The following is a 60,948-nucleotide window of genomic DNA, read 5'->3' as shown; positions in this document are numbered from 1 at the left end:
AGGCAGCAAACCACAGCTGTGCCTCTAGACCCTGTCTGGTTGCTGAGATCTGCCGCTCACTCCACCCACAGGTATTTGAGTCTCATCTGTCGCTTCTCCTTTGGGCAGGATGTTCTGCCTGTTGAGATGGGCTGTCTGGGATCTGCATGTGTTCTGGGGGACTCAGAGCCTACTGGGCTGGGAGGGCAGGGTTTATCCTAGTCCTTGGCCTCTGGTCCCAAACCACAGCATAGGACAGGAGAAATGGCTCTCACTCAGGACATTGGACCTACAGACACAATGATTTCTTTTGGCTGCTTCAAAAACATATCCAAGAGTTTCTGCCCCTTGGCACCTCTATCCCCAGGAGCTGCTCCCGTGAAGTGGGGCTGTCAAAAACGGCTTCCAGTAGGACTGCTACAGAAGGAAGTCACTGAGGTTGGAATTGGGGTATAAGCCGAGGAAGCCAATTGCCTGGAACCCCTGACCCATCTGCTTCCCACAGCGTGTCTGCCATTAGAAGATGAGGAGAAAGCACCAGTCCTCAGCATACTTCTCTGTTCCTCACACAGGACACTCTGGGTGGGACTCAAACAAAGCTGGAGGCTGGGAGTGGTGCTGGGAAAATATGTCATGATGTGGGGTGAGGGAAAGGACCCGACATTCTATTGAGTTTATAGATATTACAGTGATTACTGAGAATCTAGAAGCATTCACTTTCAGTTCCCAACCAGCTGTCTTAATTAAAATGCTGCTAAAAGAAGCAAATCAATTATCAGATACCTTACAAGATGGTTTATTCTAACACACAGAAAATTGCTTATGAGTATCGCATTACCGCTTTAGGTTATCAGTTAACCAAGGCTGCTAATGAACTGCATTGTTATCAAGTCAGATAAAAGATGCCCTGGGATTTCAGGCAAATTATTACAACACAGCGCTTTGTTTCGAAACATAACTCATCTTTTACCACACACAAGGTGAGTAACCTAATCTAAGGAGACCCAGTCCATGTAGCCACCTGGATTTCTACTGAATGAAAAAGCAAAGCGTATTCCTTAATGCAGCCCAGAAACCCAGGGGTAATATTAAGGGGAGAGAAATGTGAATGGGGCCTGCGTCATGCAGCCTTGGCTTTATGTCTTTTCCAGCTGTGTCCTCCATGATAAGGTATGGACATTGTCATAGTCACCACAAACAATCCTATAAGCATAACAATAATCCCTTGCTTTGGTATAGCTCACTACAAGCCATGGCAGCTGCTTTCTCTTTTCATCCTTTCTTGGTACCATCATTTGAAAGCTGCAGAGCTGAGGGGCCATTCCACAGCTGTCAGACCCCTTCCTCCCACTCCAGCCCAGCCTACATTTCTTCTTTAGGAAGGTCTCCCAGTCATTTATAGAAATGGAGCCTGCCCCAAGGTTTTCACTTTTCAGTTCCCTTGAATGTTGACAGATGGATTCTTCTGACAGCGAAGAAGTTGAGGCCAACAGTTTTAGACAAGGCTGCTCACCCCTTGGTAGACTGTGGTGCTAAAGAAGCTGTGTCTTGAGTTCAGTTCTCATTCCATGAGCCGCTTGCTACTGGTAGGATCCACGGACACAATGTCATCATGAGGCGTGAACAACTCTGACACTGGAAACAAGGACAGGCAGTGAGCGTGTATCGACTCCCAAACTTTCTTACTGCTCGAAAGAGTGCTCTTACGTCCCTTTAGGCAGCCAGCTCCTTGCAGAAGAGAAGTGCTGTTTTCTTTCAGGACAGAGGTGCTGTAGATTCTGTAAGTTTGTTTGCTCTGTATTTTGAGTTCCGTGTGAAGGTCCATCACCAGCTTTGGATGCTCAAATTCAAGCTGTCTCCAATGAGCAGCTGTCCAGAGTGCCCTCCTGAAGAGGCTGCTCACTCAGAGCTCAATCACATGTGCATTTCTGGAAAGAAAAAGAGCCATCTGGAAGACTCATTAATACCCAGACCTGAGCTAGGTACCAAAAGAAAGACAAAAGAGACTTTTGGAGACTCTAGGATTATTAGTGGCTGCCTAAATCCAATTTTCCACCCCATCCTCCAAAACCACACAGATCAACAAGGAGAGACGCAAAAAAGTGAAGTAGTAACAAGGGTGCCTCTATGTCCTCGTTTTCCTGGGACCATCCCAGAGAATGTCTCCTGAGGATAAGTTAATGGCTGCTGATGCGGAAAAGTCTTCTAACCAAATCCCACACGAATTCCTGGGGTGTGGGGGAAGACTCAGTAAAATAGGAACTGGTGAGTTTCCTTAAGGTGATAAAACGTGTACTTTAGCCCTAAATCTAACATCTTACTCAATGAAAACCACTGGAGAATTTTCCACAAAGGTCAGGCAAAAGACAAATATACTCACTGTTTCCACTCTTATTTAACCCTGGTGATTTTATCCAATGCAATCAGAGAGGAGAAAACAATTAGAGGCTTATTGGAAGAGAAGATCTACATTTTGGCAGATGACATAATATGATGAAAACTCAAGGAGATCAAGAATAAAATAAAAAAAAAAAACAATAAAAGCATTCAATATGTCAGCTGCTATCATGTTAATATCCCAAATCAATGGCCAAGTAGGAGACATGATGGGAAATTCCATTTACTAAAACAACAAAAACATGAAATATTTAGAAGTAAACTTAATAAGAAATGTGAAAAATCCATAAGAGTAAAATCTGAAAACTCTCCCGAGACGCACAAAAACAGACTTGTGAAAAGCATATATTTGTGTCAGTGAAGGATAATATCCTCAAAAAGTCAATTGTCTTCAATTTAATGTGTAAACATAAGGCAACTCCAATAAAAATAGCAAGACGTTTGTTTCTGTAGCTAAATTCCGAAGTTGACTGCAAAGTTTATATGGAACACAAATGCACAGGAATAGCTAGGCTGAAATAGCGAGGTGTGTGGGAACCAGCCACACCGGGTAACGCATGAAGTCACCGCAAGAAAGAGTGTGATAATGGCGCATGAATAATCACAAAACCACTGGAGGATGATGTGAAGTCTAGGAACAGCCCACCTATAGGGGAGGATTTTGAGCCTGATAAAGGTGACAAATAAAATACTGGGGAAAATACAGTGATTTTGAAAAATAATATTAAGATAGCTAGATTGCCACTTGGGTAAAAGATATAATTGGATCATATCTCATACCATGCACCATACCAGATGAATCAGAGCTCCAAACAAAAACAAACAAGAACCAGAACTATATATATATGCATATATAAATATTTATCCAATTTTATAAAAATTGTACATATGCACATCTTTTAATTAAACATAATTTTGTAAAAGGAACACAGGGAAGGTGAAACAGGAACTGTTGAAATTAATTACCTCAAAGCAGTGGGTAGGAGCAGGGTGGAGTGGGCAGGAGAGCAGAAGGTCTCTAAGTTTACCTATTTACACGGTTTTGGTTTAAAACTATACATTGAGTATGTGTTTCACAAACTCAAAAAATAAAATTAAAATACAAAGATTAAGAAATTAAAAACCAGCATATACACTGAAACAAATATCTCTAAGTATATATCAAACTGATAGCATAACCACACTGAGAAAATAATTAATTCAACTTGAACACAATGCTCTGTACACATGGAGGGCTAAATTCTAAGAACAAAGAACAGCAAAGAAGTTTTTAAGTGAGTTTGTAGTTGTACAGTATTGTAATTCTTAAAGTATGTATTTTGTGTGTATTATAGGATAGAGCAAATGGATAAAAATATTTCTATGGTTGGGAAACAGGGCTTTCACTTTAGAGGAGGCAAAACAGAAATATGGAATGAGGAAATCTTAAGGAGAATGCTGTGATGCTGCGTTTCTGATGCATTCTGGTAAATACGCATGTGCTGACTGTCCACTGAGAAGGGCTCCAAGTGATGATGCCTCGGTAGCCATAAACACCCACTGTGCGCAGATCTTGGTTTCTAAAAACTACTCATGTTAAAGAAAAGCAGGAGGGTGGAGGAGGGGGTAGGAAAACTTGAATCTAGGGGAAATGCGTGATTCTAAGTCTGAGCAGGAACAGTGTAAGGTGAGCCTGGAACATTGTGTAATTTCAGAAGTCTATGACATTCTCAGTGACTACTGGAATCCGGTCTAAAGCCACCAAGAATTGATTTGTACTGATAACGTGGGACAGTTTAAACATCGAAAAGATTCACGATGGTGATGAATTATAACGCATTGAAGTCCTTAGGAATAGTGTTCAATAAATAAGAGAGGAATGCCAGCTATTAAATGCAGAAGGAAGGCTGGAATTAGAAACTCAGTGCTGTGTGACCCTCAGCGCAATAACTGTTCAAACACAGGCCACAAACAGATGTAAAACCATTGGGTGAGGAATTACTTGGGTCAGGGTGTTCCCACGGTCTCAAAGTCCCACCCTTTAGATGATTTACTCATTGCAAACGAGGGATTTTCTCTCTACCAGGAGAGATCTAGTTGTCACTTCCTTAGCCAAGCGCTTAAAAGCAGTGTCACTAACAGAGAGCCTGGAGTCATGTGACTCCTGAGCAGCACACTGAAAGATATGTGCCCAATATCACCTCTGCAGTGATCATGACAAAATTCTCAATCTGAACCTGCTCAGGAGGAAACAGACAAATCCAGGAAATAGACCGTGATTCGAGAAGCTTGAGTACTTCGAGACTGACAGTGCCGTGGGGAGAGAAAGCAACATCGAGAAAAACCAGAAAGGGACAAAATCAAGTACGGTGGCTCCTGGCTTGGAAAAATAGAGCTTTAAGAGATACCTGGGAAACAATCAGAGAATTTTGAATACAGGCTGTGAAAGAGATGATACTATTGAATTACTACCCATTTCCATTCATTTCTTACCATTCCTATCATTGTGATTATGCAGGAGATACATGATGCGTAAATATTGTGATATCTACACTATTTTTTAAGTGAATCAGAAAAAATTATGCATGCAGAGTTAAATCAAACAGAGTAAAATGTTAATTCATGGATCTAGGTGAAGGTTGCAGTTGGTTTTATTGCACTGCTCTTTCAACATTTCTGTGGCTTTGAAGATTTTTCCAAAAGGACAGTGAGAACACGTGGATGGTGCATACACGAGGTGTGGGAAAGCAGGACTAGGGGAAGTGAGTAGTGAACCAACCATTCAGAGAAACCTGAAGGAGATGCCTTCCTTCCTGGGAACAGAGCTCCTTTAGCCATAACCTCGGATCCTGTCCCCACTTCCTGAAAGGCTGTCCTATATGCTCAGGCACCGTCTATTCTGAGACTTCACAGCAGCGTCGAAAATCTGACACCTCAGCCAAACTGATGGCTTGATGACACAAAGAAAATTCTGGATTTTTTTTTTCATCAAATGGTTTAAGCTGGCTACAGTTGACTGGCTTCTGTCAGAGAAGGTCTTGGAAAACCAAATCAAATAAGATAAAAATTTAACCATCTTGCTGTTAAAACCTGGTTTTCTCAGCTCTAATGAGGCAAATGCCCCACAACTTCATTTAAAATCTTGCCAAAGTACTGCCAGATTAGGGCTTGCCACAAGTGTCCCGAAGAGATGCTGATTCCTGACCTCATAGCCAGCCTGACACCACGACTTCTGGCCCATGCCCAGCAATCCCCCTCCCATCCTGCAGGGGTCATGCAGAAGAGCCTCCAGCCCGCACAGGACAGGAAAGGGACTGCCTTCCCTCCTTTTGGTACGAGCCATCCCTCACTCTTACAACTCACCTTTCGGAGAAATTGAGGTTTAACCTGCAAAACAGGAAGACAGGATGTTTACTAAGTCATTCCTAGACGACCAAAAGCAGGGGCAAAATTCTGCTGCAGGAGAACGGCTTGCATGTCCTCTGCGTTTCCATCCTCGGGTCTATTGGCTTCCCGACTAAGGCTGACTCCATCTAGTGTCAGTTTGGGAAACTTGAATTGTGTCTTCCTTCTCAGTAGAAGAGCTCTGGTGTGATAATGCCGAGGACAGTTCCCTGCGCATGGTGGGCAGCAGATGCGCGTGGTGGGGAACAGATGCAGGGGAACCCCCGTCCAGCCATTAACTCCCAACCACCCACCTCCCCGCATCTTTCCTCTCTTCCCTGCCTTCCTCTGCCCCTGCCTTCCTCCTGTACCCATCACACTCCTCCTCTACTTCACTCCCTCAGTGTTTATTGTGGGGTGACTATGGCAGCCACCTCCCCTGGGTTATGGAAATTTCCCCCTACAGCTCCCATGTATCAGAATAATTCAGAACATCCAAATGTACAAAAGGGCTTCCTGGTGGCTCAGTGGTCACGAATCCACCTGCTAATGCAGGAGACGCGGGTTCAATCCCTGGATTGGGAAAAACGCCTGGAGAAGGAGATGACAATCCACTGGAAAATCCCATGGACAAAGGAGCCTGGCGGGCTGTGGTCCATGGGGTCACAAGAGAGTCAGACTCAACTGAGCAACTAAACAACAAATATACCAAGCAGATGCTCCTCCGACCTGATCATAGGTAGGAACATGAAGCCATGGTAACCGTCCATTCAGTGCTCTTGAGTTGGTTTGTGATGCACTGTTCACAGCAGCATCTTCACACGCAGCATCTGTGTGTTAGGCCTTCACTATGAGTCATCACAGCCTGCCACATTCCCTCCCCAGGCACGCACACATGCATGTTCAAAGCCACCAGGATTAAGAACTGGGTGTTGTGAAATCTTTCCGTTCTGTGAATCCCAGGACTAAGAGGTCCCTGAATCAGACTTTACACCAGTTCTGGGAACTTCCAGGGGGCACTGGAGCTTCCAAAGCATGATGCCTTAACCCAGAGTGTCCCCCGATGAGTGTGAGCTGTTCGGATGATCAAGATAGCACGGCTCATGGGTGGTCAAGAAGATCGCTCTGTTAGAACCTCCCCCAGCCCACTCGATCATCCTGACACAGGGCCAGAGCTGGCCGCTGCAGCCTGCAGCCGCATGCCAGGGTGCCTCAGCCACCCAGTAGAGGGCCCCTGAGACCGTGCTGTGGGCAGAGACCGCCATCGCAGGCTCAGCTCACCCATGCAAACCTGACCCCATCCTACACTTCCCACCCCGGAGACGAGCTGGGCCCCAAAGGCAACGCAGATTCTGGGTCTGGGGTTCATCTATACTTTCCCAGGTCCCCTCACTCCCACCATCAAGAGCTTTAAGGTGAGGTAAGGTGAAGTCGCTCAGTCATGTCTGACTCTTGCAACCCCGTGGACTATAGCCTACCAGGCTCCTCTGTCCATGGGATTCTCCAGGCAAGAATACTGGAGTGGGTGTTAGGTCCTCAGAAGTTACTGACAGACACCATAACATCTGAAGGAGAGCAGAGCCTCAAGAAAGTGAAACTATTGAGAAAATCCATTTCCAGCTCATCCCCAGGGCATCCCCCTGACTGCGGCGTTCCACACGTCCATCTCTCCTTCACCCGTAGATCCACACATTTCGTCAAGAGATGCTGCCTTGTTCTTCCCAGGGAAGAACTAGAGGGGGGATTGTGCTTTGCATCCCTCTAAAAGCTCACCAGCCCATCTCAACTCAGATTCTGCCCCGAATACCAGTCACTCACTGAACATTTCCTCCACGAGGAAGTCTCCAGAAGCCTCAGACTTATTCAAAAAAGGCAGCCACCAACATAGCCCACTCCACCTGGCCCACCGTCCACCCCGGCTCGACTGCCTGCTTCCCAGAGGGCCTCCCCAGCTACGGCCTCCGCACTCCAGCAAATGCTACTGTGTCTTCATTCTGGCCTGCACCTTCACCCCGCCCCAAGAGACTGGCTGCCTCCTTGGTCTCACTCAGGTCCTCATCCCAGAGGGCTTTGCAGTAGCTTGTTGCTACCTGAGTAAAGAGCATTCCATACCATACAAAGCAGCAAGCGCAAAGGTCCTGAGTTAGGATTGTCTTTGGAGGACAAGGGCTCTATACAGAAGAGCAATGTGGCTGGGTGGCGGCAGGGAAGCTGGAAGCAGAATATGTGTAGTTTCCCAGCTGGGGCATGGCAGCAGCCGGGGACATGGTCACGGGGGTGGGCGATCCGCTGGGGGGACTCTGTGCAGGAGATAAGGCAAAGTCTAACCCAACAAGTGCAGAAAAGAGCCCAAGCTTACTTTGACTACTTAATACCCTGTGGGCTCCCCCACTCTCATGACACTTGAGGGCTGCCCAAAGGAGGGGAGCGTGAGGAGAGGGAGGCCAGGGTTGCACCCTGGTCCCCTAGGAAGCATTTCAAAGTGGGAAGAGGGGCAGGGATGTCAGGCAAGGGCGAGGGATGGGTGAAACAGGAGGGAATACGAGGAGGACACAAGTTGGTAGCAACCTTACCTCGCAGTTCTCTTCTTTAGTGCAATGGTCTCTAAACAGAGAAAGCAGGCTGTTAGGACGGGGGCACGGTGATGGTGGTGCCACTCTCTCGGTGCCAGGCCAGCAGGAGGGGGTCAGAGCCCACCGGACTCGGGAGACGCTGAGAGGTTCCTGGGGTTGAGGCCACTGAGGGGGGGGTGGTCTTGGGCTGAGGGCTCTGCCCCCTCCCCATTAGCACTGTCAAAGCTTCTCTACCCAGTCCCTCCCCGAGCCCCCTAGCTCAGCACCCGGGGAAGACTGAGGTTTCCCAAATAGACCCTCCAGCCCCTGCCAGTTGTTCGTCCCCTTCTCCCTCCCTGAGGATGCTGGGCCCTCTCACCCGCAGGAGATTTAGGATACCTCTCAGTGTGCTGAAGACACCATTTTCTCTTTCCCCTTATTCCTAGGGATACAAAGCCAATGGCAGGTGAACTATGACCAATTAAGTTCCCTGCGCAGTTGGACACACTGAAAGCCCCCAAATGCAGTCTCCTCCTCGCCCTGTCTCCGTGTTTGGATATCTTCACAGATAATAATCACATTTTCAAGAGACAGCGTGAGAGTCCTTCCTCCCTATCCTCTGGGAACCGTGTTACCATCCCATTAAGCAGCCATATGGGTGATGGATTTTGCAGGTCCCCCCTTGAGACAAGGGTGCAAATCAACACTGTATTTTGCTACTGAAACTCACTGAGTGTTCAGCATCTACCCAAGGACACGGATCTCCACAGCTGCGACAGGGTGTGGAGAACCATGCTGGGCGCTCATAAGCCCAGCTCTGCTCGGGTCATGAGCAGACACTCAGCATCACTCAGTGCAGGGCCTGCCCGATTTATGGGGGAAAAAATGCAATCTGGCCCAGGTCATCAGTGCCGGCCACACCTCCCACCACCCACCCATGCCAGGAGCAGCCTCACCACTTCCTGGGATTGATTTCATCTCATCACATCATTTGGGTAAAAGAAAAGAAATTTCTGTCCGAAGCCAGCTCAGCTCCCTTCCCCACATTTCTCCAAGAAAACTGATTCTTAAGAATATCAAGTATGATTAAACGGAAAAGTACAGAGAAACAGAAGCAGAGAGAGACAGAGACACAGAGAGGTCACTGCATTTCTTTCCGATCCATGATTTTTATCCTCTCCATAGCCCGTTCTACCCTCAGAGCCTCACACCAGATAACCGGCCAGAATGTGTCTTGTCTCAGGAAAGGGCAGAGCCAGGCCTGAGCATCACTGTTTCCTTACCGCTGAAGCCCGCATTTGCGCTTCTCAGGTCAGAGGAATCGTCATCAAACATGTGCTTCCTGACCAGGCAGAACTTCAGGGCCAGGAAGCCGGCCGATATGGCGATGCCCACAGCAGTCCCGATGATGGCGTATTTGATATCTGGAGGGCAGGGAGGAATTGAACAAGGGGCTTTAATCAGTCGTCACCCAGCAAAAGTCTTCCACAGCTCCCTTCACATCAGAATGAAGTCCAAAGCCATATACTTGGACCTTTACACTACATGGTCCAGCCTGCTGCGTGCGTGTATGTTCCGTTACCCAGTTGTGTCCAGCCCTTTTACAACTTCACGGAATGCAGCCCACCAGGCTCCTCTGTCCATGGGATTTCCCAGGCAAGAACACTGGAGCGGGTTGCCATTTCCTCCTCCAAGGTCCCTGCACGACCCAGGGGTTGAACCCGCGTCTCCTGCATTGGCAGGCAGATTCTTTACCACTGAGCCACCTGGGAAGTCCCAGCCCACCGAGGCCAGCCTAATTTTCCAGTCTCCTGGGAACATGCTCCCTCCCTACCCCTCCAGCCACGCTGCAGCTCCTCCTCCTGGAACTCCAGCCCTGGTCCCTTCAGCTGTGGGAATCGTTCCCAAGTGGCTGGTGGCTCCTTTCTCTGTCTTCTTGCAGCCATCTTCGCTTATCCCTGCATCCACAGCTCATCCATGTGTATGTCGATTGCCTGCTCTGGTGAGTGTGCTGACGGCAAATGAATGAGTCCCTGACTCCATCCTGAGGGGCCTGCAGTCAGCAGCGGAAGACAAGAGCTCACTCGAGGGCCAAGTGACAAGGTAGGCTGATGTGGAAACTGACAGTCTTCCCAGAGAAGATGACATGGAAGGCATGCCATACGTGGGGAGCTGAACTCGGGTGGAGAGAGGCTGGGATGGGGCAAGTGGAGGGAGGCGCTGGCCAGGGCAAAGCCTGCTATCTGGGGGCTCACGGCTGCAGTGCAGGGCTGCCTATCTCATAGAGAGTGGACAGAGGTGGCCCTGATGACTCATGTCGCCTTGGAGGACAGGCCCTTATTCAGTAGCACACCCCCAGGATAGAGCCATGTTAACCACTCAGACAGGTCTCAGGGTGGGCTCTGCCCTGGTGCCATGGTGACTGGGAGGAAACAGGCACAGGAGGCCCAACCTGCCCATGCATTTTGGAGTCCCTCCTCCTGCCCCTCAGCCCTGCATCCAGAATCCACTGGGCAGCCACCTACCAGTTTCAGCTCTAGCAGGCTTGCCTGTTGCTAACACTTGAGCGGCCCCAACATCTGCAAAGACAAAAGCCCCAAATTCTGGTTAGAACAGAACTGCTGGCCAAGATCAGGCCGGGGGTCTCAGGACAAAGCCCTGCCCCAGCCGTCCACTGCAGTAGGTCTGGGGAAGTCTGCCGCAGGAAGCCTCCTGCTCGGCCACCACACTCTGGAGCAACAGAGGTGGTTCCTGGTTGCCACGATGTCCGGGAGCTTTGCTGGGAGGTCAGAACCTCTGCCAAAGCAGGAGTGAGAGTGCACTGAGTTCAGTTAAACCAGATCCTTTTAATCCCATCAGAAGACTGCTTTTTATTTCATTCATTTTATAAAAGATCTCTTTTTTTAGGTTAACAGATTTTTTCAGCTATAAGTTAAACCAGCTCTTTAACATGGTTTCTAAGACCCACACTGGGATCCCTGCCTGCCTCTCTAGTTTCTTCCTCACTCCCAAGAACCCTCTCTCTCTGGCCAGACTGACTGATTCCAGCTCCCTACCCAGGCCGGGACCAGCTGCCCTTGATCCACACCCTTTCCCCAGCTCTGTCTTCTCCCCTATTCCTTCTTTACCCCATCTTGGTTCTGTGTCATTTTCTCCTGACACCCCACACCTGGCTTAGCTGCCCCTCTGGGTGCTTCACAGTGGCTGTACCTACCCATTGTAACGGACCACACCGTTTATTTAAGAACATTACATAGCATTGCTGTGTGCCGGGTACTATCCCCAGAGCTTCCCAGCTGTTCACCCACTGATGGGTCTTCTGGCTGGTCTTCCCCCGAGGCTGAGTGGCGCCCTGTGGAGTGCTTAATCCCCAGCATTTGACACGGTGTCTGGCCCACAGGAGGCATTAATAGACATTTGATGAATGAATGAATGATGGTAACAGAGCGTGCTGCAGGCGGGCTCACTCTTCTAGCCTAGACTTGAAGCCTTAAATAGGAGATGTGACTCACAAGCTGGACCTTGGTCCCTGAAGATGGGCTCTAGAAGAGCTAAGATGGACCCACAGGCCTTGTGAAGGAAAGTGTGCATTAACTGGCCACTTACTCTGAGGCAGACATTGGGGGCAGCACCTGCATTAATACATTCAATATTCAGAGCAAGAGCTCTGTGAGACAGGCTCTGCCATCCCCACCGTTTGCTGAATGAGGAATGCACTGAGAACTTGAGGATGTGCCCAAGGGCCAAAGACAAGTGGGAAGTGGCAGCTGTGCCACCTTCACCCAAAGCCCCGTGATGCCTTGAGAACTCACATCCCAGGCGGCTAACTGATAGAATGATGCCAGGACCGTCAAGACCGAGGACTGGAGGGCTGAGACACGGGCAGGTGAGCGGTGAGACCCAAGCTTGATTCTTAGGCTCGACTTTCCAGGCGAGGCAGAAGTCCCTGTTGGTCCTAAAAGGGAGCAGCTGACTTCACTGAGAGGGACCACATCTTCCCCAACTTAGCTCCAGGAGAAGTCCACCTCCTGAGTCCTGACCTCATGGAGGGCAAACGGTGGCCACTCGGTCACCAAAGTGACAAGACGTCCATGTGACCACGCTTAGAGCTGCCCAGGGGTTGGGCAGACACTCCACAGAGGACATCTTCGCTGAGGGCCCTGGTGGGGAAGGGACCTTTGGAATAGACTGTCGGGACTTCCTGATGGCCTTGCCTGGTGATGAAAAAGCTGGAGGGCTCTGAAGCGAAAGTACACAGCCTTGTTTTAGTCACTAGTCTCCTTGGAAATCCGGTGACTTCTGTCACTGATGGACCCGCGTGGGGCCCATCCACTCACTCACACACTGCAGACACCACAGGGCGCAGCATGGCCCTGGTCCCATCCGTTCTTAGAAGTCCCCACTGGCTTCCTTGTTTCTCTACACTTATTCTTCACGTCAATCCTGCCGCTCTAGCCAGGTTGAAAACCTTTCCGGGGATTGGACAACGCCTTGTATTTCACACGTGGTAGGGCTAGGCTGCTAGAGTCGCTGAACGGAACTGGCTTCTGGGCTGACGCTGTAGACCCTGACGTGTGTGCTGCTCGCTCAGAAGGGGCCTTTCCAGCACCAGTTTCCCCATGCGGGCTCTACTGGGCAGAAGGCAAGGGACAGGGAAGGCAGGCGTCAGTGAGTGGGGCCAGGGCCACGAAGGGCCAGCCTCTCCCCCTGCCTGCTCACACACAGACACTTCTCCTGGGCCCCCCCTCAGGGGTCTTCTCCCAGTGGCCACGGCTCTGCATGACCATCACACAGCATAAAATCCTTATATGAGCCTGAAATGAAACTTGAACAGGGAAAGAAGAAAGGACATAGATCAGAAAGCATGGAAAGGTGGCAAGAGTCAGAGAGACCAAGGGGGGACACACACAGGCGCTCTGCCAGAGAAGCTTAGGCTGCGGACGAGCAGGCGGAGAAGGGAAGAGAGAGAGAATGTCTAGCATCCAAGAAAGCCTGGCCCTGGCCTTCCCAGCAGCACCAGGCCCCCAGTCCTCACCAGGCTGCCCAGCAATGCATCCTCCTGAATGCTCCACTCTGCCCCTCCTGGGCAGGGGTCCCTGGCTCAGCTCAGCTCCCATTCTCACCCCCACAGGCTCAGGCGCCTTAGACCCCTCCCTCCATGCTCTCTCCTGGGTCCACCCCAGGAGAGGAGGCTGCTCCTAGTCCCTGACCCCAAACAGGTTCCCTGGGCTTCAGGGACTGAGTGAAGTCCAAGGTTAGAGACTGAGAGAGTGTCCTCCCTGGGGCTGCAGATCAGACAGCCGCAGGCGCCAAGCCCCAGGAGTGGGCCACGCTGTGCACTCCATCAGCCATCTCCCATCTCAGTGATTCCTGCTAGCCGTCCAGACAGCCACTTGGCGGCAGCCTTTTCCCTCCTCAGGGAGAGAACTCCTCCAAGCCACCCTCCTGTGCTCAGCATCTTGGCCTTGCCTGCTAAGAGCTCTTGGCGAGGACCTGTCAGAGCCGCACATCGGCCACCCCACCCCCGCCTCCTGCCAAGATCATCACCTCCTGCGCTGCAGACCCTTGCAAGCCCCCAAGGACCGTTTCCCCTGGCTCTGCAAAGTAGCTGGAGGATGGCTTGCTGGTCTGCGAGCATAGCCAGAGGCCTCCTGACTGCTCCTGCTCAGGTCTGTCAGACACAAGAGGAAGCCACACCATATTTTATTTACTGAAATTCTCTGGGTTCTCACACGCAAACATGAATTGGCAGCTTAGTACCCAGAAAACAGTCTCTCAAAGCCTGGGGATAGTTCAAGGGGGTTGAGCAGGGGCTGACTGAACCGAGCCTGGTGTCCCAGGGGGACGTGGGGACCCTCTGACTGATAAATTCACATGGCTGTAGTAGGCACATGCGTGCATACATGCTAAGTCGCTTCAGTCGTGTCCAACTCCTTGCAACCCTATGGACTGTAGCCCGCCAGGCTCCTCTGTCCTTGGGATTCTCCAGGCAAGAATACTGGAGTGGGTTGCCACGCCCTCCTCCAGGGGATCTTCCTGACGAGGGATTGAACCCACGTCGCTCATGCCTCTTGCATTGGCAGGCACAGTGCTGCCCAAATCTGGCTTGACAGTCACCACCACACTAGGGCTGTCCACACTGAGCCAGGTGCAGCGTGCAGGAGGCAGGGTCCTGGGGCACAGCTTTTGCTGGTGTGCAGAGTCGGACATGACTTAGGGACTAGACAGCAGCAGTAGCAGAGCAGAGAGTAGGGGTGTTGCCTCTAGATGGGCCTGCTGAGGTTCCAGGGCCTCTACCCGCACGGTCTCCACGCACGCTCAGGTCCAGCCCTGCGCCCCGGCACTCTCACCAAGCCACTCACCTGAGGCTACGCCTGCCCAGAAGATGGAGCCTTTTTCTAAGATGTCCTAAGACACCATTACAGCTCTGAGTCTAGACTGGCCCTTCCTCCCAAGCCCCCTTTGGAAAGGCAACTGACAGAGACCTGACACCCCAGCCCTCCCTGCAAAACAGCTAGTGCCCCGCCCCCTCTCTGCAGCCATTCCCCCCTACAGAGCACAGTCTGCTCTCTGCAAGTGGTTTTCCAACAGGAAGGAATCTCCTGCAAGAGTAAATAGTCCTGAGGCCTGCAGGCTCCCTGGGTCCCCCTCCTCCAGGACTGGGAAGTTAGCCTCAGAGGAAGACGGAGGCAAGGCTGCTCCGGGGAGTGAGTGGAGGGCACAGGGCGGCCTGCCCCACCTCAGCTGGAATCTGACCCTGAGAGCCCATCCCCACCATCCAGACCTCCCGAGCCACCCACACCTGTTGGGTCCACCCTTCCTGGGAGCTGGCCCTCTTCACCACCCTTATTTGGGCAGAACCAGGCTGTGTGTTTCCAGCTGTGGGGCAGTGGGTGTGCGCGCCCACTCAGATGTCATTCTATAAGTATCTGGACTAAAAATAGGGAGAGGCTGCCCTAAGTGTTTGTCAACTGATGCCTGGCCATTTTCATCTTGAAACTTAAATATTACAGAACGGCTCCTAACTTTAGATCACATAAATTCCAGTGTTCTCAGATCAAGGAAGGGGTCTCAGATAACTAGAAAAGACATCTATCCTCTCCTAACAAACTACACACCTAGGAATGAAGTACGTTCAGTGAGCTCCGCATGGCCCTGGTGACCAGGGGGATCCAAGTGCTCTTGGACAGAAGACCCCGGCGCCCCATGAAGGAGCGCGCACAGTGATGGAGAGACAAGACTGGCACAAGAAAACGTCAGAGTGCTGCGGGAGGTGCTCAGCACCTTCCTGCAAATCTGCGTCCCCAGGAGCTGGAGGAAGTCTGAGCAGGGGTGTGTGGGGTGAGCACTTGCCGTGTGGCCCTCCACATTTCCTGGTCTCTTGGCTGCAGGCAGCACCTTGGTTTTCTTTTGGGGAAACACCTCCCTTTGATTCCCTTGAGGCTGGTCCCAAGATGGATGTGTGAACCATCCTGATTAGTCACATATGACATCTTCCAGTTAGCAGTGACTGGTCAAGGGGTGATCCTACTCAGGCCAGTAAGACTCAACTCTGGGACTTTGTGGAAAATACTGAGAAAGAAGAATGTCTCCTGAAATTGGTAACTGTGGGGTTGAGGGAGACCCACAGGCTAGAGGGAACCTGCTGAGTCTGAAACCCCCACTGACTAGGATCACGCTAGGTTTAGGTCTGGAGAAGGTGATGGCACCCCACTCCAGTACTCTGGCCTGGAAAAATCCCATGGAGAGAGGAGCCTGGTGGGCTGCAGTCCATGGGGTCGCTAAGAGTCAGACACGACTGAGCGACTTCACTTTCAGTTTTCACTTTCATGCATTGGATAAGGAAACAGCAACCCACTCCTGTGTTCTTGCCTGGAGAATCACAGGGACGGGGGAGCCTGGTGGGCTGCCGTCTATGGAGTCGCACAGAGTCAGACATGACTGAAGTGACTTAGCAGCAGCAGCAGCAGGGTTAGTCGTTAAGTCGTGTCCGACTCTTGTGACACCATGGACTATACGGCCCACCAGCTTCTTCTGTCCATGGGATTTCCCAGGCACAATGGGTTGCCATTTCCTTTTCCAGGGGATCTTTCCAACCCAGCGATTGAACTCTGGTCTCCTGCATTGCAGGCGGACTCTTACTGCCTGAGCCACCAGGAAGGTCAGGCTAAGACCAAATCTAAGACAAGTTTTGAGCCCCTGAATCCAGCTGCGCCTAAAGCACCTCTTCTTGAATTCTCAGCCACCTCAGTAAGGAAACACCTCTTTTATCTTATAGTATAACCTGAGCTAAGTGTCACCTGTAAGCATCCTTATGACTTAGGTGGCAGGTCCTTCACACAGCAGAGTGTGCTGGCTGTGAACCAGGAGCTCACAGCACAGCCTTAGATAAACCCAACTACGATCCACCAGCTAAGCAAACCTATGTGCCTCTGGGCCTTTGCACAAGCTGCCATTTGATGCAAAACCTTTCCTGTCTCCATGGAAAGCTCTTGCTTATCCTCCAAGACATAGCACAAAGTCACCTCCTCTGGAAGTCCCCTGCTCTCTGCTGGCTCAGGATCCCCCTGCAACCTCATCACATATCTGCCCCTGCTCTGTCTACACTGTACTGCAGAATGTTCTAGGGCATGAACTTCCCAGCCCCAGTTCCTCCCCAGGCCCAGGATGATATGTGAGACTCCTCAGAGCTTAGTTTCTCCTCCAGGGAGGTGCAAGAGGAAGGTGAAAGGGGAGAATCTTGAACTGACAGGAAAGATTCCCCGAAATTACTGTTAAACCAGAAGTGGCTTGTGTGATAAGATCAAATTTATAGCACTGAGTGATATAATAAGGGCTCAGGAGGAAGTAAAGTTCAGCCACAGAGAAATAGATCTGGGTAACAGCATCTCCTATGACTCGGAGACCAGGAACACCCGCGGACCGCTGCTGTTGCTGTGGATACACCTGAGGCCCTGGTGCAAGCACCACACAGCCAGATCCCACTAGGAGGAAGGATTAGAAAGGGGAGTGGAAGTGCAGAGTGAGCGGGGCTGCCCTCCTTATGCTTCACATCATGGAAAGAGACTGGACCTCCCTCTTCTCGCCTGAATGTGGGCCCCGACACACAGAATGGACTCACTGAGACAGCTTTCTTCCATCCATTTGTCCCAAATCCTTCCTGCAATGGAAGCTGACCCTGGGGTCCCAGCAGAATTCAGGGCACACTTCTCTAACTGGGCTGGTTTGGGGGCTTTGGGCACTGGCAACCCCGTCCCTCCTCAGAGCTCACAGATGATGGGTCTTCTTCTCAGAAAAATCCAGGTCAGTGGCCCTGGCCCTTTTGCCCCTCCCCGGGGCTGTTAGATGCTAGAAATTAGACATGTGAAACTCTAACAGGATGGAGGCTCTAGTCCTCTCCTGAGCAGGATGCCAGAGGGCTGTGAGTTGGTAGGGTTATGCAGTGGCCCCTGCTCCCAGTGGCTGCTAGCATTGCGCTGGGGTCTACAGCCTTCCTCTGACATTCTGTGACTTACAGGAACCTCAGGTTCCTGGCTCACAAACCTAGAAACCACCTTGACATTGCTCTTCTTCAATACCCTTTTCCTGTCTCCGTAAAGAGGCCGCAGCTGCCAAACTTCGAGTAAACAGGACATTGTCATTCCTATCCCAGAGCTGTGCATTCCTTTCTTCCTATGAAAGCACCTAGACTTTAGGCGGAACACAAGCCTGCAAAGCTGTGCAGGTTTGAGAGACGGAAAGCAGAAGGGATGCAGAGGACCCAGGAGAACAAAGCAAAGATGGCTCCACCATGGGCCATGGGGACGGGACGCCGCCTTGGCTTCCAGGGATCCCCATTCAGGGCAAGAGCACGCTGAACCAGACAGACCTTTCGCTCCCAAACCCAGCTCAGGACCTCCCAGGCCCTGGACTGCAGTGGGCCCCGACTCCTGGAAGATGGGCAGTGAGTAAGGAATTCCATGCAGGGGGTTCTTCCTAACACAGAGAAACATGCAGCCGTTAGCATCCAGGAGGACTTAGGGGGCCCTAACCCAGCCTGGGGCATCCGTGAAGGTCCCCAGGAGTGAGCACTATTTAAAAACAAAAGGAAAAGCAGGATGAGGCCTTGGGAATAAAGAAAGTGGCTCAGTGGGTCAGAGCAGTGAGGGGGGCATGGGTAACTGAGGCTCTGAGTGCTTTCCAGAGGACGCGGATGGGACAGGCAGCTGGGCAGGACCTGGAAGCAGGAGTCTACGGAAGGCCACCAGAAGGATGGAGGAGCCCATCTGAGGCATCAGAACACGAGGGGAAACGCCTCCAGCTTCCAGAAATAGCCTCATAATTAAGAGGAAAACATTAATGGCGGGTGACCAGACGGTATCAAAACTTGTGACCACTTTGTTTTTTCCTGAGTGATCTTCGCTAATTAATTCTTAAAGATTCACACACTGGGATTAAAACACTCAGCTGCAGAAGCCAAACTGATCAATACCTTTCCAGGCTAATGGAGGGGCTGGAGGCAGGGAGCCGGCTCTGGCCCAAGGTGGAACCAAGGGTGCTCCAGGCCCTCAGAATGCTCCCAAAGGGGTAGGAGGCCACAGGGAGCTCCAGCCATGCTCAGTGAGGAGCGGCGATGCATAAATGCTATCGCACCCGTCAGAAGACCTGCTGAATTCTCAAGGGGGTCAGAGGTGCTTGGAAGCTGGGAGGAGCTTGAGGCTGTCCTGGTGGGGTGGGCAGTGATGTCCAGGAAAGCCTGGGTCAGAAGACCCCCCAGTTGGAACACCCAATCAATTCTGCACTCACCAGTGGACGGATTCACTCCATCTTTGAATGTCTCTGGTGCGGGGGGTGGGGGGGGGACATGAAACCTGCCTATGCCCCCATGGTGGATGGGAAGGTATGATGCTTGGACCCAGAGCATCTGTGTCCCCTTTCTGCCTCTGCTCTGCGGCCCTCGTGGCTCCCAGCTCAGGGGCCCCTGTGCAGTGGGGCTGACCACAGGAAGCCTGCCTGGCCACACAAGGACTGTGACTGCAAGGATCCCCTCACAGGAGGGTGGTGTAGACTGACGTGTGGGCAGGAACCATCCTCCATGGGCACTTGGCCACTGCTTGACACGGCCTCAGCTTGCCAGCGGGCTGCAGGACGGGCGGGGACAGAGCATATCAGGAGGGGCTCTGGAGAGGCACTCGGAGCAGAAAGGAGCAGGCCCTCCCCATCAAGGTCTCAGGTCCCTGCTGTTGCCTCTGAGAGACTGGGGGGTCCCAGGTGGGGGACGGCCCACCCCCTCAACACAGGAGCTTCAGACCAGAGAAAGCCTGTCTTCAGGAGTGATCTCTGGGCCTGCCTTTGCAGAGAGCAGAGGCGGCTGGAAGCAGAGAATAACTAATTAATGATGGTAAAGTATTGTGGAAGAGGAAAGCGTTGCATAACCGCTAAGTGGTGGGGTTATTATCATTCATGCAGTATTCATAGCGTGCTCTTCAGCCTCTGGGAAGCTTCGCTCTGCAGTCCTCGGGGACTTGGTGGAAGGGGGCATGTGCTCAGGGGGCGGAGCTGTGGGATGACAGCTGCCCTAGCCCTCAGGGAAGGGGTCACGAAGCTGCAGAGGAAACAGCCACACCCAGCCAATGAACGTCCAGGGAGCTTGGCGACTCCGAGCCGTCTGTCGCCATCAGTGGGCAGCACTGTGTCCCAAAGTCTGTGTCAGGCACTTCCGCCGCAGTTATCTTTTAAAGGCTGCTTCTAACATTTGCAGAAACCAGGGCACACCGCAGATCTAAATATTTAAAGATTAGCGATCAAGCCACACACAGGGCTCAACCCACTTCCTCCAGCATGGCCCTGTGGTCCATTCTCCAGGGGTCACCTTCTGGAAAGGGAAGCTCAGCCCTACCTATGACCCCAAGGGCTGCCAAGGTCTTCTGAACAGAGCAGGGTGATGTCAGGCTTGACCTGGACCTCCTGGAAAGACCAGATCCCCAGGATTCAGGATGGAGCCTGGCTCAGTCTGACGCCCCCAAGGGCCTCACACCAACCAACACCCTGCTTCTGCCAACCAACATGAAGACATCGTCCCACACTGGACCACCAAGCAGAGGGAGGAAGTGGAGCCACCTGGGAGCTGGGTCTGCATAGGAATGCCCTCGACCATTGAAATAAAAGCAGCAGCCCACCCTCAGTCTGTAGCTCACAGCTCCCCACCAAGCCATGGTCCCCGTCCCCTCACACGCCACTGCCCAGCACTCACACACAGGTCCCTCCCTTACGTCTCTGTGCTGACCCAGTTCTGGAACTTTCAAGGATTTTCTAACATAACCAAAAAAAAGAAAAAAATCTTGCATTTGTATGTGTGTGTGATTTGAGGCGGGGGGGAGTGGGGAGCTCTAAAGCCAGGTAGGGGCAGGAGTCTCTCTCAGGGGTCACGGTCCTCCTTTCACAGGGAAGTCCCAGGAGGTGAGTGCCGTGTCGTGTCACGCAGCTGAAGGAGAGTGCCCCAGGATCTGGACCCGAGCCAGCCCGGCTCCTCAGGGTCTCCGGCCGCGCAGTGAGGACTGGGGCTCCAGGCTGAGCACAGGTTCTTAGCGTGTCGTGTGTGGCTCAGCTTCGAGGGCTCATCTGCAGCTCTGTAAGGCGGGGCTCTGTTCTTCGTACCCGAGGGTCGCCTCAGGGGCCCTCTCTGAGCATCTCCAGAACCTTCTCTGGGTCAGCTTAGCTGCCCAGGGCTATCTCCACACAGCCTCAAGCCAGTTGGTCCTAAGTCATCTTCTGCAGTACAAGCTGTGACAGAGAAGGCACCTTGGCCACACCCTGACCGCAGGCCTCACGCAGTGGGAAAGCTGGTGTGAGTGTATAATGGGGCCTCAGAAGCCAGCATAGACCCTGCTGGTGAGGCCCTAGACACATCCAGCCTGTCTTCTCTCCTAGGTGGTCTTACTACTAACTCACCTGCTACACTGCTGGGGAGGTGGTGGGGCGGCTCTTCTCTCAGGGCTGCTAAAATATCCTCAGGGTAAGACCTGTTTCCTCCCGAGGCTCACACTCCTCCCCCAGCTAACCCCTCCATCATCCCCGGCTGCAGCTCACACTCCTCCCCAACCCACACTGCCTTCCCGCAGTCCTCTCAGGCCAACCAGATCCGTCCCTGCTCACGGTTCCTGCAGACTGGCTCCTGGAAGCCAAGCTTCTGCTTCATGCACTAACCAACTCAAACAAGTGTGGCTGCTGGGCATGAGCTGAGCGGTGGCTGGCAAGATTGGATCCCTGACCTGACCGAGGTGACAGTGTGGCAGGAAGCAAGGTCCCAAACAGGCATGGAAACAGCACTGGGAGAGAGCACCTCTGGGGTCCTGGGGCCGGGGTGGTGCGGGCGGTGGGGGGTGGTTGGCACACACCTCACACAACAGAGGCAATACGAGACTGGGCAGGGGACTGGACTGGAACTTGATGGCTGTTCCTGGGGCTGAGGAGCAGGAGCCCCGGGATGGGCCACATAATGGGCTAGGGAGGCCCAGTGACCACACAGATGCTTGTCAGTCCTGGCAACAGCAGGAAGCTGCCGAAGGATTTTAGGCAGGAGGTTCAGTTCAATCGCTCAGTTGTGTCCAACTCTTTGCAACCCCATGAATCGCAGCACACCAGGCCCCACTGTCCATCACCAACTCCCAGAGTTCACTCAGATTCACGTCCATCGAGTCCGTGATGCCATCCAGCCATCTCATCCCCTGTCGTCCCCTTCTCTTGCCCCCAATCCCTCCCAGCATCAGAGTCTTTTCCAATGAGTCAACTCCTTGCATGAGGTGGCCAAAGTACTGAAGCTTCAGCTTTAGCATCATTCCTTCCAAAGAACACGCAGGGCTGATCTCCTTCAGAATGGACTGGTTGGATCTCCTTGCAGTCCAAGGGACTCTCAAGAGTCTTCTCCAACACCACAGTTCAAAAGCACCAATTCTTGGGCACTCAGCTTTCTTCACAGTCCAACTCTCACATCCATACACGACCACAGGAAAAACCATAGTCTTGACTAGATGGACCTTTGTTGGCAAAGTAATATCTCTGCTTTTCAACATGCTATCTAGGTTGGTCATAACTTTCCTTCCATTTGGTCCCATCACTTCATGGGAAGTAGATGGGGAAACAGTGGAAACAGTGTCAGACTTTATTTTTGGGGCTCCAAAATCACTGCAGATGGTGACTGCAGCCATGAAATTAAAAGACACTTACTCCTTGGAATTCAGGCAGAGATATAATCAAATTGTTCTCAGGAAAACTCCTTTTCCAGGAAGCCCTCCTGGATACTCTAGTTTGGCTCAAGTTCTCCTCTCTGTTCCCTTCCTGTTCGTTCATCTCAGCACTTAACAAACACACTGCAACTGCCCTCTCCATGGACTGTCAACTCCTTCAGGTTGGGGCCTGAAATCATGTACTTTTTGTGTCCTGGCAGAGTCTGGTGAAAATCACTGTTTGGTTAACATAAGGGACAGCCCTGATGTCCATGTGTTCCAGCCCCTTGGTATAGCCCATGGGTCCCGTTCTGGGTCCTTCACCTCAAACCCCAGACAACAACTCCTTAATGACATGGCCCACGGATCTGCACAGGTCTCTGAGGTGGGTGCAGTCAGGTTCCAGGCAAAAACTCCCCCAGCTGCCCATCTGTTTCATTCAGACAACAGGGAGAGCACAAGCCCAGTTCATCTTACTGAGAACCATTAGCCGCTTATCGAATAGAATCAAATTTAATAAAAGGAGCAGTTGAAGCAATTCTGGTGGATAAGTGAGGGTCTGGGTGTGACAGAGATGCTGATGTGACTTTGCAGAGGAGGCATGCATGGTTTAATTTGAGAACAAGTGAAGAAGTCTGAGGATCAGTGTGCTGTTAGCCAGTTCAGCAACAGCTCTGAGCCTCTCGGCTGCGGCTCCCACCCGGGATACAAGGCACAGGGGATATCCTATAGACAGACACTCTGCTGAGGTAGCTCCTCGTGCCTTCACCTCACAGGGCACTTCCTCTCAGGAGTCTCTAGGGTCAGGGACGTGTGTCTGAGAGACTGCAAACAAGAAGAGTAGAGAAAATCACCGAAACAAACCCTGGTTCTTTGAAAGATCGATCAAACTGACAACCCTCTAGCAAGACTGACAAAGGAAAAGAGAGAGAATACACCAATTACCAAGAGCAGAAATGGAACAGGAAATCATATAGATCTTCCAGACCTCAGAAGGGTAATAAGAGAACACCATGAAAAACTCTACACATGAAATCCTGATGTCTTGGATAAAATGAACCGAATCCTCAAAAAGTACAAATATCACAACTCAACCAAATGAAATAGGATGAATAGCCTTGTAGCTATTAAGGAAATTAAATTCATAATCTACAAATTCTCAGAAATATGCAAGACCAATTTCATGAGAGAATTCCAGCAAATGTTTGAAGATAATATTCACACCAGTTCTGCACAGTTCCATCCAGAAAATGGAAAGGAAACACTTCCTAATTGATTTTACGAAGCCATTACTATGACATTAAAACCAGACAAAATTAAATGTAAAAAAAAAAAAGAAAACTTCAAACCAGTATCCCTCATGAATATAGATTCAAAATATTATCAAATAGAACTCAGCAAGATAAAAGAATTATACATCATGAACATATGGAGTCTATCTAGGGACTCAAGACTGGTTTGATATTCAAGAATCCATCAATATAATCCACCATAACTACAAGCTAGTGAAGGAAAAATTGCCTGACTATATAAAGTGATGCAGGAAAAGCATGTGAAAAAATTCTACATCCATTCATGATAAAAACTCCAGGAACTAGGAATAGAGGGAAATTCCCTCAACTTGATAAAGAATATCTGCCCCAATCCCTACCGCTACTATTATATTGAATACTTAACGGTGAAAAATGAGATATTTTTCAATTAAGATAGAGAGTATGCCTGTTACATACTACTAGAAGTTCCTGCCAACCTAATAAAGCAAGAAAAGGAAATATAAGGCATACTTTTCAGAAAAAAATAAACTGTCCCTGCAGATGATATTATGGTCTATGTAGGAAAACCTGAAAGTTAAATCCTAGAACTAATAAGTCAATTCAGCAGGGGGGCAGGATAAAAGATGGACATACAAAAATCAATTATACTTCTATATACTAACAACTACACATAGAAAGAGGAACTTTAAATACCATACAATTTATAATCACTCAAAAAAATACTTAGGTGCAAGTCTGGTAATATACGCTGCTGCTGCTGCTGCTGCGTCGCTTTAGTCGTGTCCAACTCTGTGCGACCCCATAGACGGCAGCCCACCAGGCTCCACCGTCCCTGGGATTCTCCAGGCAAGAACACTGGAGTGGGTTGCCATTTCCTTCTCCAATGCAGGAAAGTGAAAGTGAAAGAGAAGTCGCTCATATATACAATGTCTAATATGTTACACATTCCACAATGCTGACAGAAAGTTTAAAGCATCCTAAATAATTAGAAATACATACTGACTTCATGAAAAACTCAACATAATAAAGATGCCAGACTCCTCAAATTGATCTATAGATTTAATGTAATTTCTATCAAAATTCCAGAAAGGTTTTGGTTGATGTAGATAAGATTATTCTAAATATTCACACAGAAAGGTGAAGGAACTCTACTCGCTAATTTTTTTTTTGAAAAACAAGTGTAGAGCAGGAATGACCACTGTCCCATTTGGGAACCCGTGTGCTTACAGAAATCAGTGCTGTGTGGTCCTGGCAGAGCGACAGACACATACATCAACGGAAAAGAGAAAATAGCAGAGATACTTCACACAAGTACGACCAACAGATTTCTGAGGAGCAAGCAAAATCCGCTCAATAGAGGGACAACCTTTGTGTCAACCAGTGGTGCTGGAGCAACTGGATATCCGTAAGAGGGAGAGAGGGAGCGTGGGAGGCAGGGAGGGAGGGGGAAGAAAGAAGCGTAGAGAAGAAAGACAGGAAGAAAAAGAAAAAAGTTACCTTGACTTAAATTCTCAAATGAGTTCAGAATGGATCATAGATGCAAATATAAAATATAAAACTATATAACTTTTAAAAGAAAATGGAAGATAACATTTTTGAGATTTAGGGTTTGGTGAAAACTCAGCTATCAAAAGCATGACACATTAAAGAAAAAAAATCAGTAAATTAGGCAGTTACAACTAAGTGGCTTTGTTTTATGAAAGACCCTGTGACGAGGATGAAGAGACAAGCTGGTGGCTGAGAGAAAGCACTTGCAGATCACATACTTGACAAAGAACTCCCACCCCAAATATGTTAAGAACTTTTAACCAAACAAAAAAGCAGTCACATTAGAAAATTGATAAACATCATGAAGAGAATTCTTACAGTGTCAGGAAACTTCTCCTTGCCTTCCCGGGGTCCCAGCCCCTTCCTCCACCCTCTGCTGACTTTGAGAAAGACTCTGGTACGTGGTTTCTTCTGGTATATTTACGATCATCTGTTACAGAGTCAAAGAGAGCTAATACAGCAGGAATTCTTTCTCGCTGGCATGCACACACCACGTGATTCCGAACCATTGTCTTGGCAAGAGTCTGGAACAGGGGAAAAGCTGTCAGGAAAGGTTTTTACAAAGATCTCAGGGAGTGAGAGCCAAGGCATAAAGTGATGACTTTGACTTGAGAGATAAAAACGAATTTAATTCTCTTTACCCCGGCCTTTGCCATCTTTTCATTATAAATTAAGGGGGGAGAAAAGCTTCTGCTCTCTTCAATAACTCTGCCTCCTCCAGTGAAGAATGTTTTAGGCACTGGAACATAATTAAAGTGATATTGTATTTCTTTTATTATCATGATTATAATAATACATAGATTTCAGCAGGTACTTTCCAACAGAATTAAAACCAAGACAGATGGCTGACATTTGGGTGGGAATTGGAGTCTACAGGAATATTTTATACAGCAGCTTTCTAAAAAGGAAGGTGCAAACCTCTAATAAAATGCCTAGAAATTTCACTGGATATTGAGCTCTTCTTAGGGCAATATTTTAACAAAATTTTAAAATATTGATTGGTTGGTAGTTAAGCGGCAAATTATTTAGAACTGTGACAGCTATTATCCAAAACCCGGTTGTAAGTCTTTTATCATTATGTCAAAAGTACATCAGCCTCTCTCAGAAGAGAGAGAGGCTACACTTCCCAATGTGAAACCCTAAGGACGCAAGATCAGCTACGGATTTTCTGATGGGGAATGGACCCCTGGAATCTGATCATTAGGATATCAGACAAACTCCCAGTTGAGCAATGTTCTATGAAAAAAGGGGGACAGAAACCCTCAAACATCAGTATCATAAACAATGAGCAAAATTTGTGGAGATGTTCCAGATTGAAGAAGGTTAAAGAGACACGGCAACCAAACACAACACCAGGTCCTCGCCACCGGCTTCTTGCCTGAGACACGGTAAAAGCTGCAAAGATCACCGTGCGGTCCCTGGAATACTGGACTATGATAGATTACATGAAAACTTTAGTCAATGCTAACTTTCCTGAAGTTGATAACTGTCCTGCGACTGTAGTTTTGTGAGAGATTGTGCATACTCAGTCGCTCAGTGGTGTATTTCTGACTCTCTGCGACCCCATGGACTATTATAACCCACGAGACTCCTCGGTCTATGGAACTTTTCAGGCCAGTATATAAGAGCGAGTTGCCATTTCATACTCCAGGGGATCTTCCCGACCCAGAGATTGAACCCTCATCTCCTTCATCTCCTGCATTGGCAGGAGGATTCTTTACCACTGAACCATATCTTCAGTTTTAAAAAATACACATTAATGTATTTAGGGTTTTTTTGAAAGTGATGTATATAGGTTAATCTGAAGTGGCTCAGGAAAAAAATCTGCCTGTGTATGCATCTCTCTCTGTATGTATGTATATGTATAAATATATCTACTATATACAATAGGTATTTTCTGTTTCATAAAAACATAGCTATTATCTACATAAAGATCGCTAGAGATTATAAATGCAAATATACACATTACCACGTTTGTTTCATCATGCGTTCTCCCTATTTACAGAGAGAGAGAGAGCATGTGATAAAGCGAGCGAGGTAATTTGTTAAAGAAGTCAGCAAATCGCACAACTGTTCTTTGTACTGTTCTTATTCCTGCAACTTTTCTTAGGTTCGATATTATTTTTAAATAAAAAATTGAAAGGATAGTTTGAAAAATCTTGTTTTTGCCTGATGATCCATTTTGACTGACGGGCCAGAAATATAGTCTTTGGGAATCGAAACACTCCCATTTGAATCCCAGCATTCTCGCTTACCTTGCCCTCTGGTAAATTAGCCATCATGCAATCACGCTCTATTTCTCAGTTTCCTCATCTGCGAAGTGGGCATAATGATGCTGCTCATGAACAGCTCAGACACGTATTAGATGAGGATAGAAGTATTGAAAAGTAGGAGAAATTAAAAAATAAAAATAAAAAAATAAATTTTTTTAAAAAAGAAAAGTAGGAGAAAAAGGAAAGATGATTAAATAAATGATAGGACAGTTAATATTCCATAAAGAAAAAGACTAAAATTAGCCCTTATACAAAAAGAAATTCCAAATAAAGACCTAATCATGAAAAATTCAACCACTTTAAAGGTTAAAAGAAAAGGTTTCTTAGGCGAGACAGAAAAACAAAACATACAAAAAGGGAAAGACATAAATTTGACTGTATCACATCTAGAGACTTCTGCAAAGAATGCCACAAATATAAAAGAAAGGCAGTAATACAAGAAAAGCAATAGTAAGAGAAAATATTTGCAATGCATGGCATAAACAAAAACTTAATGTCCAGAAAAAAAATTCATAAAAAACCAGTAACCAAGTAAAACTAGCAAGAAGTTTAGAGAAAAAGAAACCTGTCTGATAAGTACATGGAGCATGGTTCTTCACACTAGCAATCAGAAACATATAACCTAAACCCTTGTAGGTAATATTTCACAACTCTGGCAAAAAAGAATTTAGAAATGTGACAATATCAAGTTTTATCGAATCAGTAGCAGGATAGATAATCCCGACCTCCCTGGTAAGAGGAGAATCACGCATGCAAATGGCAGGAAGCCCTTCCAGGCGCGCCTCCTCAGGGGCACACTGCTCATAGGCCCTAGGAGACAGGCCCCAGAAGGCTCACTGCAGCGACAGCTGTCATGAGAAGCGTTAGCAACAACCCGAGTTGGGTCTGTCCTGGAACGGACAACGAAATTACTGTGCGGTATTTCAACAGACTCACACAGAGAGTTAAGGTGAAGACACCTGATTCCCGGGCTCAGCATGGGTAGATGACACAGATGTTACCCACGCTGTGGGGCATTCAGGTCAACATTTAACACCCAGAATACAACACAGGAAGGAAGCACAGTCAAAGCCGGCGCGCCGCTTCCTCTGGAGAGAGAGGGAGGTAAACAGGACGGAGGAAGGCAGACTAAGGGCTCGGCTTCATCTCTGATGCCCGCTTCTTCGATGGATGTGTTCATTCATCCATCTCCTTTCAAACACGGATATCTTAAAAAAACTTTTTTTGGAAATGTGTTAATTTAGGGTGTTGTGTCCATGAATGTTTGTTACCTTGATCTAAGTTTTAGAAATAGTTTCAAAATATTTGAGGACTGGTTCTTCAAAAGCTCTCCAACTACTCCGTGTGTGGGAAATTGTGGACCTGATCTCTCTTCCCTGGCCCCAGGCAAGCCTGGATGTCACCGAGATGACAAGGTGGAGATGCCACTCTGCCTCTCTGCGTCCCTCAAAGCCTTCTCGTGTGCAGTTCTCACATATACCCTGGGATGACCAGCCCGGTCACCTGCCTTCACAAGCCATCTGTTCATGGGTCACACTAGCTAATCCTTAGCTCACTTTCACCAGTCCATAAAGGAAAAAGTGCAGTTTGTCTTTTAATTTTCAATAGGTTGGTAGTTATTTTTCTCTTCATATAAATATATTTATTGGAATGAAGAATATATATAAACATTATGAAATTTTCCAACACAGAAACTAAAAGATGACCTATAATCCTATTTCCTAAAAAGAGTTGAAGGATACTTTTTACCGCTTGCTATATTTCCTCCCCGTCAATTTTTGGAAAGGTAAGAAAACGTGCAAAATACGACGACGTAACTAGAACTCTGCAACTATGACCTTGTCTCTCCTCTTCTACCCAGACCAGTTCTGAGAAAGTTAAGCCTTTCATTGACACGTACTGGATTCGTCGGAAATTTTACAGCATAATTGATTTAGCCGGATTCCGACAGATAATCATTAGTTTCTGGTTTTTGCTGTGATCAGCAGTGCTGAATAGCATCCTGCTAAATATTTTAGGGAGCTTTTACCCTGTTAGGTTATTAGGATGAGCTCCTGGAAGTGGAAATTTGGGGTAGAAGGCTGTGAACAGCTTACATTTTGCTACAAATTACCAAATTGTGATTACAGAATCTGGTACTCAGTAACGAATGGTCCCCTCACCTTAGATACTGGCTACTTGCTTTAAATATGATAACAGATTGAATTCTCTCAACCTGTGGGGTCGGTACTATCTTCATGCCCAAGTTACAGATGAGAAGTCTGAGCACAGTGAGAATGAATATCCTACCCATGCTCTCTGGGCTGGTAAAGAGCAGGGCAAGGATTCACATGCAGTGTGTTTAGAGCTGGATGCACTAGGCTAATCACTGCTATCTCTACAAGCAGTGTTTGAAAGCCCTAAGTAGTTGTGATGCTTTGGCCAAGAATCACAACGCAAACCTCATCCAGAAAACTCAGATAATAGGGGGACTAATTTCAGAGTTGTCACGGGGACAGAACGAGCTAATGTAAAGGATTGAGCAGAATATACATGACTATGCAGCTTATCAGATCCACTCCAAAATGTCTGGCGCTATTACTTCTTCTGCTCCTTGTGAGCATGAGCATCTCAAAGGCTTTTTCTGCCTGCTCGTGTAATTTGCACCTTCTTTTCACGAGGCTCCTTAAATTTAGCTTTTTCCTCCCGGGCTTGTGTATCTACATAAGTCAAAAGCAGAAACGAGGGTTAACGCTTGGACTGCCTTCTGTCACTCTTCCCAGGCACACCTCCCAGGGCCTGCCCTGTGCATCCTTAGTTCCGGCTGCCTGGGTTTCACCATCCTGCCATTGCCACCGACACTTGTTTCACATGCCATTTCCACGTGTGAACCGGCAGAGGCCGAGGCTGCTGTCTGACCTGCTAACTCCCGGAGGTCAAGGACTTTATTCTCTCCTGGGCTTAGTGCAGGCTTTAGACAAAGGCCTGCCCATGAGAATAATTTTGCCCGCGTCCAGGATACAGGCTGTTATTCGAGAGGCAGAACATTAAATCGAGACAGACTGCTCGCCTCTGAGGCTTGACTCAGTGCAAGTTTTGGCAAAGAGCTTCTTTGTGTAGATGACAGACATCCATTGCCTTTTTAAGAAATAACAGTTGACGTTAAAGAGGATTTTGCAAAAAGTCTCAAGACTCTTTCCTTTTCTGTTATCTATGCATTTTTCTAACCATCACCCTGTCTTGATCACTGTCTCTTTGGGGTTTTTCCTGTCTGTTTCTCTGGCCCGATTTTTCTCCCTCTATATCATCTCCCTCTTTTTCTATTAGTCTCTGCCTCTCTCCCTTTTCCTCTTTTGATCACAGAATTAAAAACGACTTTAGAAAACAAATACCTCTGAGTAAATAAGAGCATGCTTTATTGCATAATAAGACTGATTCACTATTAACAATAGAAAAGCATCTACATATCTATATTTTCTCATTTTACATAATTATTTTCATTTGACTTGATTAAATTTAACTTAATTTTCACACAATCCTAGAAGGTAAACATTATTATTCTCCCTTTTATTGGCTCAGAAACTGAGACTCTAAGGAGCTCTGTTTTGTCAGCAATGGAGCCACAGTTTAAAGCTAGATTTGTCCAGGTCCCAACCCCACTCCAGGACTCTTCCCTGGAAAATCCCAGGGACTGAGGAGCCTGGTGGGCTGCAGTCCATGGGGTCACTAAGAGTCGGACACAACTGAGCGACTTCATTTTCACTTTTCACTTGCCTGCATTGGAGAAGGAAATGGCAACCCACTCCAGTGTTCTTGCCTGGAGAATCCCAGGGATGGGGGAGCCTGGTGGGCTGCCGTCTATGGAGTCGCACAGAGTCAGACATGACTGAAGCGACTTAGCAGCAGCAGCAGCAACCCCAAAGCTTTTTCTGCCACAGGAAACTTCTTGTCCTCTGCACTCCCAGAAGCATTTGTCAGCTGCAGCTGGAGTGAAACAGACCAAAAGGGTTTCTCACTGTCTCATCAAAGTGAGAAAAGCCGTCTGTCCAAAGGGACACATGTGTTCTCGAGGGACTGAGCCCCAGTGGGCTAGCAAGCCCCAGTTTCTGACTTACTGAAGCACCCCCGCCCTTGCCAAGAAAGGGGGACGTGAGCCCCCTTTCCACACACCACTTACCAAGGAGAAGGAGGAGGACTGTCAGCGTTCTGGCCGCAGAGAGCATGCTGGCGTTCTGCTCAGGGCTTCTTACAGGGCAGAGAAGGGGGCTATGTGACCAAAGCTCCGGGGAACGGGAGCCCAGTCCCACGTGACAGATGGGGAAGGAAGCTGCCGCCACAGCCCAGCACTGCTCAGTCCCCCTCAGCCCTGTCATCCCAGCAAGTGCAGGCGGCCAAAGGTCGCTGGTCCACAATGAGGGCATCTCGGGTAAGAAGGGGGCACCAGGGGATCCTTACCCAGTATTACCGCCTATGGTATTCCCCAGTACTGATCCTTACCCAGTATTATCGCCTATGGTGTTCCCCAGTACTGATCCTTACCCAGTATTACCGCCTATGATGTTCCCCAGTACTGATCCTTACCCAGTATTATCTCAGGGGAACAGTACTGATCCTTACCCAGGATTATCGCCTGTGGTGTTCCCCAGTACTGATCCTTACCCAGTATTATCTCAGGGGAACAGTACTGATCCTTACCCAGGGTTATCGCCTATGATGTTCCCCACACAAGTGTGACTGCGTGCAGATTCTTCCCCAGAGACCCCAGCTGGTAAGTCTCAGAGAGGGATGTGGGCAAAGCTGGGCTGCCTGGAGGTGCAACTCCTGCAGTAGCCCCCAGCCCCCCAGCCTCGAGGCAAGGGCAGGAAGTACCCCCAAGCCCACAGCGTGGCCAGTCACTGTTTTAGGACCACAGACTCCTCTGGGTTCCAGTGGCCTATGGATTTCTCCCCAGAATAACATTCTTAAGTGCCCCAAATAAGGTACTTGGGGACCCTTCCCAAGCGGCGCTAGTGGTAAAGAACCCGCCTGCCCACGCAGGAGACAAAAGCGACGCGGGTTCAACCCCTGGGTCAGAAAGATCCCCTGCAGAAGAGAATGGCAGCCCACTCCAGTATTCCTGCCTGGAGAATCCCATGGACAGAGGAGCCTGGCGGGCTGCAGTCCCTGGGATCACCAAGAGTCAGATGTGACTGAGTGATTAGCACATGATTTAGCCCATGCACACACTCACAAGGATTATAAAAGAAACCAGTTATTTTGAAATACAATTACCCAAATATCTAGAAAACAGACTTGCGATACAGAAATATATGTACTTCTTTACCCACACAGTGAATAACAAGGCGTAGCATCAAGTGAAGTAACTACCACCGTCTTGATGCCGTGATATTGAGAGATGTCTCTAACAGCTGAAGTGAGGATGGACATATTCACTGCTCCTGCTAGTGAAAAAGCACCCGCGTGGTAGTGGCACTGCGGCTTACTGGCTGCACTAGCATTAGCAGGAAATGCTAAGTTTCCATTAGAGGTTGGAGGACAGAGATGGAATTTTTTCCCATCCAAGGTCACAGATCCCAGGTCAAGTGCCCAACCTCAGGAGACCCTTGGTTGTTAACACAGACTCAGCCCGCAAATTTGGGGTCACATGTTTCCATACTTCTCCTTGACATATACTTAACTGTCAAGGCACCACCTCCAGGGTGCAAGAAAGGTCACTTGCAAAAACGTAAATCAACTTAATGGCAGTTGTAGAGCCCCATTTAAATGAGCGGGCAGAAGCTGAACACTTTTCTTCTTGGGATCCCTCAACCGAATCCCCAGCACAGCTCACTCAGTGAGCGCTTGCCCTCTTAGAAGGCGAGTTTATCTGACCCCCATCCCAACCCTCTGAGTCAGGTGTTAGCACTGGCCTTCCTTTGATGGGGGAGGGAATGACATCACTGAGGTGTGTGGTACCCCAGGTCCACTCAGCTGGGTGTTGAGCCCAAGCCTTTGGCTGGCAGTCTGTGCCTCTCACACCGCACTGCGCCATCCATGGGTGGTTGCCAAGGTCCATCTGTCCAGCCAGAGGCCGTCAGGTTGCACTGGCAGCTGCTGACGCCCACTGACGGGACCCCTTCAGAACAGCCGTGTTTGCGTCTCTGAGTCTCCCCATGAGTGGAGCAGATCGTTTCTGGGGAATGCAGTTTTCTTTACTTGGTGCCTTTTCCGTTCCACCCTTTTACCCAGATACACTTTATTTCCTTTTAAACACTCTGGCTCACTCTTCACTTGCACCAGGAAACATATTCTCTCTTGCTTCTCCTGAAATATGTGGACTTTTAAAATCTTTATCCCTCTTAATGGAGACACTTGCAGGAGAGATATTTCAGTTTCCCCTAAGCGATCTGGAAGAAAATGCCAGTGCAGACACAATAATCTATGGGCAGTGGCTGTGGGCTGCAGGAAACACACCAGGAGAGCTTCAAGTGGGCCCAAGGTTTCAGGTACACAAAGAGGTCCCAAGCTGATGTGACATCAGACTTTGCAATTTGGGGCAACTAATTTGAAAATGTCTTCACATGCAATGTGCGTGCTCAGTAGCTTGAGTCGTCTGTGACTCTGTGACCCCATGGACTGTGGCCCTCCAGGCACCTCTGTCTATCGGATTTTCCTGTCAAGAATACTGGCGTGGGTAGTCACTCTCTTCTCCAGGGGATTTTCCTGACCCAGGGATCGAACCCGTGTCTCCTGAATCTCCCGCGCTGCACGTGAATTCTCTACCGCTGAGCCACTGGGAAAGCCCTCACATGTGGCAAGTCAAACCGAATAGCAGTGTGCAGCTTCTGCTCTAGAATACCTCTCGTGATCTCTTCCAGGGCTCAAGCTTTCATATTAAACCCACGAAGGGAAGTTTCTGCAGCAACTTCTTCTTTTTCACCCAGCCACAACTCCTAAGACCAGAAAATGCAGCCTCTGCTACCCACCTGAGCAGAAGAGTGGAGACTGGTCCCAAATGCTGGAATCTGAAAAGACAGACTGCCATCCTCTAGCCAGGGGATCTGGGGGTGACTGGAGTCTCAGTGTGGTGCCCTCCCAGCCAGAACGGGCTGCCCCACCCCATGCCCCTGTAATAACTGCCTAGCTCTTAACCAGAGGCTGCTCTTTCATAGGTGTCGGGATGCCTCCCACTAGACTGGGAGCCTGTGAGGTCTGGGGCCAGAGCACTGAGCCCCACACCCGACACAGCAGCGGGTCTCAAGAGCTTTTACTGAATAAAGGAATCACTTTACTTTGCTCACACACAGACTGAGGCAGCCCAGCCTCCAGCCTAGAGCACGGTTGTGGACCTCACCTGCGGCAGGGAGGTAACCTGCTCTGCCAACCAACAGAGAAAGAGCTCGGCAGCTCTGATATTCTGCGGGCTCTGTCCCTTCTCCAGCGTGGTCCCCTCATGCCCAGGAAGCATCTGTCCGCTCCCAGCAGCTGAGCGCCAGCCACAGTGTGTGTGACTGATGCACGTGTCTATAGTATTAGCCGAGCTGCTGCTGCTTGGTTATTTCTGATTCTCTGCAGCCCCACAGACTATAGCCGCCAGGCTCCTCAGTCCATGGCATTCTTCAGACAAGAATAGTGGAGTGGGTTGCCATTTCCTACTCCAGAGGGTCTTCCCAACCCAGAGATCAAACCTGCGTCTCTACATCTCCTCGTTGGCAGGCAGGTTCTTTCCCAGTGGCACCACCTGCAAACCCAGTACTAGTCGGGAAAAACTGTCAAATCTGCCAAGATTGCGGGAGACTTTGGAAAAAACTAAGTATAGGGAAGATTTTTAATCACATATTGAGGTACCACACTTAAATAGAAGGCTGGCCCAAAAAAATAGAAAATTGTCTTTTCAACCATACATACAATATTTACAAAAAAAAATATGAACCAGGAAGCCATTCTCAAAAATTTCAAAGAATAGGTGCCAAACAGCACATATTTCTTACCATGGCGCAACTGAATTAGGTAACAGTGGCCAAAATTACATTTAAGTTTCCATGTTTAGACATTTAAAAATGCATTTCTAAGCAACTGATAAGTCAAAGAAAAAGTTACAATGAAAATTAAAAACAGCTAGCACTGAATGATAATGAAACGTCTTGTATCAGATTTGTGGACTGCAAGTAAAATAAGAATTAAAAGGAAATGAGTAGACATAAATGCTTAGAAATGAAGGACTTAAAAAGGCCTGGGTTACATGAGTAAGTCTGGTTATCCAATGCATAGCAATGCAAATATAGCTAACAATACTTTACTCTGTACTTAAAATCTGTTTAGAGGGTAAATCTTAATTGTTCTCGATACACATGCCCACACACGCTGAGGGGACAGATATGTTAACTCACCTGACTGTTATTTCACAATGTATGCATACATCGGAACACCAAGTTGTACACTTTAAATGTATCATATTTTTAGTTGTTGATTAATATTTTAATGAGGATGGGTGAAAATATTGGTTAAGTTAAGCTGAGAATGTGAAAAAATATGATATAACATTTTTGGAAACAATTTTTATTCTCTGGTGAAGTTAAAGATTTACCATGTGATTCAACAATTCTACTCCTGAAGATATAACCAGATATACTCTTACACCTGTACATTCAGAGACATAGAAAAGAATATTCACAGAGCCTAATTTGTGATAGCCAAAAATATCTGGAAAGAACTACAAAATCCATCAACAAGAGAGTGGGTAAATAATTCATGATGAATTTTACAATGGAATATTATATAACTATTAATAAATTGGAAAAGGCCCTGATGCTGGAAAAAACTGAGGGTAAGAGGAGAAGGGGGGTGCCAGAGGATGAGATGGTTGGATGGCATCATTGACTCGATGGACTTGAGTTTGAGCAAACTCAGGGAGAGAGTGATGGACAGAGAAGCCTGGCGTGCTGCAGTCCATGCGGTCGCGAAGAGTCGGACACGACTGAGCAACTGAACCACCGCAAGTAATAAACGGACTACAGTGAGACACAACTTAGATAAAACTCCAAAACATCATGTGTGAGAACATCAAATTGCGAAAAGTGACAGGCAGGACGGTGCCACTTTCATGAAGTGCAGAAGCCAGCAAGCTAACAGTGAAGAGTCCAGAGAACACACACATACTTTTCACTGAATAGTATTTCTACAAATCATTAAAGTTATAAACAAAAAGTTCAGGAGATGAGGTATAAGGGAAGGAGTATGCAGGTGGGCAGTAGAGGCAACATTCTAGCTCTTTAATTTCTAGTCAGGTGCATGGGTTCTTACGCTTCACTAGAAGGAAGGCCAGATGCTGAGTTTTGCCCAGGTAAGTCCTGATAATGTCCACTATCTTTGTGCAGTTATAATAGCATCCCTTCCACTCCTCAAAGTTTGACAAGGACCAAAAGACTTGAGTCATAATTATATAGTCTATTTCTTCATAATTCACAGATGTTAAAGAGAATTTTTTATTTGTTAAAGATTTCATAATTAAAATGAATGTAGATACTGGCACAGTTGTTTGATAAGTTGTAAATTGTTCCAACCATTCTAGTCATGAGCATCTACAGCTTTGAAAGTTTACACAAGTTTTGACCCATTAGTCTCACTGTGAGAAACATAGTTTACAGCAAGAAGTGAACAAATGTACAAGGATGCATATGTAGCTTCCCCGGTGGCTCAGGAGTAAAGAACCCGCCTGCAATGAGAGAGACACAGGTTCAAGCCCTGGGTCAGGAAGATCCCCTGGAGAAGGAAATGACAACCCACTCCACCACTCTTGCTGGGAAATCCCACGGACAGTGGAGCCCAGCAGGCTACAGTCCATAGGTCGCAAGAGTCAGGCACGACTTGGTGACTAAACCGCCACCACCACCCACGAGGCTGTATATACAAAAAGCACTCACCGTACAATTAATGAAAATTAAAAATAAGAACAGGACAAGTAGGAAATAGTAGCCAACCTAAACTGGCTCATGCCCTTAATGAAATGGTAAGAAGACAGAGGGGTCTATACCAGTAACTGTGTGCCTTCACCGCCATCATCTTGCTTGCGTTTCATGAGGAAATTGGTGTAGATACCTGTTGCCAGGGAAAGAAAGGCAAAGACTGTAGGGAAGCGTGGTCAGTAGGGCAGCCCTCTGGTCCAAAACCTTTTACAACTAAAGAGTGGTTCAGCTCAATAACAAAAAACCAAACAACCCAATCCAGAAGCGGGAAGAACACCTACACAGGCGTTCCTCCAGAGAAGACATGCAGACGGCTAATAAACACACACACAGAATGCTCGGCACTGCTCATCGTTCAGTTCAGTTCAGTTCAGTCGCTCAGTCGTGTCCGACTCTTTGCGACCCCATGAATCGCAGCACGCCAGGCCTCCCTGTCCATCACCAGCTCCCAGAGTTCACCCAGATTCACGTCCATCGAGTCCGTGATGCCATCCAGCCATCTCATCCTCCGTCGTCCCCTTCTCTTCCTGCCCCCAACCCCTCCCAGCATCAGAGTCTTTTCCAATGAGTCAACTCCTCGCATGAGGTGGCCAAAGTACTGGAGTTTCAGCTTCAGCATCATTCCTTCCAAAGAAATCCCAGGGCTGATCTCCTTCAGAATGGACTGGTTGGATCTCCTTGCAGTCCAAGGGACTCTCCAGAGTCTTCTCCAACACCACACTTCAAAAGCATCAATTCTTCGGCGCTCAGCCTTCTTCAGAGTCCAACTCTCACATCCATACATGACCACAGGAAAAACCATAGCCTTGACTAGACGGACCTTAGTCGGCAAAGCAATGTCTCTGCTTTTGAATATACTATCTAGGTTGGTCATAACTTTTCTTCCAAGGAGTAGGCATCTTTTAATTTCATGGCTGCAGTCACCATCTGCAGTGATTTTGGAGCCCCAAAAAATAAAGTCTGACACTGTTTCCACTGTTTCCCCATCTGTTTGCCATGAAGTGATGGGACCAGATGCCATGATCTTTGTTTTCTGAATGTTGAGCTTTAAGCCAACTTTTTCACTCTCCTCTTTCACTTTCATCAAGAGGCTTTTTAGTTCCTCTTCACTTTCTGCCATAAGGGTGGTGTCATCTGCACATCTCAGGTTATTGATATTTCTCCCTGCAGTCTTGATTCCAGCTTGTGCTTCTTCCAGCCCAGCGTTTCTCATGATGTACTCTGCATATAAGTTAAATAAACAGGATGACAACATACAGCCTTGACGTACTCCTTTTCCTATTTGGAACCAGTCTGTTGCTCCATGTCCACTTCTAAGTGTTGCTTCCTGACCTGCATACAGATTTCTCAAGAGGCAGGTCAGGTGGTCTGGTATTCCCATCTCTTTCAGAATTTTCCACAGTTTATTGTGATCCACACAGTCAAAGGCTTTGGCATAGTCAATAAAGCGGAAATAGATGTTTTCTTGGAACTCTCTTGCTTTTTCCATGATCCAGCGGATGTTGGCAATTTGATCTCTGGTTCCTCTGCTTAGAGAAATGCAAATCAAAACTACAATAAGGTATCACCTCACAGCAGTCAGAATGACCATTATCAAAAGAATCTACAAACAATGAATGCTGGAGAAAATGTGGAGAAAAAGGAGCTCTCTTGCACTGTTGGTGCAACTGTAAATTGATACAGCCACTGTGGAGAACAATGAATGGGGATATTTCCTTAAAAACTAGGGATAAAACTAGCTCATGACCCAGCAATCTCAATACTGGACATGTACCCTAAGAATACCGCAACTGTAAAAGACGCGTGTACGCTAATGTTTATCACAGCACTGTTTGCAATAGCAGGGACATGGAAGCAGCCTAGACGTCCATCGACAGAGGAACAGACAAAGAAGTAGTGGTACATACACACAAGGGAATATTACTCAGCCGTGACCAGGAACACGTCTGAGTTAGTTCCAGTGAGGTGGATGAAGCTAGCGCCTATCATACAGAGTGAAGCAAGCCAGAAATACGGTAATAAGTAAGGCTATGTATACATTTGGGGATGATCCACAGACAATCTTGTACATAAATGTGATCCATAAATCTTACCATACATGTGATGTGGTTTCAATATTATTTTCTGATTATAAACATTTGGGATCCCTGGTGGTCCAGTGTTTAAGACTGTACAAGGACCTGGGTTCAATTCCTGCTCAGGGAGCTAAGATCCCACAAACCATGTGGCACAGCCAAAAGGAAAAAAAAAAATATATATATATATATATACACATATATGTACATTTATGCCTTAACCTACACATGGCCTAATTTCTTCCCCTATCTCTGCATGGCTCTATACAGTTCTGTTACTGATCCAAGAATAATATTGCAATTCTAAATTTTCTCGAATATGGCCAGGTCATCATAAAAAGGATAAAGTCCATTAAGGTACTAATGCGGAATTCATTATTAAAGCAATCAATCTGGAAAAAATGAAATCACCAAAACCAAAAAGGAATTTTCATTCTCAAATTTTTTCCGGTACTTCAGGGAAGCTAAGGAGCTGGATATCTACCAGCGAGACTGTGAAGAAGCCGTGGACACCATAAAACCCCCTTGGCTCAGGGGCTCCTGGTCAAAGAAACATAGGCATGGCTTGCTAAGAGCCCAGTTCGAAGGGAGTTCTAGGGACAGAGCATCTTTCTCAGGGTGGGCTTTCAATTTTACCCATGCTTAGCCATGTGCATGCTGTGTGACAATTAGGAAGCTATGGTGTATGCAGCGTTTCCCTCGCTAACAAAAAGAAGAACCTCATCCTCAGCCGCATCTTTTAGAAGATTGCAAAAGTTGGCGTTTATCAAATTTGAAGACTGGTAAAAACACAAACAACCCAGACGCCTGTTTCTTAACTTCAATCTTGAGTAAAAGACTGTCGGCTCTCTGGACATCTTCAATGATGCAAGAAGCTTAGAGAACGCTAGCAAACATCAGAAGTCTCCCACTCCACCTTATTTTCTCAGAAGGAATTAAAATCATTCCTGGCTTCTCTGCCTAGGAAGTAAGCCTTGAGTTATCTACAAATTCTCAATTTGCAGCTAAGATTCTGCCCTGGAATCACAAGAAATTAGCATAAACACCAATTTCTTTGGTGTTAAAAGATATCATCATATAGATAAATATTTTGAAAATGGAATATCTCCTTCCTTACACAAACGCAAAGACCTAACTGCATGGGTAATCTTCCTGCTAAGATACTGCTTACTAAACAGTATGACTTGAGATGGGGAAAAAGACAAAGACATTGGAGGGAGAAACAGTGCTGGGGATGAGCCATGCTTTTTAAAAATTCTTTTAGCTCTCTATATTTCTATATGCACATTTTCTGTATGCATATTGAACTTCAATAAAAATTTAAATATGTAAGTAGGGATAGCTATAAGATAAACGTGAACATTAAATTTTTTTAAACTCTGCAATATGTTGTCTATTTGTTGCTAAATAAAGATCTATTTTAGAAAGAAATTCATGAAAAGTTGAAAATTAGAAACAAAAAATTTAGCAGAAAAACACAAAAAATAGGGTAGTGACTTTAACATTGAATAAAGTAGAATTTAAGGTGCAAAATCACCTAAGTGAAAAGATGGATATTACACATAATGGTAAAAATGATGAAAGAAAGTAAAGTGATCATGCATATGCAGGCGCCTAAAAATATACTCTCAAAACATATAAAGGAACAGCTGAAAGAGCTGCTGAGAGAAATAAGCAATTATACTTGGAGAATGTCATCTATCTATTTTAGAAACTGAGATATCAAATAGACAAAAATAAGCAAGAAGCAAACAGTTTGAATGAAGTAAGTTCATACTGACGCATTTACACTCAAAGAAGAAAGAATATAAACTCGGTAGCACGTTTCATCTTACGTCATATTGGCAAGAAATCAATCATGATCAGACCTGAATGCAAAAAGACTGGGAATAAGTCTTTCTTCTATGTGCCCTGCTTAAAGTTTAGGGATTTGTTACTAAGGGAGGAAGTGGGCGGGGGGGGGAATCTGAAACACTGATCCTTTACAAATGCTGATACAATAGACCTCTAGCAAGACTTAGCAGAGGGGAAAGAGAAATAGCATAAAAATAAATTAGATGCGATAACAAGGAGTCACACATGACTGAGCAACTGAACTGAACCGACTGCATAATTGAGAGGTTTTAAAAATTTTAGAAAGATCCACAAAAGCAAGTTAAAAACCTCAAAGAATGGACAAAAATTGGTAAAAATATAAAATGCCAAAATTAACATAAGAAAAGCATAGACAAATTGAAGGTACCCTAGCCATCCAGAAAACTGAGACATCAATCACAGACATCCCACCTTTATAAACCCATGGTTACATGTGCTTATGAGTTCTACCGAATTCTACAGGAACAAATAATTCTTACACAAACGTTCACAGAAAAAAATTGGCTAAAATCTGTCCTACTCGTTTTAATAAAAGTTCATATTAATGATGCTAAAATCAGATAAGGACAGTATTAAAACAAATATTCACATATGAATATAGATAAAAGATTTTTGCAAAGTATTAACAAATCAACTACTTACTTTTAAACTAATAAATTGTAATGAAATAGAGTTTATTCAAAGAATTCAAGAATGACTTAAAACCAGAAAAATCTACCAATTTAATTCACTATATTTATTTTTCTTGTTTTTATTTTCTTTCCAATGTGTTTTATCTTTTCATACACCTGATTGTATGACTGAATCCCTGATATTATATATGAACATTAAAGAAACAAAATAATTTTAAGTTTAGGATGATATTATATTCCCTCAAGTAGATTTGTGTCTCCTCTGACAGTATCCTGCGCTTCACCAGCAGAAATTGCAACACTGAACGCCATGCCAGAGACTAACATGAATGAAGCTGGACTTTCCTCCTTTTGAGGGACAGTTTATTTCCAGTCCACTGTTTCTACTAGGAATTAGCCCTTTAGCATCCAGACCCAAAGCTAGGAGGGTTTCCAAGGGTCCTCTTTTCTTAGTAGGTTCTGGTTTTATCCCCTCAAAGTTATTGACAGCTCTCCTTCCTTCTCAGCCTCCCAGTCACCTCTTCTGGATTTGAAAGATGCCTCCAGGAGAAAAAATTGTCAAGTTCCACGCACATTTGGAGTTTCTTCTCCAATTTATTTTTTGTCTAACATTTCCAGTCATTCTTAATAAGAGGAAAGATCTGAATTATTTAGTCTATATTCCCAGAAATCCAAGTCCACCATAGCCCAACTTGTCGCAATACAAGATAATACTTGTATCTATGGAGGCACCTTCAAAACTCCCTATTCACAGAAATTAAAAAAAAAAAAAACTGAGCAGATGCATTCCTGGAAATTGCTGATCAGCTGCTAAAGACTCAAAAGCATCTGGTTAATGATATTAGCCTGAATGGATCACATTACTGAGCCTTTTTAAAACTGAAATTCAGGCCACCATCCCTCAGCAAACTTCTGGTAGCAAGGTCTTCGCTTACCTGCAGAAAAATAAGCTAAAGATTCTCAAAGCCAAACGTAACTTAAAGAAACATCCTACACCCTAGGCCCATCTTCTAAAGCTTTGCGATGTTTCTGCTCCCAAGAGATCCCAGACTCTGAGCATCTTCTCCTTCAGACAGAATCTAGTGTCAGTGATTACTCACCCAATCCCAGCCTTCCTTGCATAAGAGAATCTCAGCCCATTTCTCTTCTGGACTCCCTCCCCACCTATCTGTTGCCGTTCAGGATATATACATTTAATTAATTCAGCTTTACCTCCAACCTGTAAATAGTGAGAGAAGTGTCAGATTTATATGGTGGATAAATAAACAACAAGGGTTTTCCCAGGAGACTCCATCCTGGTGAAAGAGGGTAACTGTAATTTTCAGCTGTGAGTAATTGTACATAATATAATCCTAAATGATTTTTCTTCTGTAATTTCATTAGAGTTTAGAAATTTAATTAGATTTTGAATCACTCTGAAATAAAGTAGCAAAACACCAAGAGACTGAGAGCGGTGGTTATTTTGTCCTTAGAGGCCACATTCTTGGTCTCAAATTGGCATGTCTTCATTAGGAGGAAGTTTGCAGAACTTCTTGATATATTATTGTCTTTCAGAATGGACTCTGAATAGGTCTTTGGAGAGCATTAGAAGAGTACACAATTATTGTGCACACTCTTCTTGAGGTTTAAGATCATCTGCCTTGCATATACTTAATAAAAATATGTCTCTAAAGTTGTTTAAGAAACTGTGGAGATAGGAAAGATGTTCCTTGAATGCCCCAATGCTGTTCCTGGATTATTAGCAACTACCTGTATGTTATGATGCAGTGAGGGGCTGTTTGCTTAACTTTAATGATTATGTAAGGTTTATGGTTATTTTTATTGCTACAACATATGAACTGTCATGGTGGCTGTAATTAGAAGCAAGCTAAAGTGTTGCTGTTACAGTCCTCCGGGACTGAGAAGAAACTACTTCCTGCTTATCAACTTTACCTCTGTGCAAGAGTCGGGAAAAAAAAGAGGGGAATCAAACTAAATGAACAGTTCTTACCTCAAAGCAGGTTGTGACACAGAAAAATGGAACAGAACATTAAAACTCCAGGCCAACAGCTTGCACCTAACGAAGCTGCAAGGAAACAACCTTCTTTTCCCCAAAATACACGAATTTGTTTAATTCTCTGAAAGGCCATTGCCCACATCTTTTCCCTAAGGCCATCTGAGAAGCATGGTGGTGGTGGAATTGCTCCAGGGGGCTTCTGCACATCCCTGCTCCGCTGCTGCAGCCGCTATGCAAATATCCTCTCTGCACTCCAGGCTGGGGATTAGGAAACTCAAGATGGCCTAAGACATACGGAGAAAACAGCTCAGAGGCTCTGGGAGCCCATGAAAGGGTCCCTGGGATGCAGAGAAAAAAATCAGAAGCCCCAGGAAATAGCACAAATTAGGCAATTTGACTACCTGGTCAATCTGAAGAAGGTAGAATGGTTTGGGTAAGAAGCGGAAAGCACATTATGAACTCGAGAGTTGAGAGTTATGTGATGGGAATACAAGGGTCCTTCAAGAGGCGCTGGGAAGGAGGTGGGAGGCGAGGGAGCGAGGGCCAAGCAGGAGCCTGGGAGGAGCTCACTGGGTGTGGTGGGAGCGAGACCGCGGACGTCTCCACGAGCGTGGCCTCGCTCTGCGCTGGACTCTGCGCAGCCTCAGACACGCGGACCAGGGCGCCTGACTGCTGCGGCACCGGCTGCCCTCTCGTCTAGACCGTGTGTTCTCTGAGCAACAGGGATGTCAGGTTCATTTTTGTTTGCACTACACACACAGAAATTCCTGTTCTATAGCAGGGGCTCAATGAATATTGAATAAATGCATGAATGGGGTCAGAAAGTAACAAAGAGAAGACCAAGCCTCTGCTGTAAGGCGGCGCCCGGCGGCAACTTCTTGGTTGCGCAGGGATGGTACCCAACTAAAAAGGGCCTCCTTGAGAAGGTCAGTTGGTCATTTTCAACAAAAGCTTTCAAAATGACTGGGTTCTTTGCTGTCTGAACTGTACAGGGGATCTTTTCCAAGGAAATAATCTCAAAGATGGCAAACAGCCCAATGCACAAAATATACCTTTAATAGTGAAAAATTAGAAATAACGCAAATGTTGAAAGAGGAACACACCGAATCAGGAGACACAAACATTTGATAGGCTAGAGTACAATTAATAACAGTAAGTTTGACAGAAGGCTAACATGGAGAAGGCCATTTGAGGAGAGAACAATATACGAAATCTGTTTAGGAAGGATGGTCACAAAAATTCGTGGGAAAGATGATGGTGATGAAGCAGCGACATGACAAAAATATAGCTTTGTTTGGGTTATTAACCTGGGGGAAAGTCAGTGTCTCCTCCACTCAACGTTTCTGTGTTTTCCAGACTGCTACTGATGTCACAGTAGTGGTCTTACTCCTAAAAGAGCCCTCAGTCCAATCCGTCTTCTTGCTGTTGTTTAGTGGCTAGGTCGTATCTGACTCTTTTGCGACCCCAGGGACTGTAGCCCTCCAGGCTTCTCTGTCCATAGGATTTCCCAGGCAAGAATACTGGAGTGGGTTGCCATTTACTTCTCCAGGGGATCTTCCTGACCCAGGGATTGAACCTACTTCTCCTACATTGGCAGGCAGATTCCTACCTCAGTCACCAGCAAATGCCTGCCAATCATGGCCAGACTGGTAAGTGGGCTTTGTAGTGAGATTTCCCCAGGAGATTTTTCTAGTAAGAGTTTCATGGGAGAATCACTTCCTGCGTTCAACCAACCCTCTGGTGACTTCTGCTCACAAAACCTAAATCCAACTCTGTTGAAAATGCACGGCAACCTAAGTCATGGAACTGAGCAATGTTTTATGTATTTTTCCTTTGCTTTCAAGACTTCATTCCATTTTATTTTATGCAAGTCACTAAGGCGCCATTTGTGTCGAGCTTCTGCGTTGGGTCTCAACTGGGACAAATATCTACCGTTTATCGACAGCCTTCTGTCATTTCCACTGGAATTTAGTGTTCTCATCACATCCTGTTCTGAGCTTTGCCTGCCTCGGAGCAGTTGGGAAGAGCTTTCTCCAGGGTCAGACGTCGTCTCTTGTGCAGCTTCTGTGGTTCTGGGGACGGCATCACCCTCCCCTCTCCTCAGAGGCCCATCCCGCTGATTACCTGCGCTCTAAGCCGTCCCTCGCATCCTCGGGTCATTCTCTCTGGAAAGAGCCGAGACGCAGGCACAGGGAGTGCCCGGGGAGGCAGTGCCAGGGGCGAGGCTGTGAGCCGACTGTGCTCTCCAATTAAAGTTGGGAGTTGGGGGGATATGAGGAAAATATGCAGAGCCCATGTTCAAAAACAGACAGGCAGGAGGATGTGAGCAGTGCTGGGCTGGAGACACAGCTCTCTGATTAAAAATAAACAACAGCCACAGAGAAAACTGAGCCGTATCCTAGCATCTGGGGCGGAGACCCTAGGGGTCCAGGCCATTCTTGAGCCCTAAACAGGAATTCTGAGCTCCGGAGCAGCAAGTGCTGACTGTGCCCATCACTGACTATGTCTAGAAGCAGGGCTCGCATGGAAGCAAGATGCGCTGTGGTCGCACAAGGCTGTCATATAGCAGTGCAAGCCCAAGAAAGAAGCAGGGTCGTGCATGGTCAGGAACCCACCCTGGACCCAGACGGTCTGAGTCCCAGGATTCACGTCCCCAGTTACGCACAGTGTCATCTAAGCAAGTCACATGACCTCTCTGGGCAGCAGATTCTTCGTCTGTCGGATCAGGATGACGCTCACAGCAAGGCCTGCCTGGCATTGTGTGAGCCGATGCCCTAGGTGGCAAGGAACACCTGCCCACACTAAAGTGCCCTCACTGATGCAGTACAGGGTCTGCACACCATAGGAAGGCCTCACGCTGATCCCCTTGCCCCAGCCACGGTCCTCACCAACGTCCTGGCTGCCTCAGAAGCAGAGCATGTCTGTGCTTCTGTGCCCCTTGGGCCACCCAGCAGGGTCTGGCCCCCAATCCACCCGTGCCTGGGTTAGGCCCACTCCTGTGCTCCCACTTCCTCAAGCTGGGCAGCTCCCTGGCCTGGCCCTTGTCTCACCTCCACCTCCTCCCCTCCATGGCCAGAAAAGGGGGTTCATGGACACTCTGCACCAGAGCTGGCTCAGCCAATTGCTGGTGGCAAAGACCCCCCTAAGGGATAGCTCCTCCACATCCTCCCTACCTGCCTCACCTCTCATCCCAGGGGGCGTGCAGTCACAGCAGCATAAGAGGCTGGCGGTTGGCTCCTCCTGGCCACTGATCAGCCCCAGGCCACGCAGGCACAGAGTTCCTCCTTGGCCCTTCCTCTCCTGCCTCCTGAGAGCTGAAGACAGCCTCCAGCTCAGCCATCATTGCTCCTGGTGTCAGCACGGGGCACACGCGTGCCCTCCACCATGTTTCGTAGGGTAGGGAAGTGGAATCCCAGGAGAAGAGAGAGACCTGCCTGGAGTCCAGGCGTGGTCAGCATCTCATGATGAGCCACCTGTCTGAAGGGTCAGGGGACGGGCAGGGGAGAGGGGAGGAAGAGCCGCTGGGCTAGTGCACGCGCTCCGCTCTGCAGAAGATGCCACCAGCGTCTTGCTCCACACGGACCTGGCCACCCCCACGTTCAGCCACAGCAGATGGACAGTTCCAAGCACGTGTGCCTCGGGTCTCTTTGCCTCTGCTTCTGAGCTTTCTTTGTAGATGCGGCATCCCATTTAGCTCATAAGCAGTCTGGAAATGTGGGGGGAGGGTAACTACTTTCTGGGCAACTCAAATGACGAGGGACAGGAACGCGCATCCTCCAGCCTCTTGAGTTGTAAACAGACAGTTCTGACTGGCAATGCTTCACGGAGATTCCTGCAGAGGCCAGCCTCTGCCCAACACCGTGCTATACACGTTCTATGAGTTTTTTCCCAGTCTCACCTTCCTCCTTCTCGCCTGCTCCCGGGCCTCACCTCCCAGAAGAGTTCCTTGCACCCAGGGATTTGTGTGAGATTCATCTTGGGAGGGAAACACAAACAAAAGCCACTCAAACAACAGAATGGAAAACTTTGTCATTTATCTCCTTAGCTGTCTTCTTGCTCAGGTGAATGCCGTTTCAGAAAAGGCTGTCTTGCTTGCGGAGCGCCCACATGGCTTGGGCACAGCTCCGGGGAACAGGACTTGGAGTCCTCGTGCTTTCTAGCAGACGGGGGGGGAGCTGCAGCAGCGAAAGAGGGGTGGGGGGCCAGGGGCGCCTCAGGGCCGGGCCAGCAGGTGGACAGGGCGCCAGGCGTCCGGGGAGGAGCTTCCGAGAAAAGCGGAGTCAGGAAGTGGCCCCAGCTTTCTGCAGGGTGCTGCTCCATGTGAGTCTCCCCCGAGCTGTCTCGACAGTGTGTGCGTGAGTGGGTTGTCTGAAGCTCAGCTCAGGGATGGGTCTCACCCCTGCCTCAGTGTTACACTTGGGAAGAATCCCACCCCCAGGAGATCAGGGTCTCTGGGCCCAGTGGTCAGAAGATGCAAGGCCTTGGGAAGGTGGAATCAGGCACCATGCAAGGCTTTCTTGGCATCTAGTGTTAGCGGACGAGGCCTCTGGCCCAGAGCTTGAGGGGCGATGAACTCCACTTCCCCACACGGCCCAGCTGAAGGCATTCCAACAGTGTGGGAGGCCCAAATGGAACATAGCAGGGTTGGCTGGAGAGAGCTGTGGACTTTCTCAAAGTTAATAGAAAGGGGAGCCAGAATCCAAACCTGGGCTTGTCTCTCTAAAACCTGTGCCTTTTACACCTGATGAGACAAAGGAAAGTCATCCTTGGTAAAGTTAGCGCGAGGGTTACCCTAAGGAGAGCATCTGCTTCCTGGGTGCTCGCTGGCCTCAGTGACCCTGAAGGCAGGGACACACTCTCGCACAGAATAAGCACAATATGTGACAACTATGCAGAGCTTCATCCCAGACCCTGTGCTAATGGCTTCTTTGGTATTAACTAATTTACTTTCTCAAGAGAGAAAAAACACCCGCACGCTACACGTACTGCCTTTGCGTTAGCAGTGCGGCTGCCCTGGAATGAAGCCTTATTGCTATGTTGTATTTCCAAGCAAATTGTTGACTGCTAACAATTTGGCCACTTTGAGTGGCTCCTCGTGTTCCCTGAAATAGCTCTAGCTGCCTCCTCTATTAATTGCTGGAAGGGAAAATGAGAGCTGTAGTGTCTGGTAAATGTAGAAACGAAGCCAAATGGCTGTTGAGACTCTGTTCGCGTAGAGACAGTGAACAGCTCACACCTCTGGTCCTGTGATCGCCTTTGGACAAAACAGAATTCTCCTTCCTTGGATGTGTGTCACCAACATGCTTGACAAGCTGGCTTAGTGGCCTGGCATTCCACACAGGCTCCATCCCTGTGCTGGCAGGACAGACCACACGCTGGACTCGGGTCACAGAGACCCTGAGGATGCTTTGCCTTGAAACTTTGCCACTCAGCTTCCCTGTATGGTCATTGCCTGTCATTATGCCTGGCCACCAGCCCCGATGACAGTGAACCCTAAAGGGAGGGACAAGCTCTTGCACATAATAAGCACAACAAGGCAACTGCCAGGAGGGATCTGAGGCAATAAACACCCCGACCTCACGCTCCTTCTTTGATGCCTCTGATCTCCTTCCAGAACACTTTCAACTCTCACTTTATTGTGCGTCTCAGGAACCCAAAATAAACAAACATACAAACAAATAAGTCCGAACAGATCATAATGAATCTGAATTTAGAAAGTTTCATTGATGAGCTTGAATGCATATCTCCAAATACATGTAGCAAATGCAGTTACTTTATCGTTTCAGCTTCAGTCAGCCAAACCTTAACAAATACTAACACTGTCATCAGGTGTCATAAAATTCAAGATAAAAGAGGTGCTTGCAAGTATGTGATCACACTGACCCTCAAATTTTCTCCTGCAAGGCAGGTATCTGTGTGGCAGCTATGACATGTCAGGATGTGTTGGAAAGTTGAGGCTGAGAGACAAAGGAACTTGCCCAAGGACACAGCTGACATGTGGAGAGAGCTGGGACTTACCCTCAGGTCCTCTGGATTCTAAAGCCTCTTTGCCCTTCTCCAGGAGACCGCAAGTGTCTGAGGCCAGTGTTAAAAACCGCCACAGTCCCTGGGTTCCACCCTGTGCAGCAGGCACCACGCCCTGGGCTGCACATTCATCTCCCCATTTAGCCCCCACGACGTGTGTAATGAACTCTAACGATCACCGTTTGCACACAGGGGGACCAAGTCAAACAGCTACACAGTGGGGCCTGGATTTGAATCCAGTCTGTGATACTACGTGGGCTTCCCAGGTGGTGCCGGTGTAAAGAAGAGCAGGAGACGTAAGAGACGTGGGTTCAGTCCCTGGGTTGGGAGGATCCCCTGGAGGGGGAAAAGGCAACCGACTCCAGTATTCTTGCCTGGAGAATCCCATGCACAGAGGAGCCTGGCGGGCTACAGTCCATAGGGTCGCAAAGAGCTGGACATGCCTGAGTGACTTAGCGTGTATGTAGCGTGTAAGCTATAATCTATGCTAACAGTCATGCCATCGTCCTGCCCCCATATACACAGCCCTGGAACCTGAAAAGCAACAAGTCTGGCTGCCTAGGAGTAAGAAAGGGTGTCAGGAATACAGAGGGACTGGTACGTGGGACGGACTCTGGCCAGTAAATTAAGGGATGAGTTCAGCCAGCCTAAGGATGGATTGCAGTTCCACACACTCACTCACCCCCATCAGAGGAGGGAGGCCCAGGTGGGAAGCTGAGACCAGAATCTCAATGGTTCAAGACTTTCTTTCTCATAGCTCTAACTTCCAGAGTCTTCTGCAGCATCCTGGGGACTGGGGCAAAACATGAAGTCATTGATTCTCAGCCCTCCCCCGAGGTACCCACCCATCTGTTCTTACTTATGCCTGCCTCTGTGGTGCAGCGGCCGCCGATCAGAATCCCAAACCCCACTGCCTGCTGAGTAGCTCCAGACAAGTCCATGTCCCTCTCTGAGCTCTGTTACTGTTAGGTGATTTTTATTAATAAAAGGAGGCTCTTCCAGTCTTAAGATTAGGTGACCAATGAAACATTCATTTGAGAACATAATACTTCTCTTCTCCTACTCAAAGAGCTTCGTCAGTAGACCTAAAAGCTGTTGCCTATGGGGTATGACCATCTCCCGGGGGGAGAGTTGGAATGCTTTGGCTCCCAGATATACACCAGGGGAAAATTCCAGGCAGCCCGCTATGTTATTGCTGCTTGCTGATAACACCCTGTGACTCTTAAAATAGTTGTCGAGTGGATGGCTAGGACCCTCAAATATTTCAAGGCAAAGGGTAAAGAGGGTGATGTGATCGGACCCTGGGAGGCTGCTTCTGTATTCTGCTCTCTTTCTGAGGAAAGGCTCTGCACTGTGAAAGTCAGAGAGGAACCGTCAAGGCAGCGGGCTGCCCTTGCCACTGGCGTGGCACCAGCTCAGAGAAGCCACAGGACAAGAGAGTGCAGCCCCGCCCACGCTGAGGGCAGGTCAGGCGGCATGTGCACACACGGCTGACTGACCCGCACGTGTGCCCAGGCACAGCCAGGACCCCCTGCTCCTCAGCGCAAGCTCAGGGTCACCTCAGTGCACAGCCCAGACCCTCCCCAAGGAGGCCCATCGCTGCCACCCACACAGCTTCTCACCATCTCCCACTGGGCCTCCCACGGAGGTTGAGAGAGTATCAACTCTGAGGCGACCCTTCCTGTTTTTCAGCCCTGTATCTCCTGCTGTCTTGCTGACTAAGACACATTCTTCCTGCTGACTGTGATGCGTTCGTGAAGATCCACTGATCTCTGCTGTTTCATTACATTCTATTTCTACCAACCCACGTGGCAGGCAAAATGCTTCCAAACGTGTGTGCCTGTAGACGGAACTTCTTACAAGATTTGTTTCTGGGCGTATTTCTTAACCTAACAAGGCCACCCCCTTTCTTTGCTAGGACTGGACCTTGCCCTCTCAGTGACATTCTGCCTCCCACCTCTGGGCTGCAGAGGCAAGTTGGTGAGGCTGGGATCTGGCAGCCAGTGGCTCCAGTGTGGCCAGCTTCTACGGGTCAGTCAGATTAACAGCAGAGTCCCGTGACACTCTGCACGTCAGAGGACACATACGGAGCCCACTTCACAGGCAAGCGAGCAGGGGTTCAGTGATTGGCAGCCACGAGACACCTCCTGAGTCCAAGTGTTTACCTGGACCCCAGTCCTCCTCCACTCCCTGAGATTGCCCTAGGCTCATTCTTGGAAGCTACCTTGCAGAGTGTTTAGGGTGAAGTGATTCGCATGTAAATACTTATTTTCAAGTAATACAGAGGGACTCTGTATCTATACGTGCACACATATCTCAGGGAATCTGAGAAAGACATGACCAACCAAGAAACAGGAAGCAGGAGAGTGCACGGTAGTGGCATCTGTGACTTCAGCCAGACCTCACTGGCCCTTCCCGTGGGACCCAGCCTCTGCCCTTCTCCAAGTTCCTAGAACAAATGTGATTAGGCACAGTCGGTCAGGTGCCTACCCACAGACCAGGGAAGCAAGGCTGTGGCGGGGTGTCAGCTCTGTGCTCCTGGAATGCGGCGATTTGTAGGGAGCTTAGCTGACCTCCTACCTCAGCTCCCAAGCAGGGTCTGCCAGAGTCAGAGGAAATTATTTCTAAAAGGTAATAGCAGGTGGAAGGGGAAAGGGCAGCTCAGGGAGAGACTTTCAGGACGTGCTAAGCAGAGGCATTTGGACTTCCCCTGGGCACAATGAGGAGCCATTGGCGGGTTCTGGCAGGGTAGCAGCTGGTGTCAAGCCGACCCTTGACAGCTCAGAAGCGCTCAAGACAGTGGCCTGGAGGACCAACTGCCACCCCAGACCTCTGTCCCATGCAGACACCTGTGTTGCTGTACCCCAACCCTTCTCCCATGACGGCTGGCACGCTGATCTGTGCCACTTAGCCTCCACAGCCAGTCGGTGGTTTCTGTTGCTTCAATAAAAGAAATGTAACTAATTTGGCCCCCAACCTGGCATTGTCTAAGTGCCCCTCATGTCCCAGCTCCACGTCTTGCCTCCTGCAGCTTCTTCTGGTGGGAATATCATCCCTGGAAACCAGCTCCTCCAAGGGGAACTGTATCTGACCTTTAAGATCGCAAATTCTGCCTCCTTCCTGAAGGTTTCCTTCATCTTCCCAAATGGACGTGATCGCCTCTCTAGACCACTTTCTACCTACCACATGGTGCTCATCTCAGCCTGGGTGTCTTCAGTTAATTCTTGCTACCATCTCTCTAGCCTGGAAGTGCAGGTGCTGCGTAGGTAGAAACCTGGAAGTGCAGGGGCTGCGTAGGTAGAATCTGGGCTTCCTTCTTCTGCGAATCTGCCACTGAACCTCACCAGACCTGATCCGCGGAGAGCGCCCCCTGTGGGTGTAATGAGATGGAGCTATGTGAAGAGAGGGTGGAACCTAGGAGGGGAAGTGAATCTGAAGCTCTGGTAGATTTTCTCGTGGACTGGGCCAACCCTGGCTGGTGCTGTTGCAGAGAAACAGATGAGGAACCAGGGTCCTGTGGGATTGGAGGTACAATCCTGCACATAATCCCCCAGTGCCTGCCAGTGTAGGGGGTGGGGCCATCTCTCTGCTGCAGAGATAATGCCCATGAGTGAGACCCCAAAGCAGCTGCCTCTCCCAGAAGGACAGAGGGATGGATGGCCCCGCCTATCCCCCAGAGGGCCTAGGTATAGCCCTCTGAGAGCTGTGTGGATGTCAGACTAAGGGGCACATTTAACGGGGCACAGAGAGTCTTGGCTGGGGGTGACAGTTGTAAGCTGAGAAAGTTCTGGGCTAGGGACACTCTGCTTCTGGAGAATGTGCAGAATGCCCAGCTGCTAAAGGCTGAAATAAAGCAGAGCACGCAGCCAGTGGCTGCCAGGAAGACCTCAGTGCGGAAGAGAGGAGTGCCCCCAGACTACCACCTGAAGAGCCTGCCTGGTCACGCGCAGCGAGGCTGAGTGCTGGGCCCGCTCCTCACCCAGGGCCCTGCCCCCAGGCCCTCTCCTGGGCATTCCCCTCTTCCTCTTGAGAAAGGTCTTCCCAGAGGAACAAGGAGCCATTTTCCAAAAGGTCTGAATTGCAGGCAGCCTGGAGCAGCCCACCAGGCTTCTTGGGAGCAACTCCTTCAGTCACTGGAGCAGAGCCATTTGGTTTAAAATCCCCATAAAAGCAGCAATGCTCATTTCCTATATTGGGTCATATTTCCTAATTACTGTCCCACAGGAAAACCTAGGGAGGAGGAGAGGGGAGCCGGCCCCGCAGCCTTCATTTGTCCATTTAAATAAAGTGTGATTAAGAAGCACACCCTGCACAGTTGCCTAGACCACACCTTCCTTCGGTGAACGTTTCTGAAGAACACCGAATGGAATCGCTTGGAAAAATTATTAGTTCAGCTTGAAAGTAATTGCCACTTATTTTGTTTATAAGGCACGCTCTGCTGGTGACATCAGATTAGACTTAACTGCATCCTGTTTTGATGCTAACTAATATTTGCCCTAATACCAAGCATAAATAAGGAGGAATTTCTCCTGAGACACCAGAGATATTACATCTTTAATGGGACCTAATAGTCGGAGGCAAGCCAATTGCCCTGCTGTGGGATCATAATTGTGTGCTCTTGTTCCCCCTTTTAAATTTCACGAGCAGAGAGGAGCGCTTGAAGCCATTAGGCTTTCTCCAGAAACGTGGAGTAAAAAGGAAACGGCCACGTGCAAACTCCACGTCATCCATTCGGGAAGCTGATGGCATTCCAAATGCCCCCGCAAATGCGCTGCCTTTCCCAGAGCTTCCGGGTAAGTGGCAGATGCCCCCGGTGGCTGGCAGGAGGCTGGGCATTTGAAAGGGGCCACGTCCACACTGAGGCCAGAAGTCTGCTCTTCTAATGTCCTCTGCCTCCAAGACAGACTCCTTCAGCCTTCTTGAGTGTCTCTGGCTTGGGTCCCTGGTCTATTCAGGGAAAATTCCCCTGGCTCTATCTGGAAATCAGGTTGTTGCTTTTTTCTCTAAGGATGTTTGGTGTTAAGGACTCAGAGCCCTATCTTGAAGGACATATAGGCCATCTCGACAAATAGGCAAAGCCCTAAATAAAAGCTTATTCAGGCCACTAGCCCAGGGCCTGTGCCTCCATCCTGTCCCGTCAAGCTGATGAGAATCTGGGGCCCTGAGACAAGAAGCACAGTGACCACTTTGAGCAAAGGACTAGGGACAGCTAGATGCTGGAGGCAGAAGACGGGCTGTATACTATAGAGAGAGAATCTTGCAGCCTGGACAGCTGAGGAGCTCACCCACCTCAGCTTCAAGTAACGGGCGAAGGACCAGCGTGCCCATTGGACCAGAAGGGTGAGCAGACCCTTAGGTGGGGCAGGAGGGGCCAGAGCCAGGCAGCTGGACTCCAGGGCTCTTTGCTTTTCAGAGCCTGCCGTGTAGGCAGGGGAGTGGGGCCAAGTGAGGAGAGCTGGGGTGATGGCCTCTGTTCCTTTCCCTGTTGCTAGAGTCCTAGACCCTCTGTGGGTCAGCATGGAAGTAGTTCTCAAGGGGCAGTCACAACAGCCAGTCACAACAGCTGGGTGTATCCCAAACCTAGCCCTTTCTCGACATCAGAGAAAATAGCCTCTTCACATATTGCCCATCTCGGCTCCCCCAAATGATTTCAAGTAGACCCTCCTGTGTTTGACTCTCTTGTGCCCAAGGAATTCTCTAGGCTGAGAAAGTCCATCTCCAGCCACAGCCTGGATGGCTGGGGCCCTGCCAACGCTTTCCTGGTCTCTCATCTCTCTGGCCCTCCATCAAACTAATGGCTTTGGTTAATAACTCTGCGTGCACCTGACATGGAGGTACTCAATAAGCAGTAGCTATTACTTTATTATTATTTTATAGTAGGTATGAAAGGAATGCATGAGGGCATGGATAATACATGATGAGAGAGCTCAGAGGGGAGACTGATTACTGGGGGCGGATCACAGAGGAGCCAGTGAGGGCCAGGCCGGAGGGAAGGGCATTCCAGGCCAGCCAAGGGAAGGGGAACCACAGGCTTCAGAAACACCACGTGGATATTTGGCTCCAGTGAGAGATTCTTGTTTGCAGACTGGAGGAAAGGAGTCGGTGGAAGAAGGGAAGGAGAAGGGGACGAGGAAGAAATGAAGGCCGCAGTCAGGTTGAAGAGAGGACCGCAAGTGTGAGGCTAAGTTATTGAGATTCTGTCCCAGCCTCAATAAGGGGCTACCAAGAATCTTTACTGCTGGGAGACAGACATGTGCCGTGGGATTTAGGAAGGCCAGTCTGCAATCTACACAAGAGGGATTAGAGAGAGGGGGGCAGTGCTCGGAGCAGGGGAAGCTGTGAGGAAAGTGGGACTGCAGCTCTTGGCGACTGTTTGCCTGTGGGCAGGGAGGGAGAAGAAAAGAAGCCAGTGAGAGGATCCACTGGCCAGTGAGAGGGTTTTGCCAGTGAGAGGGTTTTGCCTCTGAGAAAAGGGCAGACAGGTTTTTATTAGAAGACATGGCTTTCCGATGGTCCCAGACTGCAAAAGCCCACTGGGTCTTGGAAGACACCGCAGTCCCAGGCCTGGCACCCACTCCAGTGAGATCTGCCAGTTCAGATGGACCCACCACGCCACAGTCCAGGGATGGTTTTGGATGAGCTATCGCTGCTGCAGAGCAAGGTTCTGCCCTTTTATAATCTTTGGAAATTAAAAAGTATCAGAAAACAATGGGGAAAAAAAAGAAACAATGACCCATAGGTGAGACAGTGAAACACTGCCTACTTTGGGATATTGCGTCTCCATCTTTTACTGTGCTTATACTCTTTTAAAAAACAATCCCACAAGTATCATATTCTGTTTTTTAAAAGTGTTAGAACACGTCAGTTAAATGTAAGGTCCTTTGCCCTCTCCTCAACCCAGTGGCTACCTGTATTATATTTCATTTTGCCTTCAACTCATGTCTTATGGGAGAAGGCAGTGGCACCCCACTTCAGCACTCTTGCCTGGAAAATCCCATGGACGGAGGAGCCTGGTGGGCTGCAGTCCATGGAGTCACTAGGAGTCGGACACGACTGAGCAACTTCACTTTCACTTTTCACTTTTATGCACTGGAGAAGGAAATGGCAACCCACTCCAGAGTTCTTGCCTGGAGAATCCCAGGGACGGGGGAGCCTGGTGGGCTGCCGTCTACGGGGTCTCACAGAGTTGGACACGACTGAAGCGACTTAGCAGCAGCAGCAGCATGTCTTACAGTCATATATACATAGATACATGTCTATCCACAAAAAAAAAAAAATTATTTGGCATATTTTTATTTTCATAACTGACATAAAAATGAATTTTTCTGTACCTCATTTTCTCACTCACCAGTAAGTTTCTGAGCTCTATCCCTCTTGATTCAGATGGCTCGAATGCCTTTCGCCTGCTGTTCCTTGTCCTGTTTGCATGCTCTCTTCTGCTGCCTTTAACTTATCCCTTCCTCCATTCACATCGAGGTTGTTACACCTCGTTATTATTGCAAACATCACTATAATGAAGTTCCTGGCACTGTCTCCTGGTTTCTGTTTAAGCTGGCCCCCAGAACCCTTCTCTCATAAGCTTACAGAAGCCATTACCCTGAGAAAGATGGCCATTTCACTGGTGTTAATATCAACATAGAATTGTTGAGTGACAGGGTGTGTGCATTTTAATTCCTTTTCTATGAAGGGATTTAACTGGTCACACACTTTCCCAAAATAAGCCGTCAGCCTCTGGAAACTGTAGTGCACTCTCAAGAGGCATGGTAACGGGACTATCTGGGAAACTAGATTACACATCTTCTGTATGGATAATGCCATTTGGCCTCAGCTTACTACTGATACTGATATAAACTTTCATTCTTGTGTATTTATATTTTTAATTACAAGTACATCACAGCATTAAATAAAGTGCAAGAGCAGACAAAAGGCCAGGGAATTAGAAAGCTACAGCTTGCCACCTCGAGACAGCGAATCTAGACGCTGTTCGCAATGGCTGAAGGCCCACTGGGGAAAGATTGACAGGGGTTTTGTAATAAGAGAGACTCACATCACCCATCAGTGAGTCATCAGTAACCACTCAGAGTGGTTCCACCAGACACCATGCTCCTTACGATACGATACAGTAGGAAGAACAGGACACCGTCCAACAAAATTCCCTTTCAAAACAAAACTGAACCTGAACATAACCAAGTAACTGGGTCTAATTGCCTGTTAAAGGGAACCTGACGTGTTCAATGACGCTTGCAAGATAAAATCAGTCAAACCCAAAATGTGAAGGATTCATAGGGGAGATGTTCGGTTCTTACAAAGGTAAATGGCATTATAGCACCCCTTTAAGAGACTTACCACCTTAAGAAGTGTAAAGTTTGTTTAGACCCTGATTTGAACAAATTAACTGTAAGCAACTTTACAGAAAATCAGGGAAAATTGGACACAGACAGGGTAGCAGATGGTGTTAAATTATTGTCGGTAACCAAGATGATGGTTCACAGGAGTGGCGGTGGCTGCGTGGCACAGGAGTGGCCAAGAGGAGCTACCCCCATGTCCAAGGTCAGGAGCAGCGGCTGCACTTTCTGGAGCAGCCGTGAAGAGATACCCCACGTCCAAGATAAGAGAAACCCAAGTAAGACAGTAGGCATTGAGAGAGGGCATCAGAGGGCAGACAGACTGAAACCACAGTCACAGACAACTAGCCAGTCTGATCACACGGACCACAGCCTTGTCTACCTCAGTGAAACTAAGCCATGTCGTGTGGGGCCACTCAAGACGGACGGGTCATGGTGGAGAGGTCTGACAGAGCGTGGTCCACTGGAGAAGGGAATGGCAAACCACTTCAGTACTCTTGCCTTGAGAACCCCATGAACAGTATGAAAAGGCAAAAAGACAGGATACTGAAAGGGGAACTCCCCAGGTCGGCAGGTGCCCAATATGCTACTGGAGATCAGTGGAGAAATAACTCCAGGAAGAATGAAGGGATGGAGCCAGAGCAACACACAGTGATGGATGTCACTGGTGATAGAAGTAAGGTCCGATGCTGTAAAGAGCAATATTGCATAGGAACTTGGAATGTTAGGTCCATGAATCAAGGCAAATTGGAAGCGGTCAAACAGGAGATGGCAAGAGTGAACGTCGACATTCTAGGAATCAGCGAACTAAAATGGACTGGAATGGGTGAATTTAACTCAGATGACCATTATATCTACTACTGCAGGCAGGAATCCCTCAGAAGAAATGGAGTAGCCATCATGGTCAGCAGAAGAGTCCGAAATTCAGTACTTGGATGCAATCTCAAAAACGACAGAATGATTTCTGTTCATTTCCAAGGCAAACCATTTAATATCATGGTAATCCAAGTCTATGCCTCGACCAGTAATGCTGAAGAAGCTGAAGTTGAGTGGTTCTATGAAGACCTACAATGCCTTTTAGAACTAAAACCCAAAAAAGATGTCCTTTTCATTATAGGGGACTGGAATGCAAAAGTAGGAGATCAAGAAACACCTGGAGTAACAGAAAAATTTGGCCTTGGACTACAGAATGAAGCAGGGCAAAGGCTAATCGAGTTTTGCCAAGAGAACACACTGGTCATAGCAAACACTCTCTTCCAACAACACAAGAGAAGACTCCATACATGGACATCACCAGATGGCCAACAACTAAATCAGATTGACTATATTCTTTGCAGCCAAAGATGGAGAGGCTCTACACAGTCAGCAAAAACAAGACCAAGAGCTGACTGTGGCTCAGATCATGAACTCCTTATTGCCAAATTCAGACTTAAATTGAATAAAGTAGGGAAAACCACTAGACCATTCAGGTATGACCTAAATTAAATTCCTTATGATTATATAATGGAAATGAGAAATATATTTAAGGGACTAGATCTGATAGACAGAGTTCCTGATGACTGTATGTTCCAGATCTGTACCTCTGTATGAATGGAGGTACAGGACATTGTACAAGAGACAGGGATCAAGACCATCCCCAGGAAAAAGAAATGCAAAAAAGGAAAAATGGCTGTCTGAGGAAGCCTTACATAGATGTGAAAAAGAGAAGAAGCTAAAACAAAGGAGAAAAGGACAGATATAAGCATCTGAATGCAGAGTTCCAAAGAACAGCAAGGAGAGATAAAAAAGCCTTCCTCAGTGATCAATGCAAAGAAATAGAGGAAAACAATAGAATGGGAAAGATGAGATCTTTTCAAGAAAATTGGAGATACCAAGGGAATATTTCATGCAAAGATGGGCTCAATAAAGGACAAAATAGTATGGACCTAACAGAAGCAAAAGATATTAAGAAAACGTGGCAAGAATACACAGAAGAACTATACAAAAAAGATCTTCACCACCCAGATAATCACGATGGTGTGGTCACTCACCTAGAGCCAGACATCCTGGAATGTGAAGTCAAGTGGGCCTTAGAAAGCATCACTATGAACAAAGCTACTGGAGGTGATGGAATTCCAGTTGAGCTGTTTCAAATCCTGAAAGATGATGCTGTGAAAGTGCTGCACTCAATATGCTGGCAAATTTGGAAAACTCAGCAGTGGCCGCAGGACTGGAAAAGGTCAGTGTTCATTCCAATCCCAAAGAAAGGCAATGCCAAAGAATGCTCAAACTACCGCACAATTGCACTCATCTCACACGCTATCAAAGTAACGCTCAATATTCTCCAAGCCAGGCTTCAACAATACGTGAACTGTGAACTTGCAGATGTTCAAGCTGGATTTAGAAAAGGCAGAGGAATCAGAGATCAAATTGCCAACATCCGCTGGATCATGGTAAAATCAAGACAGTTCCAGAAAAACATCTATTTCTGCTTTATTGACTATGCCAA

The 60,948-nt window shown here is 47.9% G+C and overlaps 1 protein-coding gene across 1 annotated transcript; it reads right to left on the bottom strand.

Moving 5' to 3' along the window:
- Positions 760–31,854, bottom strand: C28H10orf128 (chromosome 28 C10orf128 homolog). Its single transcript, XM_013975727.2, has 6 exons — positions 31,747–31,854; positions 10,817–10,870; positions 9,575–9,715; positions 8,313–8,343; positions 5,719–5,742; positions 760–1,907 (listed from the first exon to the last, which is right to left on the bottom strand). The coding sequence occupies exons 1-6, from the start codon at positions 31,790–31,792 to the stop codon at positions 1,883–1,885; spliced, it is 321 nt and encodes a 106-aa protein (XP_013831181.1). The 5' UTR covers positions 31,793–31,854; the 3' UTR covers positions 760–1,882.

The sequence above is a fragment of the Capra hircus genome, chromosome 28 (assembly GCF_001704415.2).
Source record: "Capra hircus breed San Clemente chromosome 28, ASM170441v1, whole genome shotgun sequence".
In the NCBI taxonomy this organism is placed as follows: Eukaryota; Metazoa; Chordata; class Mammalia; order Artiodactyla; family Bovidae; genus Capra; species Capra hircus.
Note: the sequence above shows the minus strand (reverse complement) of the source record. Positions and strands in the feature narration are given on the sequence as shown.

Excerpts from the sequence above, each read along its gene's own strand:
- C28H10orf128 (XM_013975727.2), bottom strand. The coding sequence starts at position 31,792 with ATGCTCTCTGCGGCCAGAACGCTGACAGTCCTCCTCCTTCTCCTTG. Across the intron at positions 10,871-31,746 it reads AGTCCTCCTCCTTCTCCTTG|ATGTTGGGGCCGCTCAAGTG; the intron begins GTAAGTGGTGTG and ends TTGTCTTTGCAG. Across the intron at positions 8,344-9,574 it reads CGCAAATGCGGGCTTCAGCG|AGACCATTGCACTAAAGAAG; the intron begins GTAAGGAAACAG and ends TTCTCTGTTTAG.